Consider the following 71628-nt stretch of genomic DNA (forward strand, 5'->3'; position numbering starts at 1 on the left):
ATGGTCAATACACACAGATGTAATTACTGGGACACAATTGTCCAAACTTGTGTTCTACTGTTCCCAAAAGTTCTCTGTTTTGGCTAAGTTGAGGTTCCAGTCCTGTCTTTGCCACTAAGCGTTGTGTAACCTGTGGCAAGACAGTTCATCATAGGAGGGCACAAATAATATGTAGGAAAGCATTCTGGAAATTGTACTTGAAATAGTAGTTATCAAACTTGGTCTGTAAATTTCCCCAGAGCCTAAAATTTTTATTCATTTTCAAAGTAATGATAGTGAATTCATCTGATAAGTGCCAGCAATTATATTTTGGCACATATGAACTCCATCAATCACAAAGCTGCTGTCCATTTAAAGAGTATGCTGAGTTTAAATAACAGCCCCCCCCCAATAAAGTCAAGTCTTCAGTAACTTAGGATGAAAGTTTCCGCAGAATGATACAGGAGTTAAAAAAAAAATACATTGAAAAAAAAATAAAAACAAATAAATAAATAAAAAAATACATTGAGTCACACCTAAAAAAACAGTTTCCACACTAAAAACAAACACAACCAGCCTCAGTGGTGGCATAAGCCTTTAATCCCAGCACTTGGAAGGCAGAATAAAGTGGGTCTCTGAGTTTAAGGCCAGCAGGGTCTATAAAGTTCCAGGACAGTCGGGGCTACATAGAGAAACCTTGTCTCATAAAACCAAAACAAACCAAAACCCCCCAAATTTGCCCTTCCTGTGTCTTTTTTTTTTTTTTTTTTTTAGTTTTTCGAGACAGGGTTTCTCTGTAGCTTTGGAGCTTGTCCTGGCACTAGCTCTTGTAGACCAGGCTGGCCTCGAACTCACAGAGATCCGCCTGTCTCTGCCTCCCGAGTGCTGGGATTAAAGGCGTGCGCCACCACCACCCGGCCTTCCTGTGTCTTATAAATGAAAATTATTAGATACAATAGAAATCCCAGCTGCAAAGGTTGTGGCCACTCATTCATTTCACAATACTTAGTACCTAGTCAGTCCTGAAATAGTGGCTACAATATTCTGGAAACAAATAACACATGCTAAATCACATATATAAGCTTTATTTTACACGTGTCTGTGTAAAAATCATAGAGCCTCAGAAGCATTTCTAAAAGTTATTTAGACTAGCAGGTCCAGAAGTGAGTTTTTTTTAGGCTTATAACAATTCCTTTTTGAGAAAATATGTTGACTTTTTTTAAAAAAAACTTTTCCAAATAAAGGGTTTAAAAAACAATCAAAAAATGGTGTCATCGGGACCATTTCTGAAGATTTACTTTATGTGTATGGGTGTTTTGACTGCATGTATACCTGTGCACCCTGTGGGTATCTGCGTGTATGCAGCACCCAGAGCCCAGAGAACATCCGATTCTCTGGAACCGGAGTTATGGATGGTTGTGAGCCACCATATGGATGCTGGGAGCCAAACCTGGGTCTGCTAAAACAGCTGCAAGAGGTTGAGCCACCTCTCCAACCCCCATCAGCATCATTTTATAAAAATGTATGCTATTGACACAAATGTAGGAAGAATTTGTGTGTGTGTGTGTGGTTTTTCGAGACAGGGTTTCTTTGTTTCCTGGAACTAGCTCTTGTAGACCATGCTGGCCTCGAACTCAGAGATCTGCCTGTCCCCCCCACAGTGTGCACCACCACTGCCCGGCAGGAAGAATTTCAATAAAGTACAATGTGAAATTAGATTAGGAAGTGGAGAACTGCACTTCTGTAAGTTTACACAATGCTTTGCTAGACTTGTACCTATCCACACACATACCTTAAAAAAAAAAAAATCACTAACTCGGGCCACTTTGTCCTCTCCCTATTACATCAACTGAGCATTTATGTACTGCCAGCAAGACTCCTTTTTTCTCAGCTTCCATGGAAGCTATGACCAACCCTGGTTTTCTTATACTTCAGAACTCCTTGTTAAATCCTAGATGGATTCTGTTTCTCACTACTGTACCAGCTTTCAACATGGCATTTAAGGCTTTTTTTTTTTCTTTCCCGTTTTCCCTTGGTTTGGAATGACAGCTCAGTGGTTTAGAGCACTTACTACTCTTGCAGAGGACCCGGAAATCAGTTTTTGTCACCCATATTAGGTGGCTTTCAGGCACATGTGACTCCAGTTCAGGCGATGCAGTTCTCTCTGGCACCCACATATGTGGTGCACATAAACATGCAAACACACACACACACAAAATAAAAAAAATACATCTTTTTTTTCATTTTGATGAGTTCATTTTAGGGTTGACTTAACATTTTTACAACCTAGGGCTATCATCATGCTTCCTTGCAATCGACAGGGCTTTTGTAAACTTTATAATTTCACGTTCAATTTTCAGTCAAATTTTGTAATTGAAAATAAGGTCAAGTCCTGCTTGTCTTATCAGTTTTTACTTTAAACAAATACCTTGTTAAGTTTATATGCCGTCAATTTTGTTTTTCTTTTTCAGATTTATGCGTTTTATGTATGTGAGCGCTCTACTTACATGTATGCCTGCATGACAGAAAAGGGCTTTGGATCACATTATAGGTGGTTGTGAACCACCATCATGTTGTTACTGGGAATTAAACTCAGGACCTCTGACAGAGGAGTCAGGGCTCTTAACCACTGAGCCTCTCTCCAGGCCCCACTTTTATTTTTTAATAGTTAATCTGTGCCGTTTACATACTAAAACGCGACTTTCTTTGGGGGATGGGTACAACAATTTTTACTGTGCGCATTTTTATTTTATTTATTTATTTATTTATTTTGAGGAGAGGGGTTGGAGACAGAGTTTCTTTGCGTATCCATGGCTTTCCTGGAACTAGCTTGTTGGCCAGGCTGGCCTCAAACTCGGATTCACCTGCTTCTGCCTCCCAAGTACTGGGATTAAAGGCATGTGCACCATTATCTCCCGGCTTGTTATTGTTTTTCTCTTCATCATATGTTAGTAATAATATTATGAAGCACCTACTAGATTTGTTCCTTTCAGACCAAGTGTATTCATAGGGGGAGACCAATTCCAGGTTCTGAGTAGGGGAGGGAAGTTCGCAACATTCCACGGAGCCCCGAACTCTAATTATTAGTAATCAACTAGGCCAGATAAAAACCTGAGCCACTTCCTGAACCCAGCTCGCCCAGCGCAGCTTTTCTCTTTCCAAGCAGAAGCTAGGCTGGAAAAGGACGGCGCCAGAGAGGGACTTGAAGAAGGATCAAAGGTTATAAACCACCTCAAAGGCGGAATAATGGTCAACACTCAACTCCCAAGGAGATCAGAAGCTTCCATGGCCACATTTGAAATTTAAAAAAAAAAGAAAAAGAAAAAAGGTGACTCCTTAACGCTCTCCCTAGACGCACAGCCCAAGACAAGCCTCGGGGCCAGAAGTGACTAACAGGTAGCTAGAGTGGACCCGCAGCCGGCCGGAAGTGGAAGTGAGCCCGGGCTGGGGAAAGACGGCAGGCCGTACCGGGCTTGCGCGGTCCGCAGGCATTGCAGCGCGCAGGCGCAGCTGGGCGGTGCCGGGGTGACGCTTGGAGCGTGGGCTGCGACTCTCGCGGATCCGGTTCCGCCCTCCGTCTCGCAGCCCACCCTACCGAAAGAGCGCCCGAGCTCCCTTTCCCAGAGTGCTCTGCGCCGTGAAGAAGCGGCTCCCAGGGACTGGGGGCATTTTGTGTTGGCTGGAGCTGGAGGAACAAGATGGCGGCATTGGCGGAGTGACGGGGTCCGTCCGGGCCGGAGCCGGCGGCAGTGGTGGCATCGGTACCGCCGCCCTACCTCACCGCGCCCCTTTCCCAGCCCGCAACGTCGCCACGGACGCGAGACAGCGGCGGCCGCCCCAAAGCAACCGGCCGAGCGTCAGCCGCCGCGACCACTCTTCACGAACCGGCCCCTCAGCGAGCGGCGGCGATCCGGCTTCTCGCAGCCGACTCCGCGCCCCTGTAACGCCAACAAAGCCTCGCTTTTCGCTTGCCCGCCGCGCTCCGCAGTTGTACCGGGCGGAACAGACCCGGAGGCCTCCATCCTCTCCCCAGAGGTGTCGGGGCTTCGCCCCCGCCTCCATCTTCGCGTCTCAGGATGGCGAGCAGCAGCGGCTCTAAAGCCGAATTTATCGTCGGAGGGAAATACAAACTGGTGCGGAAGATCGGATCTGGCTCCTTCGGGGACATTTATCTGGCGATCAACATCACCAATGGCGAGGTAATCACCCGGTGAGGGGAGGGAGACGATAACGCTGGGCTGTTGTTCCCCCCCCCCCCAACCCCTCTAAGTACTCCAAGCCTCATCCCACTGCACGCACGCACGCACGCACTGGGGAGTCTAGAGCGAGCCAGCTTTCCTGGCTTAGCAACCTCCCCCACTATTTCCCTAAAAAGGAAAAACGCGATAGAAGGGCTGGATAAACTCTGAGGTTTCCCAACTTGTCCAAAATGTCTCTTTTTAACGTTAATTAAGAAGTAGGGCGAAGTCGTGTAATCGCCATGGTAGTCTTTGTATTTTTTTAGTTTGGGATTCTTGTTCCAGTTAGAACAGTTTCCTTCTTTAAAAAATCTCGCCTTACGTTTCAAGGTTGCCTGTTTTCTGGACGAATCCTTTCATTCACTTTAGATTGAGAGGACATGGAAGGTTCGCCATTGTCCCCAGGAAAAAGCCTTTGAAGCTGGTTGGCTTGTTTTGTAATTAGTGAAGGTTGCTTTCCCCATCCTCTCATGTCCTTGTAGTGGCGACTAGAAGCAAACATTGCTAATGTCTCTTCTCGTTTCCCAAGTGAGTTTGAATCCGTAGGGATGTTGATGCCATCATCCCCTTTCCTCTGCAGGAAGTGGCAGTGAAGCTAGAATCCCAGAAGGCCAGGCATCCCCAGTTGCTGTACGAGAGCAAATTGTATAAGATTCTTCAAGGTGGGGTTGGCATCCCTCACATACGGTAAGCACCTTTGAGCGCAGTTGATCACAGAGGGAATTGCGAAATGGTGAAAGGGGTTGAGGCTGATAATGAAACCGGCTGAATCGGTTGTGGTGCTGAGTTCCCCAGGTTCCACAGTTAACCATAATCGTTGAATAAATTTTAGTTCTCCGACTTAGTTGAAATTTTGTGTGCTACTGCATTTAGTTTCTGTCATTTCTCCGCTTCCCGTGGCTCTCATTTTCAGTTAACTATGCAGGTCATCTTTGATCCCTACGCGGAAGGGATCTTGCTGTCTTTAAGGCGACACTTTTGTAATTCGTACGTTTGTCCACTGAAGTGGTTTTGAAGGTGCGGATGTGACCGAGTTTCGTCTGTTGGGGTTGCTATCGGAACTGGTTTGGGAAATGGCTGCTCTTTTGTTGTGTTTTTGTTCCAACATGTCTTCCTCCTCCGCTTAGAAAATGGCGGAACGACGTGACTCAACCCCCATATTCCTGCCTTTTTCTTCGCTTGGATTCACATATTAAGCTTCCTTGATTTCCCTTTAGCAGCCTTAAATGGATAAACCCTTGAAAAGCCAAGAATTAAGTTCCATAAGGCCATGAGACTCTGGGAAGAAGATGTCATAACAGAGTATGATCTCTAGTTGATGCGACATAACTTGTTAAATTATGCTGACCTAAAATTCTTAATATCCCTGCCAATGTGTTCGTTAGTTTTTGCTTTTGTGAATGGTAATGTCTGAAATATTTCGGTTCTTAAAAACTTTATGGGGCTATGGCAAAGGCAGTTCAGAACAGCACCAACTGTTGAAATCTGGTCAGCTTTATGAAAGAAAGCTTCACTTAGTAGCAGTTTGAGTAGCTTCAACCTGTTGAGTTATTTTGTCTGTAACATTTAAGGAAAATTTGGGGGGTGACTGGTAAATAGAAATAATGATAAAAACTGCTCTTTCGAGTATTTAATTTTATTAATGTTATTTTTAAAATTAAACCTCACTGTTTCCAGCAGTGGTCAAAGATAACATTTACAGAAAAAGTCATAGTTGAGGATTAAGTGGACTGCTACATGATGTTTTCTCTCCTCTTCCCTGTTCTCTGCCTAGTGTGGGTTAAATAGACCAGCCTGGGCCTTGAACGCAGAGATCTGCCTGCCTCTTCCCAAATACGGGGAATAAAGGAGTACACTGTCATACCCAGCTTCTTTTTCCTAAATCCTGAATTGAGTGATGAATTACCTTCAATCTAAATAACAATACATTTAAAGGACAGACATTTTAATATAGACGCTGTGTGAGAAATACTCCACTGGTCATTTGTAAGTGAGCTCTTTCAAAGAAAATTCCAGATTTATTGCAAAGATTAAAGTGAAATTGGAGGAGGTTTGAGTTTTTGAATGGTTTTTGGTCCCTGAAATACAATATGATGGGAGGAAATAGGGCCCTTGACCTCCACTGATTTGCTTCCATTACTATTGTTTTTCCTGTTTGTTTTTTGTTTTTTTTTAACAAGTAGAATCAGTTTGTGTCAGGTTATTTGTGTTTGGCTCATTTCACATATTGGTCATGCTTTTAGGATAACCCTGTGCTGGGAAGTTCATAAATTTAAAAATTCATCACTGCATTTTCAATGCAAAACCAATGCTAATGTGTTCTTTAGTCAGGTAGCCTTAAAGACCATCATTAAGGGCAATGAGTAGTTTACTAAATAAGCAGATGAATAAATTAACAGGGGAACAGACTAGTAGGTGCCCATTATACAATGGTGAATGCAGAGAGAGTTATGGCCTTTGTAAGCTTTCTGTGGGTGGGGCTAAATAGATTAACCTGGCTTTTAAATAAGGCTTCCTGGGAAAGGAGATGATTTCAGGAAGCAAGCTTGGTGGACTGGTTGGGGAGGGCATCCAAGAATAGAGTGGCTTCTGGGAGTGGTTCCTAAGACAGAATGTAATTAGGGAGGGGTGGGGAAAGTGTACACTTGTTAGCAATGGGAGAACAGGTACATAGAAACACAGTGTGTTGTAGTTTTTCCTTTTTATTTTGAAATGGATCTCACTGTATATTTCTGGCTGGTATCAAGAACTCAAGATTCTACTGTCATTCCTTCTAATGCTGGCCACTATGACAGGCTATTTTGTTGGTTTTAAACAAAAGTATAAAAGGACACTTTTTGCACCAAAAGATAAAGATTTCCAAAGTACTTTTTTTGTGCTAACATTTTCCCATTCTTGTATATTTGTCAGCATTTCTGTGTCACTTATGCATAGAATGTTTAAAATATTTACTTGGAAAATATTCAGGCAAGTTGGCTGGCTAGTTTTAGGTAACTAGAATAATGTTTTGTCCATTAGTTAATAGTAATTTAAAAGCTCAAATTTTTACCTATCGTACACATCCCCGTTTCATACTTAAGAGTTTATATACACACAATACTGTTTATAAGATTAGCTTTAAGATATTCTGGTATATCTTAAAAGACAGGATCAAAATTACTGGGCCTCCACAGGTGGGTGGCTTCCCTCTTCCTGTGTAGTTTGAGGGTCTTACAGCCGCCTAGAAAGAGATATAACCAAGAGTGAAGTATGTCATCTGGTTGTATGGTGTAAAAAGAAACTTAATCCTTTTGGCTTCCAGGACATCTGGAAGCTCACCTAGAATTACCATGGCCTTTACATTCCTTTTCTACGTGCAGCTCTGAATTGAATTAACTCTGCAAAGGAAAAACAATTTATATAAACTAGAGCTCTTTAGCGGAACAATTAGATTGAATGCTTGAGTACTTGAACCTAGGGTGATCTACAGGTTTTTGTTTTGTTTTGTTTTTGTTTTTTCGAGACAGGGTTTCTCTGGCTTTTGGAGCCTGTCCTGGAACTAGCTCTGTAGAACAGGCTGGTCTCGAACTCACAGAGATCCGCCTGCCTCTGCTTCCCAAGTGCTGGGATTAAAGGCGTGCGCCACCATCGCCAGTTGCTTTTTTTTTTTTTAAACCTCTTTGAGGTTCATCAACTTTCCGTCTCTACAGTTGAAAAAGAATGTGACTAATGTTTAAGTTTTGTTGGGGTTGGAAGAATGTTCAATAGAAATGTTGGGGAAGGCCAGAGAGCTGGACAGTTCAGTTTCCACTACCCATCAGGGGTTTTCCATAACTGCCTCTAACTCCAGCTCAGGGAATCTGGTGCCCTCTTTGTTGTCTAGGCATTTGCACTCCTATATGACATACATTCACACAGATCTACACCCCCCACCCCCCCAGAAGAAATGTTTGGGAAATTTATTCTGCTGGGAAAAGAACTCATTGCCACCTGCTTTTTAGGGCAGAACTTTTGGTGTGAACAGGATTCTTCTCTACTTAAAGTCTTTTGCTTAGTTATTCTTCGACCTTTCAGGTTTGGACTTTTAAGGCCTGTATCCAGATGATAGTTGCAAAGCATTCCCCCTCCCCCAGAGTTTGGTACTTATGTCCAAGTCTTATATTTACGTGGTATTTTATGAAACAGTACCTCACAAAATGTACACATCTGTCTCTGGCAACTTTTAGATTAACTATAGAAAAACATACAATGGTAAGAAGGTAGTTGGGTATGGGGAAATGTTCTTGCCTCCTATGTTTGATCCCCTCCCTTTTTCAAGACAGGGTTTCTCTGTAGCTTAGGAGCTTGTCCTCAAACTCACTCAAGACCAGACTGGCCTTGAGCTTTCAGAGATCCGCCTGCCTCTGCCTCCAGAGTGCTGGGACTAAAGGCGTGCACCACCACCATTTTAGAAAGTATTTACAAAGTATTAGTTAATCCTTTTCACAGCTGAAGTCTTTGTGAGTAAAGTTGAGATGTTGTAAAAGGAAACTGTTGCGTTAGCTTCCTTCAGAGTGTAACTAAATTTACCAATGTTCTAGAAATGCTTTGTATTGTGCATTTATGGGATAGTAGACGGTGTTTTTGAGCTGAACAAAATCTGAGGGATGAATAAGGAACATTTACTCATAAGTTAAACCTTGGGTCTCTGAAGAGTCTTCTCTGGCTCCTAGTTGTCCCGAGGGCCATGATCACCTTGATGTCAAGGTCATACCCGGCCTGCTCAAACTCACCACACCTTTCTAGTTGATACTAAGAAAGCCATATTTTCGCTTCATTCACTATCCACAATTCTCCTGTCTCCTCCATCCACATAGTGTTTAGCAAAAAAACAAAAATTGGCTTCGAGGTGAAGAGTCATTGATGAAACACATGCTTAACATATGGGAGACTAAATTAAGTACAAGCATCCCAAAGAACAATATAGCTAGGCTTGGTGGCTCATACCAATAATCTAAGCACTTGAACATTAGCTGAGGCCAGCCTGGGTAACAGCAGACCTGTCTGGAAAGAAAAAAAAAGAAATCTAGAATTTGTTGTAACTAAAATGAATTTGAATCTTTGAGACTCACCGTGTGGCGTGGAAATCACTATATACTAGGCTGGCCTTGAACTCATATCCTTCTGCCTCTTGAGTGGTGGGATTAAAGGTGTTCCCCCACCGCTGCCTACTATTGAATCTTTAAAACGGGTTATTAAGTAGGTTACATGAATATGTTTTCATAGTTTCCAGTGAATGAATGTATACTTAAAGTGATGTTCCCTGCTTACTGTTTTGTTTATAATGCAACCTCAGTGGCTCCTAATAGTTGTGACCGCCAGTGTTAGCTAGTTGTAAACTGATTTGTGGTTTAATGGAATTTTTGAAATCTTAGGTATAATTTATATAGTGAAATGTCCAAATGCTAATGTGTGGCTGGATTAGTTTTGACAAATGTACTTTTTTACTGAGATGAAAGAATTAACATATGCATATTACTTAATTTGTGACAATGTTTTTTGTGGTAGTTGTGTGTCATTTCTTCTAAATTTAATGAAAGACTGTTCAAAACAAAGTAATAGCAAAGCCTTCGGGTTGGTAGATACCCTGTAGAAGTTACCTAACAGCATAGTTGATGTAGTTAGGACAGCTGCTGGTTGACATCTCTAGCTTGTTTTCTCCCATGGAGGACCCAGAATATCGCCATTCCCTAGTCTTATGACTAGTGAGAATGAGATGTGTTGTGGCTGGTTTTTAAGGTTTTTCTTGGCTGCCTTGGAACTCGCTTTGTAGACCAGGCTGGCCACAAACTCGAGATCTGTCTGCCTCTGCCTCCCAAGTGCTGGAATTAAAGGCATGCAACAAATTTTAGATTTGTTTCTAAATTTTTGTTGTGGCTGTTTTAATAAAGACTTTGAAAGTACTGTACGTAAAGGATTGGTTGAAGAGTGTTTCTAAAGAAAATGGAAAAGGCAAAAACCAAACTGTATCTGAACCTAGAATTCCATAATTTTTTAATGTTAGCTGCTTTTCAGATAAAAGATTTTGTTAGACCAAATAGTTTTATCTTGTTTTTGATACAGAATTTCATGTAGTCCTGGCTGGCAAAACCTGGCTTCTGCCTGGCAGCTAACTTGAAAGGCCATGGCCACTCCTGGCTTCCAAATGGGTTCCAGCTTTTACGTGTTTTATATAAGTTGATAGGATTATGATAAAAGATACTGCTTCTCACCTTTGATGTATACCATACAGTGATTTGTTTTGAGGTGTAATTCCTTTTTATTTATAGGATTGATAAGCACTGTTGAAATAGGGAATGTGATGCTGGAGAGATGGCTCAGTGGTTAAGAGCACTCACTGGCTGCTTTTCCAGAGGTCTTGAATTCAGTTCCCAACAATCACAGTGGCTCGCAGCCATCTATAATGAGATCTGGTGCCCTCTTCTGGCCTGTAGGCACACATGGAAGGAATGTTGTATACATAGTAAATAAATATTTAAAAGAAAAGAAATAAGGGAATAGTTGATAAACTTCACTGTGGCTGCATATTTTTCCTTTTATGTGCAAGAAGTTAAAAGAACCAGGCATGGTAGCACATGCTTGTAATTTAAATACTTGGAAGGTTGGGACAGGAGGTTCAAAGACAACCTGAGCTATATGAAAGGCCCCCCCAATTGCTGATTAGTTAAGACTGACTTTTGTAAAAAAAAAAAAAATCTGAATTATATTCCCAGCACATATGTTGTTGGCTGATAACTCACTCTAGCTCCAGGGAGTGCAATCCTCCTCTGTGGTCCCTAGCACTCACTACATCCATGAACATAATGGAGAAGTAAATAAAAGGAAGAACAAGAGTCAAACAGTATCCAGGCATTATATACTCATCTCTTTTAATTATTATAACAATCCTGTAAGTTGGAAGTTTCATATGAAAATAACACCTGGTATATGACAGATATTTAAGGCCTTCTAGGGTGATTCTGGTGTCAAAATACAGGATCAACCCTACTATACTATGTAGGGTTTTAATAGCTGCTGCCTCTCTGCTCAGCTAATTTATCCACATGTTTTCTGGACCTGTATCTCTCAGTCTCTCATAATGGCTCATTCCTTTAATCTCAGCACCTGGGAGGCTGTGGCAGGTGGATCTCTGGGTTTGAGGCTAGCCTGATCTTCAGAACCAGTTCCAGGACAAACAGCTACACAGAGAAACTCCGTCTCACAAAATCAATGGATTCTTTAAATTTATGTGCTCACAAGATGTAGTATTAGGCAGTGAAGTGCTAGAAACTACACTGTAACCTCATGCAACCAAATCGTTTGGAGGGGCTTGGGGGAAAGTATCTAAAACATGTAAAAAACACAAACACTTTTGTGCATTCCTACAGTGCTGTGAGGGAAAGAACTAGGTCTTAATAGGTTCTTAGCATGGTTTGTGACTATAAAGGTACTTACTCTGCCTTCATTGTATGTGTTAACTTTTTAATCCAGCTGTAGAAATAAATCTTAGAAGTATTTGTGTATAGAGTTCTTGAGTTTCTTAATGGTCTTCGGTTCCAATATGTATTAGACTAAGACAGGACGAAAGCTAATTGCTGATTTATTTACAAAGTAAAATGTAGCTGTGCTCTTTTTGCTTTGAATACAGTTAGAAAGAATCCATTGTCTCACTGAAATTTAGTTTTCTAGAGCCACGTGTGGTGGCACGCACATGTAATACCAGAACTCCAGGCCATATGTAGTGAGACCTTGTCTTTAAAACTTATAGGTTCTTTAACTTAATCCCAAGGTTTTACTACTATGTTGGGCATTTTAATTTTCTAGGCTAACACGAAGAGTGTTTGCTGCTTTCAGTATTAGTGTAGTGCATGCTTTTATTTTTGTTTTTGGAGACGGGGCCCACACTGGTCTCAAACTCACAGAAATCCACCTGCCTCTGCTTCCCGAGTGCTGAGATTAAAGGTGTGCGCCATCGCTACCTGTTTTTTTTTTCTTTAAGAAAATGTCGACAGTGGATGAAGTAGAGGTAGTATAAATTAGCCCCATGTTTGTGTTGTATTTAAATGTAGAAGAAAAAAGTTTGCAGGAGAACTTCTAAGATGGTGTCTTGTCAGCTCTTATCTGAAATTGAAAAACTTGAGTAGTTATATTACAAGTGTCTCATACATTGTACTTGGTAAAAATGTTGGAAGAACCTGGAGTGGGGTGCATGCTTTTATATGAATGTCTCTCCATTTTATGTTCTTCACATTCACTGAGAACAAGGATCATGTAGTATAGGGTATTGAACTCACAGAACTTTCCTAGTTCTGGAATTAAAGGTGTGTGCTACCATGCCAGTCTTCTCTTTTCTGTTCTTTTTATGCCTTTTAGTATTTAATTGATTGGATTGTTTGTATGGGATCTGTTGACACTGGATTTAAATTGTTCCTGACACCAAGTTCCACTTAGTGAAATCAGTGTTCCAGTTAAATGACTATTAACTGCTATTCAATCTCTAGTGACTGAAACTGTCTTGGTTAACGTAACACACTTGAACTTATAAGCGTACTTACATCACTAATTTATAATAAATTATAGATAATAAAAGGCTTTTTCCTGTATGAGTGCTTACTGTGTACGAAGTTTAAAATAGGCACACTTCAAAATTTGTGGGTTTTTTTTTTTTTTGAACTTGTGTCACGAGCCAGGCAAGTGGTACCAGTAAGTTTGTCTTCCTCTGAAAACAAAGAGAACAGTGTCTAGATCTCAAACTGAAATTGAACATAAGGGCACAAAGTAAGAGGATAATGTGTAAGACTACCAGAAAGCCCTCAGCTACTTTCATCTAATAAGTTAGGGGTTTCTATTTCTATTTCTATTACAAAGCGCCGGGACCAGTAAACCCTTTGGGGAGGAAGGGGTTTATTTTATTTACAGTTCCATAGCACAGTTGAGGGAAGTCAGTGTAGGAACTTAGAGGCAGAATCTGATGCAGAGACCATTGAGGAATGCTGTCTTGCTCAGGCTGCTTTATAGCAGCTAGGACCACCAGCTGGGTTGTACTGGGCCTTCTTACATTAAGAAACTGTGCCCCAGGCTTGCCCACAAGCCAGTCTAGTGGGGACATTTTACAGAGTGAGGTTCCTTTTTCCTTATGACTCTAGCTTGTGTAAAATAAACAAAAACAACAAAAAACACTAGCTAACACAGTCAGATTCAAGGATAAACCCTGTTAAAGTTGTTTGAATCTAGTGAAGTAAGTAAGCCTTTCCTCAGATCTTTACCACGTGGACTGGAGAGATAGCTCAAGAGTACATGTTGCTCTTTCAGGGGATCAGAATTCAGTATTATGCAAGGTAGGGTGTTTGCTTGGCTTCTGGGAGTCCCAGGGTTTGACCTACAGCACCAAGAAAGTGATTATTAATCACTTTTGATTGGTGTGCAGAGGATTGCTAGATTTTCCACTTCCCAATGAAGATGTGTATTTTTTTTTGCTTTGTTTTGAATACTTGCTTGAATTTTCTTGATGTTCAGTTGTCTACATTCTGTCCCATAGTAGCACTTAGCAATATTTAAAGTAATGACAAAAACTGGCAAAAAAAATTCAGTCATTGTCATTTTTGACAAACGACAAACTAAGTAGTATGGTTAGAATCTATTATTCCAGCCAAGAAACAAAAATGGGAAAAGTAGCCGGTATAAAATGGGTTTTCAGTGAATTAACCTGTGAAGAAAATGAGGTAGCAGTGTGTATACCAACCACACTGGTTACTTAGTTTATTGTAATCTTTCGTCCTTTCACCAGACTCTCTAACTATGCTTTAATGATCACCTTATTTCTAAAGTTTGGATCCTTGAAATTTTTGCTTTCTTAAACATGTGTTTCTTATTTGGCATTCTTGTTGCATAGTAAACAGATGATCATGAAAGAAGATATTACTTGATTGTCTTGTTAGCGACTATAAACGTCAGATTAATAACTGCAGTAGCTTGAGTGATGTACAGACTTTATGCTGATAGTCACAACTAATGAGAATTTGAGGGTACAGTAGACACATTACGCCCAGAAGAAAATGTTTCACAGCACTCTGCCCTTCTACCCTTTCCTCCATTCTTTTGGAATGCTCCCCAAGCCTTGCAGAGCAGGATATAGAAATCCCAGTTAAGGCTTGCCTTTCAACAGTTCTGTTATCTCAGTGCTTTGACTGTTAGAAGTTTCTATAGTAAGCACATAATCTACTGCCTAAAGAATCCTCTAACCACAGCTGACAGCAGCGCTGGTGAGTGGACATAAACAAAAATATTTAGAAGGCATTAGATAGGCACAGAGTCTCCAGTTAGCAATATACGTGGAAGCTTCCCCACTAGGTAGGGCCCGTGCCTTCCCAAGCCACAGACTTTTACCCAAGCTTACAGTACCAGATGTGAATTCTTTACTGTGGAGTTAACTTCAAATCTAGACAGGAATAATTAGCCCCTTAACAGAACTGCCACTGCTGGATCTCATTTTCATACAAGTGTATACTATATGTTTAATGCTCTCTTACTTAGATTAACTAAGGTACCTGAATGTGGACTCTTGTTATAAGGTCAGAAGTTAGAGCCAGCCGATTTGAGGTTTTATCTATATTTCTCTTGAATGTCACTTTTGGAATCTCCTGCAGTTCTGATGGATGGCATTAAAGGGATAATAGCATTGAGTATCTGGACCACTAGTTAAGCAACTTTTTTTAAAAAAAGGAAAGAAAAGATTCCAGCTGGACAGCTGTAGTGCACACCTTTAATCTCAGTCAGAAGGTGGATCTTTAAGGACAGCCAGGGCTACAAAGAGAAACCTTATCTCCAAAACAGGACAAACGCGTGTAGTAAACTGTATTTTCTAGGAAAATGTTCATGTTCTTTTGTTAATACTGATGTTTTAAAACCAATGCTATTGCTGGGCAGTGGTAGTGCATGCCTTTCTTTAATCCCAGCACTTGGGAGGCAGAGGTAGGTGGATCTCTGAGCTCGAGGCCAGCCTGGTCTACAAGAGCTAGTTTCAGGGGGCTGGAGAGATGGCTCAGCCATTAAGAGCATTGCGTGCTCTTCTAAAGGACCCGAGTTCGATTCCCAGCAACCACATGGTGGCTCACAACCATCTGTAAAGAGGTCTGGTGTCCTCTTCTAGCCTGCAGGCATATATGTAAACAGAATATTGTATCCACAATAAATAAATATTTTTTTAAAAAAAGAGCTAGTTTCAGGACAGGCTCCAAAGCCACAGAGAAACCCTGTCTTGAAAAACCAAAAAAAAAAAAAAAGCTATTTATCAGTAAAACAACATAATAGAGCAAAATTGTAGAGAAGAAATAGCATTAAAACACTTAAGTAGTTTCCTAGAGATTGGTATTTAATGTTCTTGTTTGGTCTTTTGAGACAGGCTCTCAACTCACCCTATAGTTTAGGCTGACCTTAAACTTTGCCTCAGGCTCCTGAACACTAAGGTTATAGGCTTGGCCAACATTCTGATGTTTTACCTTTAACACAGATTAAAAAAAAAAAAAGCCTTTTCCCTCCTTTTGAGTTTTTTTAATACATATTTCCAAATATGGTAACTTCTTGGCTTTAGCTTCTATTGGTGTTAACAAAGAAACTAAGCCAGTTTAGGCTTTTAAGTAATTTACTCCAGTTTTAGTTGTTCTGGAAACAGACTTGCTGTATATAACCAGGTTGGCCTCATATTGTTTGGAAAGAATTTTATAGACATCAAAATGTGAAAAAAAATTATGGTGATTATTTCTAGTCCTCACAAGAAAAGTTAATATTTTGAGTTATTGAGGAAAATTTTTATATATGTACAGTATAACATAAAATAAAGTAATTTTTCTCTAACAGATAAATAGAATTGTGTGTCTATGCTATTTTTGAAGAACTAAACTAAGCAAAACGTGATTCCTTTTCAAAGAAGGACAAATAATTGAAGGGGAGTTTGATGTGGAGGGAGTTGGGAGGTAATGACATGACAAGAGGCCTTTCTGAGGTGTGGTACAGCTGGTGGAGTCAGTTCTTCCATTACAAAGTTAGTCCAAGGTCAGGACATGATGCAGATGGCTTAAAATTGCTATGATGGTGAGAGTAGTTAGGAAGTGGCTGTGTGGGAGGGAAAGGGTCTTGTTACTCTTGAGCAGTATATTTAACCACTGGATTTGTCTTGTAAATAGTGCAAAGGTTCCCTTTTTAAAAAATGTAAATTTCCTTGTTGGAGCCAGAATCTCCCTAGCTAACTATGACTTAAAATTTAGCAACTCTTAATGTCCCAAGCTCTGAAATTATAGGTGTGTGCTTCCATGCCTAAGGAATACGTTGTAATCTTAGAAGTATTAAGTGATAATGTTTTTGCATTGACTCTCCCATTTCTTGTTTTTATTAGGTGGTATGGACAAGAAAAAGACTATAACGTGCTAGTCATGGATCTTCTGGGGCCCAGCCTTGAAGATCTCTTCAATTTCTGTTCAAGAAGGTTCACTATGAAGACTGTACTTATGTTAGCTGACCAGGTGTGTGAACTTTGACAGAAATAAAAAAACTGCAAAGTTATTTGTATAATGGTCAGCATTTCACAGACCACATTGTTGTAAGCCCATGTGTCACTATTTCTCTTAAAAAAATTATAAAAGGATTGTTTGTTGTCTTACAGTAGTGTAGGGTATTTGTTCAGGTGTGCTTTAGAAATGTGTTCCTCAGGCAATAGACTATTACTTGCAGCATTCTGTATTTTTACTGTACGTGGTAGCACAGACTCTTAGAGTCCCAGCATTCAGGAGACTGAAGAGGGGTTTTGGATTCAGGGCCATCCTGGGTATTATATAAGATCCTACTCAGATGAACAAAGAGCTTAATTTTTTATTTGTTTTTTTTTAAATAAAGTACCAGAGTAACTAAAGATGAAGCTTTAGCCAAACTAATGCTTGAAGTAATAAAAGTCTGAAGCATGAATAATAGCATTGAAGCAGCACTAGGACATTTTAGAAATGCCTAAGTTTGCCTTGTTTTGTGGCCCAACCTGGCTTCAAATTCCCTAGGTTTACCACTGAGAAAAATAGAGTAGAATAGTCCTTTCTAGGAACTGAAAGTCAAAAAGAGAAAGAAAATATCTAGTAGAGGTTCTGTGGTATCATTAGCAAAAAATTGCTAAGGACTATAAGGCTTTCTTGCAATATAGCAATTATTCTTTTTTACTATGTAGAACAGGCTGGTCTTGAACCCATAGAGATCCACTTGCCTTTGCCTCCTGAGTGCTGGGCTTTTAAAGGTGAGTATCACCACATTCAGCAGCCTGTTTAAAATCGTTAAAAACTAACAGAACAAGTCAAACACCACAAAAGTTTAGGCCTTGGTAGCCAGCATGCTTGAAATAAGGGGCTTTGTTCTTTGTTTTTCTAGTGCTGTCATTAATTGAAAGACTGGAGTACTTGAGAAATTGAGTTGCTGCTTTTGTCACTTAACTGTTTTTATCCCTTTTCTTTTTCAGATGATCAGTAGGATTGAATATGTGCACACAAAGAATTTTATACACAGAGACATTAAACCAGATAACTTCCTAATGGGTATTGGGCGTCACTGTAATAAGGTTAGTTAACTGCTCTTGGCATGACAGAACAAAGAGTAAAATATTGATATGAATTACTTTGATAAATTTTTGAATCTTTAAAAAGCCATAGTAATTGTATTTGCTGTAATCTGCTTAAGAGATTGTGCTAGAAGGATAATCAGCTAACTCTATTAACTTAGTGACTTGAAATATATATAGTCTCTCCAACTTAGCTTATTTATGAGGTTAGCTTATTTATGTGAAAATATGAAATTCCAAGGGCTTTAATCATCTGTACTTAACTTGGACAATTGTATCTAGTTTTCATTCACTTAAATAGTGAAAACGTTTACCTTTAATCCTTCTTGAGTGGTATAAATCAGATTCTAACTTTATAGACTTTATAAAGTAGTGTGGGTTTGTAATATATGTGCTTGTGCCAGTATGGCAACCATTGACCCATCTGTCACTATGGCGTTAATCCTTGCTGGCTGAGCATGGTTGATACTGAGAATTCTTTAGTCCTTGCATTGGAGTATTTAAAAGAATAACTTTTGAGCCTGCTTCAAAAGTAGCTTACACTCTATTAATTGGGTTCCCAGTTGGGTGAGTTCTCCACCCTCCATGCTGTTACAGGAAAATAGTGACGAGTGATTGAATATTCATATAGCTAAATGAGTGCTTATTGGGGATTTCTGACAGTGGGTTCTGTATACGGGGTGATTAGGTTGTAGTGACGCATGATTGCAGTTAGAAACTAATGATATTGAACTTTTGTCTGCAATGCTTAGTTTTATTGAGTGAATTGCTTTCTTTATTCATTCAATGTTGAGCTCGGGCAGACAGGCAGCATTGGCAATGCACGAAGCATGTTCCAATCTGATGATCTCAGAAATTCTCAACTTCAGGACAACTGTGGGGAGGGAGGGGGCTTTTTTTGTTTTTGTTTTTCTTTTCTTTTTCTTTTTGTTCTTTTGTGGTTTTTTTGGAAGGAAACTTCCCATTTGTTAACCAGTTAGGGAATGTGGTGTTTTAGGTCCAGCTGTAAATGTTTACCTTTGTTTGCCTGTATGAATGCCAACTTGGAGCCATTATATTAGAACTGGTGTTGCTTGTTAATGTTGGTCTGACCAAGTTTTAGATTAGATTTTTCACTGAACTTCAATATATTGAAGGGTTTTACAGCCATGTAATTTGTCTTGCATTCCCAGATTTCATTTAAAGAAATGTGGCTTCTCTCTTTGAAGCAGCCAGGTTCTTAGTTATAATTCTAAAACCTGGTAATGGGTTAGAAGAAAAATTTGGCCTTATATTTTTCTCCTACAGTTTTGGCAGTTTGACTCTTCTTTTAGCCATTTCCCGGCCCTCTCCTTCCTGTTTTCTTACCCTAAACACCCATTACCCCTACGTGGTCCCTGTCCTGCATAGTGACAGAGCAGTAAGTACATGGTTTTTGCCTTCACTTTAAACAGTGGCCTAGGTAGTAACACTTCACGCTCTTCCTCTCCCCCTTATGAATAGTTGTCTTAATCACATACATGTCTTGGATTCCATGTTCCTTTTTTAGAATCTGTGTACTCCGTACAGTTAGTCAAATGATTTTTGTGGCACTGCTTATCTGGAGCTGTTTTCAGAGAGATTATTGGAGAGAAGTGAAGTCTTTTATATAAGATTCAAATGTAAATGTTTCTCTTGAACACTTTAGTGTTTTGTTTGTGTAGCTTTTTGTTTGTTTGTTTTTGGTTTTGTTTTTTTTTTTTTTTTGGTTTTGTTTTTGGTGTTTTCTGTACTGTAGTTTGAAATTGCCCATTGTGTAAGACTGGTTCCTTCAGTCAGCTTGTACCAGTAGTTTATACCCACGGGGGATCAGGTTTGATGGGGTGGGAGCAGCTTCCGAGTTTGGCTTTTGAAGTTAAAATTTCTTACTTGAAAATTGTTCTGAATTTGATATTTAGGAGTAGCCACTCCAATCTTAGTGAATTTGCTCATCTCGTCCAGTAATCGGCCCTGCATGCTTTTAAAAATAAATTTTAAGGTGACTAAATGCCTTCTACCTCTTCCTTACTGAAGATTTTTCCCCCATTCATTCTTTTTTGGGGGAAGGGCAGAATGTGATAAAGATTGCAGATCCAAATTCCCCATTTTTTATTTAAAAATGAAAACGCCAAATGTCACCATTGCTCTCCCTGTTTCAGGCAGTGACACAGTCCTAGTGGCATTAAAAACATAAGTATTCTAGAATTCATGTTGTTGAGCTCATGATTTTTATTTGGAAACTGAGAAGCTACAGTGCTTGGTGGAAGAAGGATGGCATTTGGCTACCCTGTTCTTTCTCTAATGCCTCGGTGTTGCCTGTCTGCGCCGGCCATTGTTGCAATGTACGCAATACTGTTTGATGCACTGCCACCTCTATTGTCTGTTCAGTGTTTAGAATCTCCAGTGGGGAAGAGGAAAAGAAGCATGACTGTTAGTCCTTCTCAGGACCCATCTTTCTCAGGATTAAACCAGGTCTGAAACTGTCTCCTATTCCAACCTCAACCCCAAAGTCATGTGCTTTTCTTTCTTATTGTTTCGTTTGAATTACTTTTATTTAATTCTGGAAAATATAGATCTTGCTCAAGCACCTCTTACGTTGGCATTATTCAGACATACTTGGCAAACATGTAACATTACTAAGATATTTTTGTGGCTTTTGCTTAAAACTTTAAAAAGCTTAGAGAAAACTTAAATGAAAATAAGATTGTCTTTGTTTTAGATCGACAGCATTGATATGAGGAAATGCTGTTAGTTTAGTATTGGAACCTTTACTTTAAAAATAGACGAGATAGACTAGCTTTAAAAATGTGTTTGGAGTTGGAGAGCTTACTCCACAGTTAAGTCTCATGTGCTATATTGACTGCTCTGCTGTACTTTTCTCTCCTTCCTTAAGAGCCTCAGGTAAGTAGAAGTCAGAGTTCACATCTAGGATTTCTCAGTGGTTGCTTAAAGAGGATTATACACTCTAGACTAGAAGACAGTGTATTTATAACAGAATAGTGACAGTTGAAGGAAAAAACAAACTACCTGAATGTATAACCCGATTTAGATTTGGGCAGGCTAAACCACCCAGTAATTTAATCACTTTACATTTTCTTTTACTTTTCTAGAAATTGTAGCTGTGCCCTCCATGTGAATTTGTTTTTGGTTTTATTTTGAGGCCTGGTCTCTAGCCCTACGTTGGCCTGAAACTTGATAAGTAGATCAGGTTGCTCTCAAACTCAGAGTCATCCTACCTCTGCCTCCAATTAAAGGTGTATGCCATCAAGCTTGATCCAATGAGTTTTTATAGACAAAGGAACATTTACTTTAGGATGTGAATTTTGGTGCTTCTGGAACCCACAAGTCTATAATTTGATACCACGTACCTTGAGAAGACAATATTGGCATAAATAACCAAAATTGAAGAAATAAGCAATCTGGCTTAATCGCCTAAATTACCTTTCATTTATTTTCTGCACTGCCTCTGCTTTGGTTTTGCATTTTGTTGTTTTCAGTACTCTCCAGGGGGCAAGCTCCTCCTGCACAAAGGTTTTCAAGTACTCAAGAGTTACCTTATCCCAGAAAAGAAATGCCAACCATTGGACTGAGTGTGGTGGCATATGCCTGTAATTTGGTAGGAGGAGGAGGATCACAGCAAATTCAAGGCCAGGACTAGTTACACAGGGAGTTCCAGGTAACCCAGGCATACTGAGACCTTCTCTAAAAATAATTCCAAACAGAGCTTACTGCTATGGCTAAATCTTGGTGGAGTAAGAGTGCATAAGTTACATTGGTCGTTACAGGAAGAAACTTTAAAAACTTAATAGCCTCAGTTTTACCCATTCATCTGTATATTTTGCTTACATTTTGTAGCATAACAGCTTGATAATCTAAAATGCTTTACTATTCTGTTTATATTATACGAGCTAGTTAGGTTGCAAATAATTAATGCAAGTTCTCAGAAAGGTAGTTTGTCCCAGTCATGAAAATTGCCTGAGTCTCTGCAGATGCAACCCTTCTGCTTAACTGGCACTGACTTTCCTTGTTTGGTTCTTTTTCTTTCTGTAGTTTGTTAAAAGATTGGAGCATTTGAGGAGTTAGTATTTTGCTTGGGTTTTTTGGTTTTGTTTTTTAATACTGTTTCCTCATTTTTGAGTACTGAGCTTCTTGAAACTTTGGTTGTTTACACAGAATCCACTAATTGAGTTGTGAATGGGGATTTAGCTTTGAGTAGCAGCTGCCAGATATAATCCACATTAGCACACTTCCCCTTCTCTTTGAAGAACTGAAGGGAGTAATCCAATTCCATGACCTAGGAATTGTTTTCAGTGCCTTCACACTTAATATTCTCTGTTGTTTTTTTGTTTTCTATGTTATTCTGCAGAACTATGTGCTTGTTTACTGATAACTGGTTTTCATATTAAGAGCAATGTGCAGTGTGAGCTAAATGCATTAAAATACTTTCCTGTATTTCTAAACAACTTGATTGCTAGAGAGTTTAATATTAGAGTTACAGGGCTTTTGTTGTCCACCTATATTATCACTAGTAATTTGGTTTTTATAGTAAACCAGATGAAAGTATAGGCATAATAGCTGGCAGAAGCAGGGTTTTTGTTTGTTGAAACAGGCTTTTTTTTTTTTTTTAATGTATCCCTGGCTAGCCTGGAACCTTCCTTGTAGACCAGGCTGGCCTTGAAAGAAGAGATCTGCCTGCCTTTGTCTTCCAAATGCTGGGATTAAAGGCATGTGCCACCAGGCCTCACTGATCTTAACATGAATAGATGATTTGTTTACTTGTAACATGAATTTTAAAAGATTACCATAGCAGTTTTCTAAAACATCAGATTCTATATTGGTGAAAGAGACCAATATAATGGTTTAACAAAAATAATAAAATGTGGGTGTAATTAGAAGAGACACAGTAGTCTCATTGCACACAGATATGTCAAGCTTGATAATGATGATAGGATTTTAGTATAGTATGGCAAGTAGGGTTTTTTGTATAAAAGTTAGTTTCAGATACATTGGTAAAAGAATGAATTTTGTTGCCTTTCATCAAAAAATAAGTTTTCCTTTTTAAAAATTCAGTTTTGTAGATCAAATTTGAATTACTTAGAAAAAAATGTGCTGTTTTTCCTCCCTGGCTACCATATAGATTATATACAAGTAAACATTTTCTCCTAAAATGCGACTGTGGCTTTGGGTTAACTCGTTTAAACAGATGATTTGAAAGCCACTTTAATTTAAATGCTGTACTTTTATTCGGGTGAACATACTATACTTTTTAGATATCTTACGAAACAATGTAGTGCGTGCTCTTGTTTTTTATTATCTTAAAAATGGTTTATTTTTATCAGACTTCGAGGATTATGTCCTTTAAATAAATAGCCTTTTATTAGCATACTGAAGAGTGACCTCTGAGAGAAAAGAGTCCAGAAAGCTTGTACATAAAAATTTTGGAACATGCTTTTTTTTTTTTACCCATTAAAAACGGGCTTTCAAATTTCATGTGGTTAAACAACGTTCTTGACAACTCTGCCTTGGGACATGTGTGTGTACGCATATATACACACACACACATACTCACTGTGTGAAGACAGGCTGCTATAAGAACTGGGCACGTCAAGTTACATAAATAAGGATAATGGTTGGGGGTTACTTGTGAAGAATAGTAAAGTCTTACTGGGCTGTTAAATCTATTATCTGTTCATTTTATATTTCATTTTGATATTTGGATATACTTGTTTAATAAAAAAAAGGCTAGAGGCCTAATTTCTCTTTGTTTTTCTTTTAAAGTTATTCCTTATTGATTTTGGTTTGGCCAAAAAGTACAGAGACAACAGGACAAGGCAACACATACCATACAGAGAAGATAAAAATCTGACTGGCACTGCCCGATACGCTAGCATCAATGCACATCTGGGTATTGAACAGAGGTGAGTCTATCAAATCCATCGTGGGAGCAAGCAGTTGATGGCTTTTCTTAAGTTTGTATTAAAGTTTTTTAGTGTCTTAAGGATGCTTCTTGGCTGAGGATTAAGAAATTGCTTATTGTTGTACCTTTTGCTTTTAACTAGTGCAGAAAAGCCAGCTAAATTAATGGCACCTTTTATTTTCTTTCTTGAAAGTTGTCTCTGGGCTAGAGAGTTAAATGTCTAGTATGGTGGCACATGCTTGCCGTCTTAACTGTAGGAGACTGAAGCAGGATGACTGTTAAGAATTCAAGGCCAGGACAAACAAGTGGGTGTTTGCCTTAAAGAATCATGAATAAATAAATAATAATATATAAATATAACAGAATATTAAAAAAAGAATTCAAGGCCATTGATTATATGACGGCTTGATTATATGACGGCTAAGCAGGGTCCACATTGTGAGACCTTATCTAAAAAAAAAAATGAAAAAACAAAAGCCTGTTAAACATGAAAGTTGGAAACATAATTAGTATTGACATCTGTGGTTTCACATATACCTACTTTTTTAAGTACTGATCTTCAGCGTTGTGTACTTTAGTGTTATGATTTGTGCTTATCACTGGAGTTGGCAGTGTGAACCTGGGAGAATGGAGCCTAAAAATGGGGTAGACTAAATTTTCATGCAGTAGCTAGCTTTATTCAGAGGCATCGGACAATTGATACTCTGAGGTTTAAGATAAGTCACATAAGTATCCAGTCACAGCGACACAAACCGCACAAGCGGCACATGGCAAAAATGTTTTTCCATGGAGGCATATAAACAAACAATAGCCAGTTGTGATGAATAATCTGAATAAACTCCTGTCCCCTACCCCGGGGGGGGGGGGGGGGGATGACAAAAGTGCATTCCAAGAACAGTTCCATGTCTTTGAAGAAAACTGAGATTGCAGTACTCCTGTTTACTTAAAAACACTTGAATTCTCCTTACATGACTCCATTCTTCTACCGTATTCCAATAACTTGAGTTCCAAGGGGTGGGGATGATCCATGGGTCACTTTCACAAGGAAAGTACTGTAACAGTACTGAGCTTTGTGGCTCATGCCTGTAATCCCAGCGCTTTGGTAGTCTGACAGGATTAGGTCTAAGTTTGAAGTCAATCTCAGGACAAATAAAAATTTGTAATAAACCAAAAATGTGATTGGTAGACCATGATCTGTCTTCCTGTTTTTGTTTTGTGGTGGTGGTGTTTTTGAGTTCCTTTTAATTTTTGGTTAGTGTTTCCTCACTAACAGAAACAATGCAAAAAGTGCTGTCTTTGGGTTGAAATGTGGGAAGAGAAGTAGTAAATTTCTGAATACTCTGAGATGTACAGGGATTGATTACATTCACTTTGTGGATCTTTAAATATTACCTATCCAAATAGCCCAGGAAAGGGTATTTCCTGTCACTGGATTTATTTCTCTTGGCGCATGTGCATTAAGTGTGTATACACCTGTGAGCTTAGCTTTTTTTGTTTCAGCATCTGTAGAAGATCTTTAGGAGTTAAACTTTAAGATATCTCATACTACTTGTTTTTCATTAGTCATTAGCTTTTAGAGAGTTAGCTAGCTATATTTTTGTTCTTTAAATTCTCTGACAACCTTGTGTAGTTAACCAGTCCATTTTGGATTTTAATACTCTAATTACCTAATTTTGTAAGACACTCAGTAGTCTTTATTGTCATTTGTGAACATTGTTTCTTATATGTACAGAACTTAGTTTTTATATTTTTCACTATCTGGTTCATAAAATAACATTCTCTTTTCTAGTCGCCGAGATGACATGGAATCTTTAGGATATGTTTTGATGTATTTTAATAGAACCAGTCTGCCCTGGCAAGGGCTAAAGGTAAATCAGACTCAAATTACTGGGGATTGTTTTTGTGTATCTTTTCTGAAGGAAAAATATGAGACAGGTGATCCCAGAACTTGGGGAGTGGTATTGGGCCCAGAAGATTAAGAGCAACCTTAGACGGCATTCATAAGTAAAGAACCAACCCTTCCATCTCAGGGGAAGGACCGTTGAAAGGGGAGAGTAAAAAGAAAGTAAATACTGTGGAAGTGTCCTTTAAAGTGTTTTCCAGATCTGAGTTTCAGCCAAAGTTAATTTGCTGTTGCCTCTAATTTGGGGGAATAAATTAACCATTTCAGTAAGAAATTAGTTAAGAGCAATTGTTAAACCTGAAGGCTAGTGTTCTTGTGCTGGTACTAATTGGTGACAGCCTGCCTTAATCTAGATAAAAGCATCATAAGCATAGGGCTTGTGATGTTGAAGTGTGCTTTTGAGAGTGTGTAGAATAAATGTAGAATTTTTAATGGCTATTTTAAACCTTTAAAGGAAAATAGTGCAGTGCTCAGTTCTTTAGTGAGTAACTTTATCCGTTATGGACTTGATTCCATGTGTTCTTTTCTTGGCTCTCACATGCTGAATCTATATATTCTGTCTAGTGAGTTCAACTGCATTTTTTTAAGATTAAATCTGTCTGTGAACTACCTTTTACAGGCTGCAACAAAGAAACAGAAATATGAAAAGATTAGTGAAAAGAAGATGTCCACTCCTGTTGAAGTTTTGTGTAAGGTAAGTGTACATGATGAATATTCAAAAATAATTCACACGGTCAGGTGTGGGGGTACACACCTTTAATCACAGCACTTGGGAGGCAGAGCCAGTCTGATCTGTCTAGACAGCCAGAGTTTGAGTAGTAAGACTTGTCTCAGTAAATAAAAACTGGAGAGACACCCCGCCATGCTCAAAGGCATGTGCCATGCTAGGTGTGGTGTCATAGTTGTGCCTTTATCCCAGCATTCCAGACTCAAGAGTCAGGAGTTCAGGGCTGTGTAGAGAGATCCTGTCTCAAAAAAACAAAAGTAGTATTTGCTGCTCTTACAGGAGGTACAAGTTAAGTTGCCAGCATCCACATTGAGTGGTTTATAATCACTAGTAACTCAGGCTCCAGACTTTTCTTGCTTTTATCCTCTTTGGGCACCAAACACATATGAAGCAGGTACAGTGTGCATATATAAATAAGTCTTAAAAATAATTCGTATAAAGTTCAGTGGAATGGCACAGTGAGAAGATACCTGCCATCAAGCCCGATAGCCTCAGTTTGATATTTGAGATAAGTGGTGGAAAAAACCAACTCCCACAAGTTCTGTTCCACATGCATGCTATAGCACATGTATCCATACACATATGTAGTGCACACATAAAGTAAAAAGTAATCACTTTAATAAAATAAAAAAAAGCAGGGTTTCTCAGTAGTGATGGAGCCAGTTCTAGAATTCAGTCTGTAGACCAGGCTGGCCATGAATTCAGATCCACCTGCCTCTGCCTCCCAAGTGCTGGGATTAAAGGTGTGCACCACCGCCTGGCAAAAGAAGCAAATCCTACATTAACAGACATCCGATCTCAGCGTAGGGGAAAAATTACCCTAGTAATTTTCTTAGACAAAAAAATCAGTTGTTTTTGTTATTACCTGCAGAAAAAAAATTCTGAATTGTGCTATAGAAAAAGGTGGTTTCTTTCACTATTGTCATAGGGTTTCTATTGCTGTTATGTAACAAGCACTGTGACCAAAAGCAGCTTGGGGAGAAGGCTTTTGTTTCATTTTAGAACTCTCAGGCCGTACTCATCTCTAAGGGAAGTCAGCGGGAGTTTAAGTCTGGAACCTGGACTAAGGAGCTAAAGCAGCCAGTGGAGGGCTGCTGCTCAATGGCTTACTCCCCAGTGAGAAAGGGCACTCCTACAGCAATCGTTAAATCAAGAAAATGATTCAATCTGCTGGGGGCATTTTCTCAAGTTAAAAGAAACTAGCCAGGACATGTATTTTCCTTTGATTTTCCTAACTTGGTGTTTTTGTTTTTCACTTTTTTAAATGTTGACTCAATAGGGGTTTCCTGCAGAATTTGCCATGTACTTAAATTACTGTCGTGGGCTGCGCTTTGAGGAAGCTCCGGATTACATGTATCTGAGGCAGCTATTCCGCATCCTTTTCAGGTCAGTTGTTAATCCCTAGTGGCTGCAGAGGCTGAAAGATGGCTTAAGGAGAGCATAGTGATCTTGTAGGCAACTCAGATTTGGTTCCCACCACACACGTTGGGCAGCTCATAACCACCTACCTGTAAGCTTCACAGGATCACATAACCTCTGGCCTTCATGGGTATTTGCTCGTGTACAATTGCTCCTCCTCCCACCCCCAGTGTGTGTTTTACATATGCATAATTAGGAATAATTTTTGCCCCATCCTAGTGGCTGCATATACAGAATAACAAATCCCTAATCTAAGGCTAATGGTCACAGGCTATGAGATTGTATAACCTCGGAACATCAGAAGCTGCACCCATAAAATCTCACCAGCATGACAGCTTAAATTAAGGATTGCTGAGAGCAGGAGAAATTGTCTTCCCCAGAGAAGAGTACACTAGGTGGTTATGCGATACCAAGTAGTCAGCCCTGAAAACATACAGAACGTTACACATACTGAGCAGGTTGTACTCATGGATGTGGGGCGGAGGAAGAGGGAGAGAAAGAGAGTAACAGCGGTTCATGAAAAATGGTTATGGTTTCTTTTTTCTTCAAAACAGGGTTTATCTTTGGTGCCTGTCTTGGAACTCACTCTAAACCAGGCTGGCCTCTAACTCACAGAGATCCACCTGTCTCTGCCTCCCAAGTGCTGGGATTAAAGGCGTGGCCTGTCTGGTTTATCATTTATTTATTTATTTATTTATTTATTATTTGTTTATTTGAAAGAGGGTTATATAGACTTTTTTGGAGAGAGGAAGGGAAGGGAGAAGTTATGTAATTACATTAATCTCAAAATAATTTTAGAAGTAAATGGTTTTTTAAAAATTGTTAAACAGTAATTTCAATCATACAGAAACCTATTCAGTACCAAATAAAGTGTTAAAAGCCAGGAATGGTGGTACATATGTTTAATCTCAGCTCTTAGGGCAGAGTTCCAGGCCAGCCAGGGCTACACAGAGAAACCTTGTCTTGAAATTATGTGTTCCTTCTCCCAAGAAAAAGAAAGGGGCATTAAAATATAGAATCTGCCAGAGGGCTACAGAGACTCCAGCACTTAGAAGATAGAGGTAGGATTGGGAGTTCAGGGTTATCATTAGTTCCAGAAATGATGTCCTGAGATACTAACACCACTCCCTCACAGAGCTGCCAGTTGTGTGCGTGTGCATGCTCCCCAAGGAGGTGCTAAATGAATCTTTCTAGGTAATTGACACCTGACTCACTGTAGTTGCTTATTCTGGGTTTTTTTGTTCTTATTGTTCTGTTTTGTTTTTCTATTTCTAGTATGCCCCTATGGAAGTTTCTGCTTTGATTTTGTTTGTTTTTTAGGACAGGGTCTCACTATGTAGACCAGGCTGACCTTGAACTCAGTAGATAACTGTCTTACTGAACACTGGAGTTAAAGGCTTGTGTCACTGAAAATTTAAAAGGCAGTTTTCTTTTTGAAAAATTTTTTTTTAATTTAATTCACCAGACCAGATTGGCTAATGTTTTCCTTTCAGTTGTGACATGTGAGAAGTAAATAATTACTTAAAGTTATTTACAAGAAGAAAAATCTTAGAGGTTACCATGCTTATGACAAAATACTCTAAAGAGGATCCTTGGAGCTGGACCCAGTGATGCTTTCCCTTAATCTTAGCCTTCTGGAAATAGGCAAACAGATCTGAGCTTGGAGAGTTCTAGGCCAACTGGAGCTACATAGTAGGAAAAGAAATGCCGTCGACTGTCTTGAGGAGTAAGCTGGACAGTATTGAAAGGTTAACATGGCATTTTATTTTTCAGGACCCTGAACCACCAATACGACTATACATTTGATTGGACGATGTTAAAGCAGAAAGCAGCACAGCAGGCAGCCTCTTCCAGTGGGCAGGGTCAGCAGGCCCAAACCCCCACAGGCAAGCAAACTGACAAAACCAAGAGTAACATGAAAGGTTAGTAGCCAAGAACCAAGTGACGTTACAGGGAAAAAATTAAATACAAATTGGGTAATTCATTCATTTCTAACAGTGTTAGATCAAGGAGGTGGTTTTAAAACACATAAAATTTGGCTTGTATTAAAAAAAAAAAGACGTCCTTGGAAAATTTGACTACTAACTTTAAACCCAAATGTCCTTATTCATATATATGTATATGTATTTGTATATACATATATGTGTGTATTTATATCATTTCTCTTGGGATTTTGGGTCATTTTTAACAACTGCATCTTTTTTACTCATTCATTAACCCTTTTCCAAAATAAACATTCGGTGTTGGGAATATGGTATTGCCAATCAATCCAAAATCCTAGACCTAACACTTGTTGATTTTTAATACAGAATCTGGTTAGCCATGGTATTTTGACTTACTTTCAGACTAACAGTGTTAAGATATTTATACATTGTTTGTTTGCATGCTAATGCTTTAGCATTTAATGGGAAAATGTGAACATGATCTAATTTTAAGAGGTGAGTCTTGGCATTGCCTTCAGCATGTCTGTCTTCTCAATTGCAGAGCACCTTGTTAACTGCAAAGCTCCGCATATCTTCCTAAATCAGAAATTCTCTCTCTGCTAATGAACTATGGCAGATCTTAATTTCACGATGATCCTTTAAAGGAGTGCTTTATTGAAATGCGAAGGAACTTTAGGTACTAGGGTTCATTCAGTGTGAAATTGAAGCCTGCAGTTAGACCTTGTCAATTGAAGATAACTGAGGCAAATGCCATTAAACTGCTAGTCTGTCTGTCTCTTTCTGGCACTTTGAGTGCTTCTAAGGAGTAGAACTGTCAGAGCACACCCTCACTTCCTAATCCCGGTGCCTTAGAGTTCAACTCCTGCTTCAATGTTGTCTCCCCTTCTGGGGCTTACCTATTGATGCCTGCCTGCTTTGTGCACGTGGTGGGTAGGTAAGCTTTGGTTTTTGGTTTCTTGTTACTTTATTTCTGAAAGACTGCTCTAGTCTGAATGTGGTTTTCAAATATTAGTATTTGTTAATATTAGTAATATTCTGTATTTTTAGTGTTGCATTTAAATAATTTTTTTAAACTTGAAAATAGATTTTAGGCTGGGTGTGGTTGCAAATGCTTTAATCCAAGCATTTGGGAGGCAGAGGCAGGTGGATCTCATGAGTTCGAGGCCTGCCTGGTCTACAGAGTGAATTTCAGGGCATCCAGGGCTACATAAGACCCTGACTTTAAGAACAGCTTTTAGTATCTGAGGAACATTTGAAGAAATGGAATGAACTGATGTCCATCCTTGTCCCAACAGCTCAGTAAAGTTGAGGGGCTTCCTTTCTGTGTTTCTGTATTTGGGAAGGATTGAGTTGAACATTTGGCAGAGGAGGGGTTTCGATGATGAGGCCTGAGCTAAGCGGTTGCTCAGGGTGTTTTTAGCCTCTGTACTTTAGTTGGGACTTGGATACCTCCTCCTTTGTCTCTTAATACTGTGTAAGTAATCTTCCGTTGAAGTAGGTGGCAAGTATTTGTGAGAAGTGGAGAGTCTCTTAACTAAGATACTAAGCAATGCCTATGTTTGCCTTTTTCATGAAATGAAGCCTTTTATTTATTTATTGCCGAAAGCTGGCTGGGATAATAGGATCCATCACAAATTGTAGCTTCTAGAACTGAAATTGAAATCTCATCTGGCCTAGAACATTTTTCTTCAGGCATTCAGCAGCCTTCAGAAAGAAGTATTTTCATTTTGACCTAGTTTAATTGTTCTAATTTCCTATGTGTTTCTTACTCAATATAAAAGCAGAATTTTTGTCCTGCTTTATCCAGGTATTAAAGACGAGAAGTTGGATCCACTGAGTTAGTATGTTTCCTTGGAAAAGAAAAGTGATTAAACTTAAGTTTAAGCTGCCTTCTGTATCGTAACTTTTTCATAAAAGTAACTTAAATCATAAAACAGTTACAACATCAATAGACACAGTGGTCGTGCAAATTATGACATGTACATGAACCTACAGTGTTCTGAAATATGAAATTTTCAGTAAATACCTTAATGACTGCTTTCAGAAGGTGCATTTCTAAGACGAGGTTCAGTGACATGAATGCTTATAGTCTTAGCTACTGGGAGGTTGAGATGAGGATTGCTTAAGTTAATGACCAGTGTTCCTTCTCAAAGGTGGGGGGGATGGGTTACTAAGAGGGTTTTTGTTGTTTTTTGGGGGGTTGTTTTATTTTTATTTTTTACCTTGAGCAAAATACTGCTCGCCACTAAAATACGTCAGTCTGGGGCTAGAAAGTTAGCTAAGTTGGAAAGTGCTTGCTTTGTATGAATGTGGACCTGAGTTCAGGTTTCTAGAACCTCCATTTTAAAAGCCAGCAAGGACTGGGAAGTGTTTGGCACACACACCCTAAATCCCAGCACTTGGCATAGAGCAAGCAGATTTCTGTGAGTTTGAGGCCAACCTCAAAATGGTGAGACCGGAGACCCTGTCTCAACAACAAAGCTAGCAAGCTGTTACGAGGTTTGCTTATCCGTCCAGCTCCGGCTAGCAGGGTGGAGACAGGCAAAACCTTGGGACTTTCTGGCTGGCCCTACCTATAAAGCCTAATCAATAAGCTCTGACCTAGTGGAAGACCCCAACTCCAAAAAATAAAAGACATCAGAGGAACCACCACCAGACTTGACTCCTGACCATGACCCCGCACAGAGATGTACAACAAGCTGTGCCACTACCCAGAATATTCAGTAAAAGAGGTGGACTTTCGACTCCTTAACATTCGTGAATTTAGTGTTCATACAGAAAGCTAAGAAAAATGCACATGCCCTAAGAGTGGTATGAAATAAGCATGAGAAAATTAGTCTTAGACCCTCTGCTACTCACATTATATAGGTAGTTCCAAAATAGGATGTATAAAACAATACTTAGTTTCTGCTACTTTAGCTTTTGATCTCATGGAATCTTCCAATAATGGTATCATCATATTATTTCTCAGCTCAAAAATTATAGAAAGTAGCCAGGCAGTGGTGGTACTACCTGTAGTCCCAGCACTTAGGAGGCAAAGGCAGGTGGAGCTCAGTGAGTTCTAGGACAGCTAGAACTGTTACACAGAGAAACTCTGTCTTGAAAAATACAAAATGAAACAAAAAATTATAGCAGGTGGTGACTCATAACCTTTAATCCGAGACTTGGGAGTAGAAGGATGGATCTGGTTGAGGATCACTCGGGCTATATAGTGAGACTCTCAAAGACCAAAATAAAATGAGTAAAAGATACCCCTTAAGACATACAGCTTCCTCCCCTTTTGATGATAATCTCATATGCTTGTATATATCAATGAATTCAGTTTATAAATCTTTAGCAATCAGGCCTCTAAAAGTTCTCTTCTGGAAAGATCTTCTAAATGTTGGCATTATTTTTTATAAGTTCTTTAGGGTTTTGTGAGGGTTTCTGTTTTTTTGACTACTCGGCAGTTATTTTTTTAAGCGTATGTTTCTTTCATAGATATTACAGAAATTTCTAGCCACTTAGAGTGTTTAAGTGTTCTTAAAAATCTTGATCATGCTGGGCGCACACCTTTAATCCCAGCACTTTGGAGGCAGAGTGAATCTCTGTGAGTTCGAGGCCAGCGTGGTCTACAAGAGCTAGTTCCAGGACAGACTCCAAAGCTACAGAGAAACCCTGTCTCAAAATATGTAAAATATATAATATATATATTTGTGTGTGTAATATATATATATGTGTGTGTGTGTGTGCTCATTTAGCTAGTGTATGCTTCTTATATCATAGGTGGATTCTCTGCTCTGATAACTTTGCATTAGGCCTTTCAGTTACTGCATTCCAAAGCCAATCAAGACCAAGAGAAAGGATTTCCCCTAATGTCTCTTAGGCTTTTTCTTATAGTGCTGAAGTGCCCCTAAGATTGAATTTTTTTGCTTCTCTTTGTATAGCAAAGAAAAGATGAAAAACTTCTCCCTCTGAACATTTGACAATCATTTAATAAGTGTTCTTCTACTGTTGATGATTGTCAGAAAGGTACTTGTTTATGACCTAGAAGAGACATATTTTATGAACATTTAAATAATTCAGTTAGTTCTGATAACCCACAAGTAGCTGATGCAGTAGAACAAGTTTGAGAGTGGCCTTGACCTTCTAAGACTTAAGTGTTTTCCCTCACACTAACCTACCTCTGTCAGTGATCCCCAGAAGCCTAAAGGGCTTTACCATGTGTAGTTTAACATTTTCTGACTTCACCAACTGCTGCCAGGAACACAGCTGATAATTCAGCAACTTAACCCAAAACAGGAAAGGGAAGACCTAGCGATGCCTGGAGAAACTGACTTACCCTCAATACACTCAGTCCAAAGAAGACCTGGGAACTGAATCTTTGCTGAAACCTGGGATTTTCGTCAGCTTTTCTCATTGTGGACAGTAAAACTGAAGAGAGCGACAAAAGAAATGAAGAAAGTGCAAGAGACCTTCAAGGCTCCCTGGGCCTGTTAACTCTCAGCTCAGGTTCTGTGATGGCTGTCAGAAGGCCCGGGAGAGCGCTGTGTAATGCCCACCATCTGCCAGTTGGGACAAATTCCTTTGTAACAGGTATGTTCAGCTTAGCGACTATGGAAACTATTAGAAAATGAATCTGGGTAGAGAAGACAGTCATTCAGATTGTTTTTAGTCTGCTGGTCCAATTTAAGGAGGAATTGAACCTGTCACATAAATTGCCGGTGTGCAATCAAAAATACTTTCATCTTTCACAGTGTTCATTTTGTAGAGCAGAATTTGTTAGTTTCGTACATACTGGCAGCTTAATTCACCTAGCTTAATCTTGTATAACCAGAAGACCCTAGGAGAATATTGTAGAAAAAGTTACTTAATACAAATGACATTGTATGTTGATTATAAATGGTTATGTATGTTGATTATAAATGATGATAATAAATGGTTTCGTTCTTATTATACTGTGGAAGGAGTCTAAATTTCAAACACCCACCACAAATATATAAACTTTATTACTGTATGAACATCCTTTAACTGGATGGTAGACCTTAATTATAATCTCATTAACACAGACGTATGTAGAGACAGGAGGAACCTGTCTCAAAACATAACTATACCTGTTTAAAATGGATTCTGGCTATTTTTTTTATTAGACATGTTGGCAGTGAATTCCTTAATAAAGATACATTTCTTGTAGATTACTTTTTGAGGGGGTAAAGTATGATTGTTAGATAAAATAAGCACTTTTTTCCTGTTTAAAGAGTAGCTTAATTCCTGGGTAGTCACACTAACCCTGCAACTTTGGTAATAGTCTTCACTCTCCCTCTCTTTTAGGAAAAGAAGAGGTTCATTCCTCATTTTAACTGATGTCAGTGAAGATTTACTCTGGATCCACAAGTGCTACCCAGGCTGCAAGATTTTTAAAACAAAAACCAAAGCACAGTGGAAGAGACTGTGCTTAGTGGTGGTTGAAGACTGAATGTTGGAGGCCTGCTATTGTGTTTTTCCTTCTTGATTACCATCCAAGAACCGCTCATTTGAGGGATGTCACCTGGGTAGAAAGAACATCCTACCATTGACCTGTCTAGCTGAAGAACTCAAACTGGATTTGACTACTTTATTCTACCAGGAATATTGTTAGGCTAATCTTCAACCAAGCCCTAAACAGTTGTAACCAGAGACTGAACTAACTGTTCCACAAAGACTTTTGACCTAGAACTTCCCTGTTATTAAAAACTAAGTTGTTTTATATTTGGCTTATAGTTTGTTAGTGGCTGGTTTTCCACTTCATACCTGATCGTGTAGAGGGATACTGAGTGTAACGAAATACTAAAATATAATCACATGATTACAGCAAATTATTATAAAGGAGAGGAGCCATAGTTTTTGTAGCCAGGAAAGTCATTTTTACAATTTATGAATAACTTTCATAGTTAAAGCCAAATACTGATGGGGATAAAGATCCTTTGTATTTAGCTAGTCCATAGTTTCTATCTAGATTTTAAATTTTTAACTTATTAATTACTCCATGAATTGGAATTAGATTGCGGTCTGGTCAGTTTACAAATGAATTAGGGTTTGGTTTAGTAGCCTTTTAAAGTAGGCCTTACTGTGCCTGGGGAGGTGGCCCAATAGATAAAGCTCTTAGCACAGAATATGAGGACCAGCCTTCAGATCCTCCAAAACTCTTAAGTTGGGTAGATATGGTTATCTACTTGGAATCCCAACATCTGGAAGTAAGAGACAGCGTCCCCAAAGAAAGCTGGCCCGATTGTGAGCTCCAGGTTCAGCAAAAGGTCCTGCATTGGTATATTCAAGGTGATGAACCATCGGGAAAGATACCACCCTAATTTCAACCTCTAGCCTGAATACAAGTGTGCCTACACTCAAGTATATATACACACACACAAGAGTGCGTGTGCACAACGGATTTTTTGGTTTTAAGTTTGCTGGTGCTATTTCATAATCTTAGTGTTTGTTTTCTATGCTCTTAGGATGATGGAATTGGGTTTGTTAAGTAGCTGCTCCTGGTTGACAATGGGAAGGAGGAGTAAAGCACATCATTGCCTTCAAAGCTTAATTGTATTTACCAAATACGTGAGGATGTCTGGTTTTCCTCCCAATGAAAAGTTCCTAGTTAACTGGTGAAGGAATGCTTATTAAAAAAAAATGATGATTATAAATGTTTGATACTGACTTAACAGTTTTAGTCGTAAAAACATCTGTAATAAGAAGTAGTAGGGTTAGATTCTAAATCTCACCAAACCCAAAGGAAGTCCCACCAGTGTTGGCGGGTGGGCTGGGGAAGAAATACATACTGGCCAAAGCATGGTTTTTCTGTGATGTGGTAGGCTTGGTTTTGATTTTTGTTGAAGTTAAATAGTCAGAAATGTAATTCAGTCATCTGGGGGATTAGAAGGGAATAGACAAAATGGCTCTTATTATTTGATATTAAGGGTATCAATAGGTGGGCGTGTTTATTCTGTCTCTAGCCATAAAGAACCGTTTAGAACCAGCATCCTTAATGCAGAAGCCCTGGCTTATGGGAGAAGGAACTGTACAACAAGATAGGACAGGAAGTAAACAGTGCCAAAGCATTGCATTGCTTATTTCTAGTTCACAAGTCAGTGAGTAGAGTCGGGGTTGGGGGGGGGGGCTTGGTTGGTTTGGTTTTTTGAGACAGGGTTTCTCTAGCTTTGGAGCCTGTCCTGGAACTAGTTCTTGTAGATCAGGCTGGCCTCAAACTCACAGAGATTATGCCTGGGTCTGCCTCCCGAGTGCTGGGATTAAAGGCATGTGCCCAGGGACACTTCTTTTTAATGCAACAGTGGAAGTTAAACAAGTATGAAGATCAGTGTAAAGTTTTTGTATGCAGATTACATATTTCTTAGAGGTATAACAAAGTAAAGTTGTGCTTTAAAAAGTGGAATAACTGTTACTGTTGTGAAAATTCTGCCAGAAATGGTATACACAAAAGTTGGCTTCTGATCTAGTTAGAACCATCCTCTAGTTGTTGCAGTAATGTCACCAGTTTCTCATTTCAGTTGAGTTTCTGAAATAGCTTGTGTTCTGGGTCCCAAAGAAGTGGACATCCTCTTGGATAGCTAGCCATTCACTACTATAGCTGAAAGTTGGATGCTGAGGCTGTAACTGACTATAGATTTCTTCCTGGGTCATTCAAATCAGCGGGAAATGGCTTTAATTAGAAAGTTGTGTACTCTATTTTGAAAGGTCAGGTTTGATGATTTTCACGTTAAGAACAGCCACTAAAATGTGATTATTGTCCTAGTTCTCTAATTTGGGGAGTTTGTAAAAATTTAAAACTTGTAACAACCTTTTTCTGTTTTGTTTTTTAATAGGTTTCTAGGCATGAATTGAGGAAGAGAAGCAGCAGAGCAGATGATTGGAGCAGCATTTGTTTCTCCCCAAACTAGACTTTTAGTTCATATGTACACTAGCCAGTGGTTGTGGACAACCATTTACTTGGTGTAAAGAACTTAATTTCAGTATAAACTGGCCCTGGGCAGCATTGCTGGTGCTGACCCTGAGCTGTAGCCGCTGTAATTGTGAATATTAACTGAGGTAGTGAAACATGGTGTCCGGTTTTCTATTGCATTTTTTTTTTCAAGTGGAAAAGTTAACTAAATGGTTGACACACGAATTGGTGGAGAAATTGTGCATATGCCAATTTTTTTGTTTAAAACCTTTTATTTTGAACTATACTGCTTTTGAGATCTCTTTTCAGAAGAACGGCATGAACAGTCTTCAGCCACAGTTGTGATGGTTGTGAATGTTCACAATTGTGTGTTCTTAGGGCTTTCCATCCCTGGGGTTTGCAAGTTGTTAACTTAAAACATTCTTTAAAAGGCTGGCTTCTTGTTTGCAAGCCAGCTGATATGGTAGCAACCAAAGATTCCAGTGTTTGAGCATTTGAAAGACTCTGCCTGCTTACCTGTGCTAGAAATAACAGCATCTAAAGTGAAGACTTAAGAAAAAAAACATAGCGACTACTAGATTATCCTTAGGACTCTGCATTAACTCTATAATGTTCTTGCTACTATAAAAGCATATTTGTCACAAATTTAGTTACTGTCTTACAGCTGAACATGTATGTGTGTGCTTAGATAAATGTAATCACTGTAAACATCTGTATGATCTGGGATTTGGTTTTTATTTTGAAATGGGAGCTTTTTGTTTACAAGTTCATTAAAAACTAAAAACTGTTTCTGTAAGGAAGTGAAATTTTTTTAAACAAAATGCCTTGCTGACTCAACATGAAGTATATCTCAATTTTTTGTTTTATGTTTTGAGACAGGGTCTCATTTTGTGGCTCTGGCTAGCCTGGAATCACTATATAGACCAGGCTGGCCCTAAACTCTCAGAGATCTTATTCCCTCTCTGCCTCCCTAGAGTCCTGGGACTAAAAACACGAGCCACCATGCCCAGCTTTCCCTAATTTTTTTTTTATAGATTACTGCAAGTCATCGTTATATTCCTCTGCTGCGAAACATTTTTTTTTTTTTGTCTTAAAGAGAAGAGCATCCTTTCCGTTTTCTTCCAATGACTCACAGACACAATACCCAGTACTGCAGCTGCCATAACTTTGGCATTGACTCCTGTGGCCACTGACTAGCAAGCAGATGGACTGATTTTGAATATGAGTGGAAGTGTTAAGGGTTTAATAACTATATTACAAGATATTTTTCTTAAAATCCTTGTGAAATGGCTCTAAGAGTATCAACACAGTGTGAAGTAGTGATCTTGACCTCTAGCCCTGCTTCTCTGTAGGTTCCTGTGCACGCTTCCTCATGGTCTCTTTTGGCCGCTTTCCTTTTTCCCTCTGATCCAAATGAAGGGGAAACTTATTGACCATAATTTTTCAAATGGTGTAATTTATTCATTACAGCATGTCAGGATAAATTAAAAGTTCATTTGTCTGAAAATGCTGCCAGGAGCCTATTGTGTAAAATACTCTGAATTGTAAATTGACACGTGTTTGAGAAGATTATTGGGATTGATTTGTTGTGGTTTTTTTATTTGAACAGCAATAACTAATTCCATGATTGCCATATTCTGTTATGAAGAGATGTATTCGTACCATAAAGCTAAAGGAAGGCTTAGTGAGTTGGGACTGGTGGGTGGCAGCTTCTGTTTCTTTTCTAACCATGCTTGTCAGTTAAGGTGTTTGTTTCTTGACTAATAAACCCTTTGATACTTTTAGCCAGAAATCAGTCTCATAAAGCTATTTTTGAGTATAGTTTGTGTAAGATAAAACTGTTCAGCTTTGGCTATAAATTTCCAGGCTGAGCTCCCTCTCTAGCGAGATATTTTTCAGTGCTTTTATTTACTATGCACTTAGACTATGCACTTTTTCTGAAATATTTTTGTAACACTTTTTTGTATTTTTGCCATTTGAAAAGGTGTGTCATTGGTCTGTAACTAAGTTGCAGGTTGGAAACTGCTGTCAGCTTTGTGAATCAGAGCATAAATGTTTTTGTTTCCGGTGTTTTGTCCTTCTGCAGCTGGAGCTGGAATCCCACTGATCTTCTAGCTACCTTTCATTTTCCTCACAGTTCACCAAGAAGAGCAGAAGCTCAGTGAATGCTGTTACTAATCCTGTCTGGAAGTGAATCTCATTTCACCAAAATTAATTATGTTTTTCCACTAAAATGATGGTATATGTTGAAGACACATCACTTTGAAGTTGGAAGACCTCACCACTAAAGGCTCCACAGTGGCTGACTTGGCTGAACTCTAGGTTGCCACTCTTTTCTTTGTTCACCCACTGGGTGATGCAGCTTTTTAAAATGTTGGGAGATGGCCATTCTAACTACTGTTGAATGTCTCTGTTTGGGGAAGGTATAAATAAGAAAATAAAAAAAGAATATATATGAAGGGGAGGCTGGTTGTCTCCCATGTGGTTGTGCATATGCTCTTAGAACGCATAAGTGACATAGTCTGCCTTTGCTGTGATCTCTGCTGAGTCTGTTGTAAATACTCAGTGTACTGTGACAGGGCATGGATTGTTCTGAGTTATGAACCACAAAAACGGTGGAGTCTAAGCTGGTAGGCTGTTTTCCCTGAAAATTGCTGGGACAATAAAGAATTGTTTATTGTAACTAGAATGAGCCATGAGGATTGCAAAAGGGGCCATCAAAGCATCTTTAGCTCACATGAAGATTTGCAACATCCAATATAGGTGTGTAAGAAGTGACCCCTCTTCCAACTAGTCTTTGTGGTTTTGTTTTTTTGGTCTTTCTGTGACAAAAAATCTGTACGGTGATGACCACGATGTGAGGGTGCGTGACGTGGCAAATATCAGAAATATGATCCAGACGTGCAGTTTCATTGAATTTGTGTGGTGTGGGTGTCCAGGGCTCGATTTTTTTTTTTTTTTTTGGTTTTTCGAGAAAGGGTTTCACTGTGGCTTTGGAGCCTGTCCTGGAACTAGCTCTGTAGACCAGGGCTGGTCTCGGACTCACAGAGATCCGCCTGCCTCTGCCTCCCGAGTGCTGGGATTAAAGGCGTGCACCACCATCGCCCTGCTCGATTTTTCTTTTTCAAGACAGGTCTCTCTGTAGCTTAGGAACCTGTTCTGGAACTTGCTCTCACTCTGTAGACCAGGCTGGCCTCAAACTCTGAGATCTACTTGCTTCTGCCTCCCAAGTGTTGGGACTAAAAGTGTCTACCACCACCACCTGGCTGCTTCTCAGATTCTTAATCCCTTTCTTTGATTTTGGTTTCTTGGGCTGGTTTTGACCTCTTAGGCTCAGCAGTCCTCCCCCCCCTCCCTGCACACTGTAGATATGAGCTTGTCTATTTTTTTTTTTTCTGGTGCAGGCAGGGTCTCCACTTTCCCAACATTGACACCTGCTTTTCACATGGGTACTGGGGGATGCTTTCATGCAAGTTTTGAGCTAATATGGTTGGTTGTAGCATTTGTGTGCACATTGTTAGAGAGCATGGGGGTTTTCCCTGTATCTTTATAGCCTGTCCTCTCACTAGCTCTGTAGGCCAGGCGTCCTTGAATTCAGGAGAACCAGTGCTGATATTAAAGGCCAGTGCCAACCCCGACCAGCTGTATGTTTGCTCCACTCATTGAAGTAAAGAGGATGGGACTGAAGCAGAAGATCTTGAGGTCCAAGTATGTCTGTAATGTGAAATGGTTGCAAATTTATTCACAGTTAACAAGCATTGATGTTTTGCAAGATGCAGTCACACTTAGCCTGAGTGGTGAAGGGTGGCCTTGAACTCCTGATCCTCCTCCCTTGGGCTGGGATCATAGGCATGTGTCATCTAAGCAGAGATCCACAAGAGAGGTGCATTCAAGTTGGTTGTTTTTCTTTATAAAATGTGCTGACCATGTTTCTTCCTTTTGTGACTAAGTAAAACTACACGGGTGCTCAAGATCACCTGTCAGGACTACAAGCCAAAAATCACACATTTTTGTCAAGGCAGCTATCTCATGTGATGACATTGACCGATCTCAGAGATCCAGTGGGATTAAAGGCTTGCACCATTATGCCCAGTGAAATGGTACTTGTCTTCTTCGAGACGGTTTCTCTGTAGCTTTGGAGCCTGTCCTGGATCTCACACTGTCAACCAGGCTGCCCTCAAACTCATCCGATTGCCTCTACCTCCCAAGTGCTAGGATTAAAGACGAGCACCACCATTTCTGGGTCAAATAGTGCTTCTTAAATTACTGGTAGCACCATTTAAGCCTAAGTGACTTCATAAATTTTATGCCTTCAGCCAAACCTCACCTTTTTATTAGTGATTAAATCCACTTGGGTGTTGGTAGTGAAAGAAAACATACCAGCCTACCTTGTACTTGACAGCTTCATTAAAAAATAGCAATTAGAGTTTTTTTTTTCTTGGTTTGAGACAGAGTTCCTCTGTGTAGCCTTGGCTGTTCTCAAACTCTGTCGACCAGGCTTGCCTTCACTCGGAGATCTGCCTGCCTCTGCCTCCCAAGTTTAAAGGTGTGTGCCCAGCTAGGATTAGAAAAGGAGGAAGGCTAGTGCTATTGACAAATTACTATTGAGTACGTTTAAGATACAGTGCTCTGGGTCAGGAATACTGAATTCTGTTACGTGTAATGAGTTTCTTGTTTTTTGTTTTGTTTGTGCATATAAATATACGGTTGGAACATTTCTGTATGCCCAGGTGAGTATCATTTGGTCTGATACAAACTAGTATATAAAAGGTTTTTTTTTTTTTCCTCCCTCTTACTTTAGAATACAGTAACTTTTAGAGCCTGTCATGGAGCAGAATATCTTGGGTATAAACGTGCAGGCCCTTTATTGATATATATTAGATGATAGTTTCATTATGACATTTCATACATGTACATATATTTTGATCATGGGCAACCAATTTTATTTTCTTCCCATATTTCCCAAACAGTCCGCTTTAATACCTTTTTGTGTGTGTGACTCAGTTATCCACCAGAGTATTTCCAAGCCACTTCCTTTCAGAAGCCATTAACTGCCTAGAAAAGTGGTTCTCAACCTGTGGGTCACAACTCTTGCAGGGGGATCACCTAAAACCCATCGGGAAATACATTTTCTGGGTCTTAGGTACTGTGACACCTGTTTTATCCATCTCCAGGTGTGTCCACATATATGTCAAGTTTACTGAGCTCTTAGCCTTGGAGGCAGTTTCCAGTCCTTCCGGGTTACTCATCCAGTTTGCCTATGACTGCTGGCATTTCCTTACTCAGTTGCAATGAGACCTGGACACTCATTTTGTCTCTATTGCCCAGTACAGTATGGGCTCTCTGGTGATGGAGAACTTTTCTTCCCACTTTTGTTAAGGTGCAAATCCTAATCCCTGGACCCCAGTGTGTTTTAAGCACTCAACTGGGTTTTAAGCAAGGTGATTGACGCCAGGCGGTGGTGGCATGTGCCTTTAATTCCAGGCTTGGGAGGCAGAGTTAGGCAGATCTGTGTTGTAATAGGAGTGGCGGAGTGGCGGGCTGCGTCCCCGGCACCCGGCCGCCCCCACGGCTTGCTTTACCCGAAATAATTACACAGAAACTTTTTTTTTTTTTTTTTTTGGTTTTTCGAGACAGGGTTTCTCTGTGGTTTTGGAGCCTGTCCTGGAACTAGCTCTTGTAGACCAGGCTGGTCTCGAACTCACAGAGATCCGCCTGCCTCTGCCTCCCGAGTGCTGGGATTAAAGGCATGCGCCACCACCGCCCGGCTACGGAAACTGTATTCTTTTAAACACCGCTTGGCCCATTATATCTAGCCTTTTCTCGGCTAACTCTCACACCTGGACTAGCCCATTTCTTATAACCTGTGTAGCCCACGAGCTGGCTTACCAGGAATGATCTTAACCTGCATCTGTCTGGAGTGGGAGAATCATGGCGACTCCTGACTCAGCTTCTTTCTCCCAGCCTTCTGTTCTGTTTACTCCGCCTACCTATGTTTTAACCTATGAGGGCCAGCCAAGCAGTTTCTTTATTGCTTAACCAATGAAATCAGCAGATTGATATGTGACACTCCCACATCACTTCCCCTTTTTCTGTTTAAACAAAAAAGAAAGGCTTTAACTTTAACATAGTAAAATTACATATAGCAAAACAGTTATTAAGCAAGAATCACAGTTACAATATTTATATCTATTTTATCTTCTATCATAACAATGGAAAACTATATAACTATCCATTCTTCAACTCCATCAAAGACTCCAGAAGGATATAATACTACCTAAGTAAACAAGAAATAACTCTAGAAATGACAGAGACATCTCGCTGCCTGTACAGTCACCCAAAGTTCTTTTGTACTGTTGGGGCATCCATCTTCAGCCTTCAGGCCCATAGTATCCAGCAAACATTTTCATCAAGCAGGCAATTTCAAAGACAATTCAGTCACTATCTGCTGTGTCCTGCAGAATGTCTCTCAGACTCTTTCATGAGTCATAAACCCCAAAAGACCATCTCACCTTTAGGCAAGTTCAGCAGTCCTCTCTCTGCGGGTTCTCTGTGTCCATTTTATGCAACAGTCCAGGCAAGAGCAGTTTCTTGCCCAAATGGCTACAAACTCCATAAGGATCCTCTTCGATGCCCATCTTCCTCTCGAAGTAGATTGGTGCCGCCAGGAGCAGATATGTCTCATTGTCATGAAAAACCCTAAGTTATTAAACTATTCTAAATGCCATATTCTGCAGCCTTTGAGAGATACGAAGAATGCCTATGTGGAATATGTCTCTATATGTCTAGAAAATCTAACATGACTGCAAGCTTTACTATTATCGATGATTATCCATTAACAACTTATATTTCTTAATTATACAGTACTTTTTTAAATGAACTACACAATCACAATACCTTAATCAAGAAATACATATAACAAAATTGACCTTAAAATCCATACCAATGCAAATTATTCATACCTATATCATTTCCCCCTTTAAATGTAAAAGAACATTTATAAACCATATTTGGGAACATGGGCACAGTTTTTTCTCTCCAAACTGCTTCCTGCTGAATGGGGGCATCGTTAATTAGGTCTTTCATGGTATAACCTGTGTGCCAGGGTCATATCAGTTGGCAGTTGAGTGAAGTAATTTTTTTGAGGGTGTTCACAGAAACTTTTCGGGAGGTCGTGGTCCATCATACCATATCGGGATAGATGCAATCCACAGGGTCTGGTCCTCTGTGAAAACAAAAGAAGACCCTCTCCAAAGCATCATATCCTTAGACCTAAATTTTGAAATCATAATACTCTTATATCCATTCTGGTTTAGCTTTGCAGACCATGTAATGAAATGTCTCTCTGTACTTAGCTCCTTCACAGTCAAAAATTTTAAAGAAAACACAATGCACATAATCCAGACTCTCTGTGAATTTTCCATTTTTACGTGGCTTATTTTTCTTTATTTCTTTTAATCTCTTACCTATCTGTACTCTGTCTCTTTAAAGACTTTACCCTTTTTTTAAAGACATTACCTTTATTCTTTATATTCTTTTTCTTCTCTCTCCCAAGCCTACGTACATTCATCCAACAGTGTCTGAATCTATTTTATTGTGAATCTGTAATTTTTTTTTTTTTACTATCCAGGAGCACTTTGTTTTGCACCTTTAAATCATTAAGCGCTTAAGAATCTAAGCTGTGACAATTCCTAGGTCAAAAACAGGTACTGCCTGCTTGCCCCACCCAGTCCAACATGGTGGAGCCGCTCGTGCCTCTGATCCTTGCACATTGCACCAGTAGCGTGGTGGAGCTGCTTCTGCCTCTGAGCCACAGCACACAATGACTTCCTTTTAGGCACACAGAGAGTCAGATCTGAGTTCAAGGCCACCCCCCTTGTCTACAAGAGCTAGTTCCAGGACAGGCACCAAAGCTACTCAGATATCCTATTTTGAAAAAATCAAAAGTAAGGGGTCCTCCTGTCACCCCAGGGTTACTCTGTGTAGCCCTGGCTGTCCTGGAACCAGGCTGGCCTCAAGCTCACAGATCACCCGTCTCTGCCTCTGGAGTGCTGGGGTTAAAAGGTGTGTGTCACCATTGTGCAGCTCAACTGGCATCTTTTAAGAAGCTGGCAGGTGGGGCTGGAGCTACCGCTCAACTGCTGAGAGCAAGTACAGCTCTTGGAGAGGATCCAAGTTCAGCTCGGAAGATCCTGTAGCTCAGCCTCCGAGGATTCGATGCCTCTTTGGGCACCTGCACTTGTGTGTACACATACACACGAACTTAAGAAGAGTCCAAGACACTATCCACAAGTCACCAGCACATGACCAAATGATAGGTGTTCTAGAATATACAGAGACAAGTACCAGGAAAGGAACAGAAACGGGCCTGTCTTTTTCCAATCTCTCCTCCCAAGTCCCTCCTTAGTTAACTTCTCATTCCACCTATAACAAAAAGCAGAAACTGGAGGGAGGAGTGGGAAATGAAACTCAGGGCTGCCCCCATTGATTCTCTGAAATAAAATGGAATCTATCTGGTTTTTGAGACAGGGTCTGTTTATCTCTTGCTGTCCTGGAACCTGCTCTGTAGATCAGACTGGCACCACCACGCCTGGCTATCTTTTGTAACGATATTAAAGCCATTGTTACATATCATTTCCTTTGGAAAACCATCCTATGGATAGTGGATCATGTAGAGAAGACCATTAAAAGAAAATAGGATTTATGTGAGTATGGCTTTACCTCAATAATTACAGTAGGAATTGAGAAAACAGGTTATTTTGAAGTTCTATCAGCTGGATCTATGAAGGCAAACAAACTAAAAATGCCATTTTGCGGCAAGCATCTAAGCTTGCCGACAAGGGTACCAACTGTCCTTGAAGCAAAGCTGATGGGCTCAAGAAAGCCAGACCTGACAGTGGTGGCAAGTATTAGAAACATCATAACAGCTATTAAAGCTTCATATTTGGCACTCAGAATCAGAGCTATGAAACTTCAACACCTTTGCCGAGGATTTTCAGTTGCTAGTGGCCCTACAGTGTTCCCAGTTGTGATCGGAGATGAATTTGTTATGCAGTAATGCAGTTTTCTCTCTCTAATGACCCTGCAGAAGAATAGATGGCATGTCAGCTGATACTCTTCATCATGTAATCCAGGAAATTAAATCTGCCCTACTCCAATGTTTAGTTTCCAGCCTGATGGATCCACAGATGTTGCAAACTGCTCACAGTTACTAGTTTACGTGAGGTGTATTAACGATGGTGACTCTAAAGTTGAGCTTTTGCAAACCTCTTGAAACAGCAACTACTGCGTGTGATGTATTTGACATGGATCGTTTCTTAAAGAGCATAAGATCTGTGGGAAAGGTTTGTGGTATTTGCACAGATGGTGCTCCAGCTACGCTAGCTTGTCCATCTGGATGTCAACACTTGGTACTGATGAGTCACCAAAAGGCACTGGAACTCACTGTATGACTAATCAGCAATTATTGGCAATGAAGACGCTGCCACAAGAGTTAACAAGAAGTAATAAGTATAAGTTCTTTCAATTTTGTAGAAGCAAACACTTTAAACTGTCAACTGTTGTCAAAACTGCACCAAATTGGATGCGCCAAACAAAGCTGTGCTATTTCACATACTCCTGGGCTGTCCAGGAATTCACTCTGTAGACCAGGCTAGCCTCTAACTCATGCTTCTACCTCCCAGGTGCTGGTGCGAAAGGCATAAAGGCATGCACCACTGGCTAGAGGTATTTTTTATTTTCTGAGAGGGTTTCTCTGTAACAGTCCTAGTGATCTTGGAACTAGCTCTTATAGACCAGGCTGGCCTTGAACACAGATCTTCCTGCCTTTGCCTCCTGAATGCTGGAATTAAAGGCATGTGCCACAACCACCCAGCTGAGAAAGTTTTTAAAGAGTGTGAGCTTAGTGATGAGCTCAAAATGTTTTTTAATCAGTAAGCAAGACCAAAGTTGAAAATATTTTTCAGCAGCATAATTGTGAATTACAGAAAATAACTTATTTGGTTGCCATCTTTGCCATCTCAAGTGAGCAAGTGAGTCAAATTTATCCCTACAAGGCCCAAATGCAACATGCCTCGGTTTGTCTGAAGAGATCTAATCATTCCCAGTGAAATCTCAGCTATGGCAACAAAAAAAAAAAAAAAAAAGAAAGAAAGAAAGAAAGAAAGAAAGAAAGAAAGAAAAAGAAAGAAAAAAAGAGTGAGAGAGAGAGAATAAAGTTTGCAGCTTGCCCAGCTTCTCTGTCTTCTTTGAGGAAGGCGACATTGAACCACACAAAACAATTACAATGATGATCTCTGTGAAAGAACACTTGCCCGTGCTTGCAGACGGAATCTCATTGTATTTTCCAAATCTCCCCTACCCCCCAACTGCACTTGCTAGAAGCCCATTCTCAGCCAGATGAAGATGTTCCTGAGACAGCACAAGAGTTCATGGAACAGCCATGCGGTGATGCCAGATATAAAATTTGGAAGCAAGTGTTTGCAGTCCTGTGCTGCATCTTCTTCCATTTCTAAACATGTATCTTTGTGAAGCAGGGTTTTCCAGCTGATTGGTTATCAAGTCTCAATACAGAAGTAGACTTGTGGAAGGTGAGCTTCATTGTGCTCTCAATAAAGGCTGCCCCCAGAATTCCTGATCTGTTGAGAAAAAAGCAGTCACACACTGATTAGCTTTTTTTGCATACAACTGCAAAATGTAGCCATGTAGTTTACTGTTAAGACTGTTAGCCATGTTACACCATGCTTCAAGACAAAATTTCATATATTTGTAATCAGAACTAAATATTTCACAATATATGACTACATATTTATGTGATTAATCACTGCTTTAGTTATGTTCAATTTGTAACAATGAAATTACATTCTGCATTTCAGATTTTATATTACAATTCATAATAGCAATTTACAGTTATGAAGTAGCAATGGAAATAATTTTATGCTTGGGGGGTCACCATAACATGAGGAACTAAGCCAGGTGGTGGTGGCGGCACATGCCTTTAATCCCAGCACTCCAGGCAGAGGCAAGCAGATCTCTGAGTTCAAGCCCAGCCTGGTCTACAGAGTTCCAGGACAGGCTCCAAAGCTACAGAGAAACCTTGTCTCGAAAAACAAAAGAAAAGCTGTATTAAAATGGTGTAGCAGTAGGAAGGTTGAGAACTACAGGCCTAGAGATCCTCCTTGATCCCTGCCTTCCTCTCTGCTGTAACTAACCCACTGTTAATCCTCAGGGAGCGGTGGGGCTCAAAAGCCCCTCCCCCTCCAGAATGTAGTCTTTACATTACCATATTACGTCTGAAACATTACTAGCTCAGGGAAGGAAAACAGTTTGAACAATTTCTGTGGGTGTCAGGCTGCCAGCCACTGGTTCTGCATACCACTGAACATGACACAGTGGGGTTACTGTGTCTGTAAGCTATTTAGAATTGGGAGGAGGCAGGTGGCTTTTCATTGCAAAGTGACCTGCTTAGCTAACACGCAAGACTCTATGAAAGTAAAGTTGTAGTCTGGACTTAGTAAAACTGATGAATTTGGCCTCTGGCTTTGGGTGACTTTTAGTATATGGAGAGTATGTACGCTGTCACTACTTTGGGGTTGTTAATGACTGCCTGCATGGTTTTGGCTTGGAAATAGAATCTTGCTACTTTCCCCAGGCTGTCCCTTCAACTCCTGGTTTACTCCTGGGTAGCTGGGACTACAAGTTCGTATACACCATGGTGAGTGCTTAGTTTAGTTTATTAACCTAGGCACAAAACAGAAAACTTTCATATTATGCGAAGAGTAGCAAATTAAGTTTTCTCAGTTTCATAAACAGTATCGGTGCCCAACATTGTTGGTCTTTCTTAGGAATTCAGAAACGATGTTGTGTGTGGTGCACATGATGATGAGGGAAGGACCAACTGTGTTCCCTAGCCAATGACATGGTTTTTGTTTTGTGGGGGTTGGGTTTCATTCATGAGTTTTATTAGTGTATAAATCTTTGTGTTACTATCAGGGGTGGGGAAACAAGATAAGGAAATTGATGCAGCAACATGAACCTAACAGAGTAGGGGAAGGTGTGTGGAGGATGGAGGTGATGGGTAGAAAATGGATGAGTGGCCAGTGATGGCCAGAGAACAAGCTCACTCTTAGACAATCGGGCCCTCTATTGAAGTCATGTCTGGGAATTCTGCACAGAGGAAAAGTTGCCGGTTTTAGGCTGATCAAATGCCCCTCTGGGGTAAATGCATTGACATGTCTTCTGGGTGCTGCTTGTCTGCCTGTGCTGCTGTAGCAGTGTTGGGACTCAAACCCAGGACTCATTAACTCTAGGGAAGCACTCTAACCTCCCTACTGTTTCTGGTCTTACTGTGAAAGAAGATGGACTGTATGCTTGGGGAAGGAAATTCCATACGTTAAACTGTTGCCAAAGTGTCTCAAAGCCACATTTAGATGTACACTGTCACCTGGGAAGATACTAACTTAATATGAAGACTTTGGATTCCAAGTACTGAAGAGAGATGGCTCAGTGTTAAAAGGCCTTGCTGTCCTTCCTGGCATCTTGGATTCAATTTCTAGAACCCTTATTGTATGTGTCAACCGCTGGTAACGGAGACATCTGATGGCCTCCTGGTTTCAGTGGGCATATGCACAAACATTCAGCTAAATCAATTTTTGTATTATATTGGATCCCTTGCCCTTTTTTTGTTTGAAATGGTGATGGAAGGGATAAGCAGAACAAAATGTCAAGAAAAGAGTAAACAAGATGCCTACTACATACGCAGGTCAGGTCGCTGGGTGCAGAAATGGGTTCATCGGTACGCAAACACTACTGCTAAGTCACATCCATAAGGATTCAATGCCTATAAAAAAAGAGGGAGAAGAGAACTCGGCTGTAGGCACAGAGGCATAGATTCCCCCATCCTCTGTTTACAGTGTGGGAGGTTTCATCACCAGACTGGGTTTGAACCCTCTCTCCCTCTGCCTCAGTGCTGAGATTTTAGGCATGCCCAGTAGAAATGCATAGCTTCAAGCCCTGCCTAGACCCATGAGCTGGTCATGAATGGAATGAAATCAGATTACGGACTTGTTCAAATGTTGATGGCATCCACTTTGGTCATCTTAGCTATCATTTCATATATACATACACATTTACGGTCACATACACACTATTGTACATTAATGAAAAATAGATGGCCAGTTGTGGGAACTGGTTCTCTTTCCACTATGTGTGTTCAGGCTCAGACTTGGCAGCAAGCACCTTTACCCACTGAGCCAGCTTGCCAGCCCATCCATAGTCAACCTAGAGCTCTTTGAACTAGACCAGTGTGCTCTGGGTAGAACCCCAGCTCTGGGGTTGCATGTGCACACCGCCTGACTTTTTAATAATTTGTTTAAGTTTGTGTGTGGTGGTATGAAGGTGTCAGATCCCCTGGAACTGGAGTTAGAATCAGTTGGGAGTTGCCATGCGGGTGCTGGGAATTGAACTCAGGTCCCCTGGAAAAGCAGCTATTACTCTTAACCGCTGAGCCATCTCTCCAGCCCCCATACCTTCTGACTTCTATAGGTGCTAAGGGTCTGAATTCAGGTCCTCATTCTTGCACAGCAGGAACTTTACCCTGTTGAGCCAGCAACCCTGTCCATCCCTTACCTATCACTTCTACCAAAACTAAAGCTACACAAATTTCGTGAAGCCACTGAAGACAATGTGGGGCAGCAGCAACGTGGCTTTGGTAGTGACAGGCAGAGCAAGGTGAATTCTACACTGGAAACTTTGATCTAAAACCGAAGAGTCAAACATGCCTCCAGGGATACAAGGGTAGAGAATGACAAACTTACTGGCGAAAGGCATTGGCAAGGACACCCCGAGGATATAATGGGCCAATATGGGGAGGTCAAAGAGAAGAAGTCATTGTTTAGCCCGCCTACCTAATGTGAATTCTGCAATGGATGAGGACAAGGAGGATTTCTCCTTCATGGGAGCCATGTGGTGAGCCTCCCAGGTGGGTGCAACAGGGAAAGCCAGGGGAGGCTTACCAGCGCCAGTTGTCTCTCCTGGGGTATGACAGTCAGCCCGTTTGGCAGTGACCAGCATAGGTACTTGGTTCTAAATTTCTGTCACAGGCTGACGTCAAGTGCTAGTGTAGAGAAAGTTGTGAGTGCCGAGCACTTGAGAGGCAGAGGAAGGCAGATCTTTGAATTCAAAGACAGCCTGGTCTACAGAGTGAGTTCCAGGACACCCTGCGCTACACAGAGAAACCCTATCTCGGAAAGTGTGTGTGTGTTGTGGGTGGGGGCAGGCACTTAAGAGGCAATTTCTGTCTGTATCCTCAGAGTCTGAGCTAGGTTTTCCTTCCAGGAAGGAGAGCCCAGGCCTGGTAAACTCACAGCTTTTGTCCTGGCTCCTTGCCTCTCTTTCAGAGTTTGTCACATAGGAAAACAAGCCGTGCAACTCCCTCTGTTGCTAGGAGATGGACAAACATAGCCAGAAAAGATCTACCGAGGGTTTAGGGTTGCAGCTTTCCCATAAATGACAAACAGCTGTTTGGGAAAGCAGGGGGAGGTAGCGGCCAATCTCTGTTGGTGGCATAGGAGGACGGAAGAAACGAATTTCTGCTGTAGCGGTTTCTTGTGCTCAAATTCTAGAACAAACATGCCAATTAAAGCCTATTTAGAAGAGTGTTAGCTTTTCAGCAATATTGTGCCATTGCCTCATTGGACTTGTGCTTTATGAAAAATGGGGAACTTTTTACTTGTATATAATTTTAAAATCGGAAGAGGCCCCACCTTTAACCAATGAAAGTTCCCCTCTAGATTCAGGAGCTGCACTAATGCTATTTCCCTAACTGTAAAAGAAATTTTTGTTTTGTGAAACAGGGTCTCAGCTGTGTAGCCCTGGCTGGCCCGGAGCTCTAGATCAGGCTTAAACATGAAGAAATCTACCTGCCTCAACCTCCAGATGCCTGGGATAAAGGCAGAAGACACCACGCCCAACTGTAAAAGGAATTTTTTTTTTCGAGACAGGGTTTCCCTATAGCTGTGGAACCTATCCTGGAACTAGCTCTTGTAGACCAGGCTGGCCTCGAACTCACAGAGATCTGCCTGCCGCTGCCTCACGAGTGCTGGGATTAAAGGTGTGCGCCACCACGGCCCAGCAAGAAACTTATTCTTAGTTCTGAATGCCTGGCCTTAGCTTAACTAGCTTCTTGCCAGCTTTTCTTAAATTGTGCCAGCTACACCTTTTGCCTCTGGACTTTCCTTCATAGTTCTGTATATCTATATCTTACTTTCCCTCTTACACAACCCTGACTGAGTGGCTGACCCCAGATGGCCTCCTCCCTTTCCTCAGGTCTCCTTCTATTTATACTCTCTGCCTGCCAGCCCCGCCTATCCTTGCTCCTGCCTTGCTATTGGCCTTTCAGCTCTTTATTAGACCATCAGGTGTTTTAGACAGGCAAAGAATCAAGCTTCACAGAGTTAAGCAAATGCAGCATAAACAAAAGCAACACATCTTTACGTCATTAAATGTCCCACAGCATAAACAAAAGCAGCACACCTTAAAAATAACACTCCCCAGCACAGGTGTGAGCCATCACACCCTGTTCCCATGACATCTTGGATGTATCCTGCTGCCATCCCTCCCTGGCTCCAACCCCTGCTTACCATCTCCCCAGCTCTCTGTCTTGGCCTCTCTCCCAGCACCCCACACTTCACACCTACTGCTTCTCACAGGACTCACTGTGCATCCGGCCTCCCTCAGAAAATGCTTCCACTTTACCCACCCGACTTGCACGTCTCTGGGATGCATCCCACGCTCAGGGAAGCTGCTCCCTTACCCTTGCGTTAACTCCTTCCTGTGTTTGACTGTTCAGACTGAGCTCCCTGGGTGTCGGAACCCAGCCATGTCGCCCCATCCCCCGTGTTCAAAGAGGAGCATAATAGAGCCGATGTGTAATTCAGTGATGGGCTCACGAAACACTGCGAGCTCAGTCAATGATGTGGTGGAGCAGGTGAAATCTGGAGGACACAGGGTCTCAAATTGAGTGTATATGTCACCCAAAGATGTATTCATTCTTCTTCAGGAGGGGTGTAGACCAGAGAAGATGGAGAATGCAAGATTTTGTGATTTAAATAGTAACAGGGCTGGCAAAATGGCTCAGTGGCAAGGGGAAGGTTCCCTCTGGGCTTGGCAACCTGAGTTCAATCTTTGGACCTATACGGTAGGAGAGAGTCGACTCTTATAGCTGTCCTCTGACCTCCACAGGTGCACCGTGCATGGGACACTCGGTGATACACAAACACAAAGCCTTTAATACAGCAGGAATCTGAAAATACCGTTGCTAGACATTCAAGACTATCAACCTTAAATATTGATCTTTTTACATGTATATTTCCAAATATGAAGTGGAGTTCACAAGGTTCTGCCCCTCCCCAAAGGTCATAGGTGGTTAACAATTGCCAAGAGGCTTTTCTTTCCGGAGCTGTACCACTAGGAAGTTGTCCATATTCCTGTAAGCAACTCTAATGTCCTTAGATTGGCAGGGGAGGGGGCTGGGACACCTGAAAGTAGAAGGGGGCTAGTTGGGAAGAGTAAGGGGTCAGCAGAAGTGTGCAGCACACAACACCTGTCTGTGCTCTATGCACTACCATACAGTTCACCAGCTTCGGGCAAGGAACTGGAGGTTGAAACATACAGAGACACACATAGACAGACATGGACCTCTAGTCACTGGTAAGAAGCCCTTTATTCAATAGCGCCACAGAGGCTTATATATCCTACACAATCAGGTGGGCCGACAGGTGAAAACCTTATCCTCTGATCCTCAAGGCCAAGGCAACCCGTGCTCGAGTAGCAGAGCTGGTAAAACAACGTTGACACAGCTTTCAGTCACTCAAATCAGAAGGAAAGTAAAGATCTCTAGCAGGAAAGAGCAGCGGGAGCAGGACTCTAAATGGTCCCAACAGAAGCGGGACAAGGAAGGGTAATGGGGAGCTGGCTTTCTTAGAACGAAGTTATAATCTGCGTTTGCCACTTTAGAACTCTCAAAGCTTTTGAAGACAGGGAGCAAGCACATGGGTTAAGCTGTTTGCGAGGCTGTGCTGGTCCTGGATCACAAGGTGACTGAGGTCTTCGAGCGTTATCTGCTCCTTCTCTGGACATTTGGAGCTGCCACATGCCTCCATGTCTTGTATCTTTGCGCCTTCAGCCTGGAAGGGGGCTCAGCGAGCCCCCACTGCTGTTAGACAGTCCATGACTGGTCAGTATGTCCACATTTGGAGATGAAGCAGCAGCCTGAGTTCTAAGATAAAAACAGGTACAAAGCCAAGGCAGGGATGGTAGACTTGTATCCTCCTTTTCAGTTACTTTGTAGGCCCGAGGGGTCAAATTTCCATGTCTGTTGTGGTTAATGGACCTAGGGACACCTGGCTGACACCCAGTCTTGGGGCTGAGAACTGTGTAGGACCTTGTCCCAGAACCTCCCCTTTATTTCCTGTCCAACGTCGGGAAATGTCTAACATCCCTTGGTCACTAGAGTTCTGTGTATCACGTGCAATGAAATAAAAATAAAGCCTGGAAGATCTTTTATCAAAAAGTAATAGCTAATCCAGGGATGTTGTCCACTAGGCAGAATGGTTGTGTAGCCTACCTCACTACATAAAACAGGCGCAGTGGTGAGCCCCTATAAGCTTAGCGATCAGGAGGTGGCGACAGAAGGGTCAGAAGTTTAAGGTCATCCTCTGCTACATAGTGAGTTCAAGGCCAACCTGGAATACACGTCCATTGAATAAGCCAAACATAGTGCACACGGCTGTAACCCCAGCAACTGGGAAGCAAAGACAAAAGGACCAGTCCACATTTAAGTCCATCCCAAGCTATATAGTGAGGCCATGTCAAAAAAAAAATCCTCCTTAATCTCATACCATGAGCGCTTCTTTTCTCAAAAGTTGTTCTAAAGTAGCTCCTGGAACAGCAGCCCTCATCCCATTACTCTGGAGGCAGAGGCAGGCAGATCTCTGTGAGTTTGAGGCCCAGCCTGGTCTACAAGTGCTAGGTCCAGGACAGGCTCCAAAGCTACACAGAGAAACACAGGTGTTTTCAAAACCCTGTCTTGAAAAAACAACAGCAAATAATTTCATGGTTGGGGTCACCATACCATGAGGTGCTGTATTAAAGGGTCGCAGCATTGGGAAGGTTGAGGACCGCTGTTCTAGAACAAGGCAGGAGGTGCAAGTTTGCCATCTGTTCGCTAGTGTGCCTTCTCAGGCTGGTCTGCCCTGGGGCCTCAGGTCCCGAACAAGGGGCTGAAAAACCCTTTAGCTCTGCCTCTTTCTCGCCAGGTTTGAATTGCCCTGTCTGGTTCCTGAAACTCCTCTGGGCTGAAAATTAGGGCTGTTTTCTGCCCCTCACCCTAGCAACCTAGCTGACTCTCGGTGCCGCCCCTCAGCCCTTGTAACTAACAGATCAATCCATTGATGTGCTTTTTCAAAGCCCAGTTTGCTGGAAGCTTTCGGTGTCAGCTGTTTGGGCTCTTTAGGACTGGCGCTGACACAAGGCGCTCTGAGAAATTTCGAGAGGCTGGTGCCCGGCCCCTGACTCGCTGCCCTCAGCTTTTTCGCTCAGGCCGTTAGCTTGCTTTTGTATGTGAATCTGCTTGGATTCCTGCCTCTTTGGGGCCACATCCATCACCTCGGTTTCCATTAGGGCTCTCTCTTTGGCTCCGTCCCAGGTCTAATAAAGGTAAAGCCACAACATCAAAGTTGCTGCAGTGGTAACATTCTCTTGCATTAGCCTTTGCTCTAAACAGAGGCGGGCGTCCTCTTTCTGGGGCAGCTCCATCCCTTGGAGACGGTGCTGAGGTCGGTGGGGATGAAACCCAGTTACCAGACAGACTGTGTGTGTGTGTGTGTGTGTGTGTGTGTGATGTGCAGACGCGTCTGTCTGTCTGAACCCAAGGCCTCTGACCCTCGGCAGATACACTACCGCTGAGTCATACCCCTAAGCCCCTGGGTTCCATTCTGACTCCGTAACTGGCCTGGCAAATGAAGATAATTTCAGACTATTGAAACAATGGAGCCCAAAGAAATGGGAATTTCCCCAGGAATCTCACGCCGGGAGAAGGAAAACGCGATAGCTGGGTGGAAAGCGTGTAAAGGGATTTTACACAGGTTTAATAACTTATCAGGTCATCTCACAGGATGAGGCTAAAGCCCAAGACAATGATGTGTCTGTGGGTGGTGAGTGGACCACACCTTGACCTGTACTGAATAGATGTGCTATACTTGGCTTTCTAAACTTTGATCTCACTACAGGAGCCTGACAGATGGACTTAGAGAATTCGCAGGATCTCTTTGTCCCTCTTCCCATTGACACCACATCGAAAAAATCTTCCTTTTTCTGCTTTCCATTTAATTTTTTTTTTAGTTAATTTATTTTATATGTATGGGTGTTTGGCCTGCATGTATGTATGTGCACCACATACAGGCCTGGTGCCCATGGACATCAGAAGGCGGCATCAGATCCCCCAGTACTGGAGTTACACAGGAGGGAGCCACCATGGCAATCGGAATCAAACCTAGGTCCTCTCGCAAGGCAACCTAGCTCTTAGCTGAGCTCTCCAACCCCTATGCCTTCCGCTTTTAGTTGGCTTATTGGGGATGGTGACTGGACTTGACTTTGGGCACAGGCTGTGAGCCAGGCTGACTCCTTCCTTTATCCTGACAGAGTTCTTGTGTCAAGGGGAGGAACGGTGCGCCAGCACTTGAGATGAACAGGCAGAAGATCAGTCATCCTCAGCTGTGTAGAGTTAGACACGGGTCTGGGCCGCGTGAGCTCGCATAAAGCAAAGCGACTTTGACAGTTCTTGTGTCTCAACGACTGTGCGGTTTTTACTGGGGTTCAGTTTCAGAGCACTCTAGTGTGTGTCCTATCCTGGATTCCATCCCCACAACCAAAACCAAAATCCCTAGCCGGGCCGTAGTGGCGCACGCCTTTCATCCCTGCACTCGGGAGGCAGAGGCAGGCGGATCTCTGTGCGTTCGAGGCCAGTCTGGTCTACAGAGCTAATTTCAGGTCAGGCTCCAAAGCTACAGAGAAACCCTGCCTCAAAAAAACAAAGCTTACTGTGTCTCAGAGACAACCTTGAACTTTTGATCCTCGTGCCTCCACCTTCTAGGTCACTTCTGGAATCCCATGCACCACCGTTGCCTAGTTTCAGGGTGCTTACAGAGCCAAGTGCAGGGTCTTGTGTGTGCTAAGCAAGCACTTGCAAATTGAGCTACATCTACTCCCGCTTTTGTTGCATTCGTTGACTTATCTTGTGTGTCTGTTATCTATGTGGCTACTCTTTCTCAGCTGAGCTCTGCTGCCGCACTCTGGTCCTGGTGGTGTCCCCATCTTCCCTAGAGGTCTGTCTTACCTACTTTTCTATTGCTGAGATGAGACACCATGACCAAGGAAAGAGTTGATTGGGGAACTTACATATTGGGAGCAGTGACCCCCCCCCATCCTGAATTTCCTGTAAACAACTTGTTTTTCTCTGCTCTGAGACAGCCTGCAGCTGCTCTGAGCACGAGACCCTCTGGAGTTTCTGATGGCGGGAGAGTGGGTTCTGGTGGGTTTGGCTGGGGCGTGGCTATCAGTTAAGGATCCCTATATAAGCTGCTCCTGGACTCAATAAAGGGGGCATTCCTGTTTCAAGGATGACCTGTGTCTCTGTCTTTGTGTGTTTAAAGCTCCAGGCCCTTGCCTGGCTCGCAAATGGTCCTGTAGTGCAGGCGCTGCAATACAGGAGTAGTACCGTACTGTCACCTAGTACACGTAGTAGGTTCCGAGGTTTAGACTCTGACCAAGATGATAGGGAGCATAGCAGCAGGCAGGCAGCAATGGAGCTGAAACTGTCTGAGAGCTCACATCTTTTTGTTGTTTTGTTTCAGGGCAGGGTTTTTCTGTGTAACCCTGGCTTTCCTGGAACTCACTTTGTAGACCAGACTGGCCTCGAACTCAGAGATCCAACTGCCTCTGCCTCCTGAGTGCTGGGCTTAAAGGTGTGCACCATCACTACCATCCAGTGAGAGCTCACCTCTTGATCCACAAGCATGAGCCAGAGGGCTGGAGAGATGGCTCAGTGGTTAAGAGCACTGCCTGCTCTTCCAAAGGTCCTGAGTTCAATTCCCAGCAACCACATGGTGGCTCACAGCCATCTGTAATGAGATCTGGTGCCCTCTTCTGGCCTGCAGGAATGCATACAGACAGAACACTGTATACTTAATAAATAAATAAATCTTTAAAAAAAAATCATGAGGCAGAGAGTGGGCTTTTGAAACCTCAGTCGTCCCCCCCACCCAGTGACATACCTCCAACAAGGCCATACCTCCTAATTGTTCCCAAATAGTTCTGCCAGCTGGAGACCAAGTATTCAAATGTGTACTATAGGGATTGTTCTCATTCAAATTCAAACCACCCAAAGGTCCATTCAGGATGTTTGTTTGTTTATTTATTTATTTATTTATTTATTTATTTTTTTGGTTTTTGGAGACAGGGTTTCTCTGTGGCTTTGGAGCCTGTCCTGGAACTAGCTCTGTAGACCAGGCTGGTCTCGAACTCACAGAGATCCGCCTGCCTCTGCCTCCCAAGTGCTGGGATTAAAGGCGTGCGCCACCACCGCCTGGCCAGGATGTTTTTTTAAAGGTGTGTGTGTCCGTGTGGTATGCATGTGCCATGGCACATTTATGGAGGTCAGAGGAGAACTTGCAGTAGTCAGTTCCTACTACCTGGGTCCTAGGAATTGTACTCGGGTCTTCAGGGTTGGTGGCATCTTTGAAGCCCTGTTTTAGAGGCAGTAGTTCTAAATTGGCCTCAAACTCACTGAATAACAAAAATTGACCTTGAACTCCTAATCCTGCCTTCCACAGTATAAGCCCCCACAACTGATAAATTGATGCTTTTTGTTTTTAATTTTCACTTTATGATCTGTGTGCGCATGTGCATACACTTGTGCGTGTTATGTGCATGGCGTGTGAGCGAGAGTAGGGGCGTGCACATGTCCCGGTGCTTGTGGAAGTCAGCACAACTGTACAGAACCAGTTCTTTCCTTTGTGGATTCTGGGGATCAAATTAAGGTGGCCAAGCTTACCCACAGGTGCTCCCACTGGTTAAGCCATGCCACTGGTCACGTTTTTTGCTGTTATTTACATTATTTTTTGAAAAAAAAACAATCAAATTATGCGTGTATGTCTGTGATGTGTTTGCAGATGCCTCTGGAGACCAGAGCTGTTAGATTTCCCAGAGTTGGACTTGGAAATTTTTGTGAGTCCCCTGGTGTGGGTGCTCAGAACTGAACTCAGCACATCTGCAAGAGTAGTATATACTCTCTCCTTTGTGTAATAACAGAGTTTCTCTGTGTAATAACGCTGGCTGTCCTGGAACTTGCTTTGTAGACCAGGCTGGCCTTGAACTCACAGACATTTGCCTGCCTCTGCCTCCCGAGTGCTGGGATTAAAGCGTGCGCCACCACTGCCCGGCTGTAGTATAAATTCTTAACCACTGAACCATTTCTCCAGCTCCCTTTAATTTCTGAGATAGGGTCTCATAACCTAAGCTGGCTTCAAATTTAATCTGTAGTGTAGGTTGACCTATGAACTCACAGTACCCCCTACTTTTACCTCCCAGTTGTTGGGATTACAGGTGTGTACCCTCAGACCTGGTGAAATCATGGATTTTGATGAAGGGAGTTGGCTCTGACTGGTGGGCCTTCTTTCTTGAAATACTTTGTACTAATGGGGAAAAGAAGGGCCACCGCTGAGGCCTGCCAGGGCAGGGAAAGTGGGTGGACAGGCTGCTTGGCCCACTCACACCAAGCTCTAACTGGTTTCCACTGCTCTGCTCCGGTCACAGTACCCAGCCAGCCCGTGAGTCACAGCTGCGCTTGTCTGAGCAGTAGCCAGCTTCTGCACAGGAAATACAGGGCCACCTGGCTAAGAAAGGCCTGCGCCGAGTGACGCTTAGAGGAGCCTGTCCTTCCCAGCCCCGAGGTGACACTGGGCTATAGTCTGGCGGAGCAGCGTAAAGAGCAGACCAAGGACAAAGATGAGCCATAGTGGTTAGCAGGGAGAGGTTCAGACGCCCCTCGAACAGTAGTCAGGGGGCCAGAGAAGCATAAACAGACATCTCCAGCGAGAGGCAGCTGCGTGGTTTGGGGGCTGAGGCATAAATCCCGCTTGTTGTGATCCTAGACCAGCATTCCCGGGATCCCACCAAATCCAGCGTTTCATAGCTTGCAGTCAGGTCATCGGTGGGCAGGAGGCAGCCACCCCAGCAAGCCAGTCCCTTTTCAGAGACCTCCACTAGGTAAAGCCAGATCCTTGACTTCGCTTCAGGAAGGGATTTCAGGATAAATCAGTACGAAACAGGGTTTATTTAAAAACAATTTTTAACATATCGAAACATGGAGGGGTACTCTGGGAAAGAGCAAGGCATGCCCAGGGCTCTGTACGCTTCTCAGAGGAGAGTCACCCTTAAGTGTCTTTACAATGGCCGTATGTAAAATGAACAGTTTCCCAAGTTCCATCTCAAGCAGTTGCTACGGAACCTGTTGTTATTCCATGGATGAGATCGTGGGGGTGGCTCCTGAGGTGGACTGGGTAGAATTACAGTCAGGAAGGCGAGTCCCAGGGTAACAAGGCTTACAGAAGAAGCTCAAATGCTACCATAAACAAATGTTTATGCTTGTCTGTTGGACTAGCAGAACATATCTGGGAATAAACTAAGGCCACCTCAAGGCCTCACATGCTCAAGTTATTTGGAAATAACTGTGCCCAAGGAAGGTTGTTTCTGTGTAAGCAGCCTTAAAAGCAACTGTGGCCTTTCATACTGAGATCCTCCACTCTCAGCTGCTGAGACTTCAGTTAAGACTCTGGGCTCTGGATGTGTACAGGGGTGATGCACTGTGTTAAATAGCTAAGGTTTATCTTTGTGGGTTTAGTAACATTCCCTAAATAATGGGACCAGACAAGACTCAGTGGTAAGGGGCTCCTTTCCCTTCCCATGTCCCCTCTGTTTCCTGTTTTTATATCCTACCTCAAGATGACAGAAAAACTCCACCAATGTCTGGAAAACAGGACAAAAGAGCAACCAGATAGAGTAGTCAAAAGTCTGCGGTTCGGAGGGATCTGGGGAGGCCCTGAAGTCACCCAGACTGATGAAAAAGCAGGCTGAGGTCGGTTGGAGGAACTGTAGATTGTTGGAATTATGATAGCTAGATACAGAGAAATCAGTAGGGGCTCCAAGGCATTGCTTTAGCTCGGAGACAGGGTCTTGCTGAGTGGCCCAGAATGGCCTCAGCTCTTAGTCCTTTTGCTTGGCCAACCAAATGCTAAGATTGCAGTGTCGGATCACCAAACCTGCCAAATCTGTAGTGTGGTTTGTTTGGTTTTAATTTTTTGAGACAAGGTTTCCTGTAGCCCATGCTTGTGTCAAACTTACTATGGATGGAGGATGGATTCAAAGGTGACCTTGAACTCCTGATCCCCCTACCTCTGCTTTCTAGGTCGCTGCTGTGATTACATATCCCACCATGCCTACTTTATGGGGTTCTGGGGGTCAAACTTGGCCTTATGCATGTTAAACAAGCACTTTACCAACTGGGGAGCTATCTTCTCTTTTCGCTATCTAACATTTGTGTGTTTGTTGTGTCTGTGAGCATGTTTGTGTGTGTGTGTGTATGTATGTGTGGCTACTTTTCCTGTCTGTGGCCCGCTGTTACACTCCATGACACACCCGTCTCTGCCCCCCAGGGCTGGGGTTACAGACTCACACAGTTATACCTGGCTCAGAACTCGGATGCTCATACTCGGCATACCAGCACTTCTGCCTCTCAGCCCTCTTCTTGTCTCCATTCGCCTTTTTGGTGCTGGGGATTGAACTTGGAGTTTGTGAAAGTTACAAAATCTTGCTACCACTGAGCGACTGCCCCCTCCAGTCCTACCTCCTCCCCCTTTTCAGGCAGTATTTGTTATACAGCTTAGGATGGTCTGCACTACATAATCCAACCTGGCCTCAACTCGGAGTCTCTGGCTCAACCTCCTGAGTGCTAGACTTGAAGGCGTGGGGCATTCAACATCTCCAACTTTTCTTGTTGATATTTTTTTGAGAGAGGGTCTCCTATACTCCAGTTTGGCTTCAAGCTCACTATGTGGCTGAGGATGTCTTTGAACTCCTGATGTTTTGTGCCTCCCCTTTCCCAGGGCTGGGATTACAGGCATGCGCCATCAGGCCGAGTTTAGGCTGTGATGCTCTGGATTGAACTCAGGGCTCTGCGCAGGCTAAAGACAAGCACTCTACTAACCTAGCTATATGCCCGGTCCTTCCATAACTTGCAAATACCTTTATAAACGGCCACAGGGAGCAACAAACCCAGAAGAAACACGAGGAAGTACACTTCTATCTGGATCATGTTTACAGTCACCGTAATCAAAGCCGTGTACCTCACTTGGCTCAGATATTCATTATCAGGTCTCTCATTCAGGACTTTAAACTTGAACTCCACAAAGTGCTGAATGAGCAGGTCCAGAAGGCAGGCAACAATTTGAGATCCAGTCGGGGCTCCCTGATGAGAAGTGAGTCAGCCCGTGCCCACGCAGGGTCATCATCTGCTCTTCCATTAGAAGCTGCTGCCGGGCTGTGGAAATGCCACCACAGCAAGGGACTCTGACACATTGGTAGATTCCCATCTCGCCACATGACTCAGCCCCACCACGACACTGGACACACACAGTGCTTATGCCAAGGATGTTCTGGAAGCTATTTGGTCACTCTCCAGCGATGACCATCATTTCCCCCGTTTAGACATCAAAGCGGTGATAGCAGCAGTGTTTAATACAGGTCAGGCACCCAGCAATTTCTTGGTCACACATTAAACGAGTCATTTGCAAAGCCATCGATGTCTCTGGTGCATGACCTGAGACCACAGAGCCAACAGTGACCCCTCCCAACCTTCCCTAGCTCTACTTCGGCTAAGCCACCATCCCAGCCCTCCCTCCACAGCCGGGGCAGAGTCCAGCTGCAGTTTCCTGGTCTCCAGGGTTGATGGCAACAGCATCCACCTGGGTGTGTGCGTGCCAGGCCTGTTACAGCCGAGTTCCACGAAACAGGCATCTTAAAGAACAGATTCACGCTGGCCCCTTGTCTAGTGGGCTTGCTTCCCTTTTCTGTTTTCATACTGGGAATTAAACCCAGGCCTTGCTCATACTGGTCAAGTGTTCTACCCCTGAGCTACATGCCTATCCCCCCACTCTTGTTTTGTTTTGTTTGTTTTTTGACATAGAGACCTGGTCACTCGTCCTCATCAACTTAGACCATGAAACCCAATATGGACAAGTTCAACAGAACCGCCATATACAGGCTGCCCATGCATGCTTCAGCATTGCCAGGGCATAAATTTCAATTACATTCATTATATTACAAGCTGTTATATAGACCTCGCTGGCCTTGAACTCGCGGAAATGCACTTGCTTCTGCCTCCAGAGTGCTGGGGTTGAAGGAGGCATGCACCATCATCCTCAGCCTAGCCCATGATTTGGAGAGTCTTGTTACATCGCTGTGGCTGGACTTCCTCTGTAGTCTAAGCCGTCCTCCAATTTTTGCCCCAGCTACTTAAGCTTTGGGATTACTGGTATACCACCACACTGGTAGTATAGGTACCAAGCTAGGTAGGGCTGAGCTGAAGACTCTACTCCAGGCCTCTTGCCTAGCACTGAGGAGCTTCAAGCAATCCCACCTTGAGTGTGTCTATATAGCCCTTATCTCGCTTCTCTCTCTCTCTCTCTCTCTCTCTCTCTCTCTCTCTCTCTCTCACTGACACACACACACTTTTCTGTTTGAGACTGGTCTTGCTATATAGCCTTGACTAGCCTGGAACTCTCTATGTAGACCAGGCTAGTCTCAGACTCACAAAGATCCATCTGCTTCTGCCCCCTGAGTGTTGGGATCAAAGGTGTGTGCCACCACACACAGCCTTTTGCTTTGCTTTGCTTGTTTGTTTCATTGTTAGAATTAATTTATTTTGTGTGCATTGTATTTATTTTACGTGCTTTGCCTGCAATGTTTGTATGTGCACCTCATGAGTGCCTGATGCTCATGGAAGTTAGAAGGCATTGGATGCCCTAGAATTAAAGATGGTTGTGAGCAACCATTTGAGTGCTGGGAACCGAACCTGGGTCCTATACAAGCACAAGTACTTCTCTCTGCTGAGTTGTCTCTCCAGCCCCTGCCTTCACTCTTGCATGGTATCACCCTGTGTGTGTCCCTCTTTTTGTGTTTCTCGTTCTTTGAAGACAGAAGTGTGGTGGGTTCGGGCTCTCCCTACCGATCTCAGCTTAACTTGGTTTTCTATGCTGACCATAGTTCCAGATAAGGTGACCATCACCAGAAATGGGAATTCGGACTATATCCTCTTTAGGGTGTGGCCACAGTTCAAACCATAATTTCATCTCGGTGAGCTGATGAGAGGATTAAAGGAACTAATGCATGAAGCACCTGGTATAGCAAAAGTCACTCGCTGAGCCTGGCATGGTGGCCCATGCCTTTCATCCCAGCATTTGGGAGTTCTAGGGCAACTTAATTTACAAAGTGAGTTCCAAGCCAGCTAAGGATGTAGAGGGAGACCCTACCTAGAAAACAAACCAGTCTCAAAAAACCAAAACAAAACCAACCAAACAAACCAAAAAAGCAAATTTCTCAATGAATATAATTGTGTGGGTTTTTTTTTGTTGTTGTTGTTCACTTATTACTGGGAATCAACCCATAGCCTTGTGCCTACTAGGCAGTGCTCCCCGCCCCCGAGCCTGTGCTGTTCTTTCTATACATGGTAGCTGTAGGCATTGCCATATGTTGTATGTAGTTATTCCAGAGAGTGAGTGTGAGTTCATCCCTGGCAAGTGGCTGGCGATGGTTCTGAATTTCACAGTGAGGAGGCATCTGTCACTATTCGTACACCTTAGAAGACAATGCTTTCTTTCCTTTCTACCTCGCTAAGGATGACCTTGAACTTCTGACCCCTTCTGCCTCTGCCTCCCAAGTGTTGGGAGTGTAGACCTACTCCACTAGGTCCAGGTTATGCGCTACTACTGGCATTGAACCAGGGCGTTATGCATGCTAGGCAAGCACTCTACCGACTGAAATCTGAAATCTGCTTGCTATCCACTTGCCCGTCCCTTGACCTTCTCCAAACCTATGCTCACATCCAGCAGTGCTGCTGCCCAGCACAGTGAACTTGCTGGTTTTGCCTTGTAGTACTGTGACCCACCTGTCTGCATGAGCAAATATATATTCTGTTTTTTTTTTTTGTTCTTTTTTTTTTTTTTTTTTTTTTGCTTTTGAGACAGCATCTCACTTTATAGTCCTGACAGGTCTAGAACTTTATATGTAGACCAGACTGGCCTGAAATTCACAGAGATCTGCATGCTTTTCCTTCTGTCTTTTGAGTACCGAAATTAAAAGTATATGCCACCACGATGAGGCTGAACTCCATTTTTAACAGGCAAAGTGGCCCTGCAGCCCTCGTGGCCTTGGGTCCCAGCTACACAGCTGTAAGTTCTGGTCCCAACTGGTGCCTCTGAGAGGCACTGATAGGGAGCAGGGAGACTGAGAAACGGTGAGAAAGGCAAATAAAGGCTAGTAGCAACTGACAGCAGCAAGACAGGCTCTGAGGTTTCCCTCTGTAACAGCCTGGCTGTCCTGGAACTAGCTCTGTAGAACAGGCTGGCCTTGAACTCACAAAGATCCGCCTGCTTCTGCCTCCCAAGTGCTGGGATTAAATGCATTCACCAGCACCCGCCTGCCCCATCCCCACACACAAAAAATGCATTAAAAATATTCTTGTTCAGGAATAAAATGTAGACTTTGTTTTTTTTTTGTTTGTTTTGTTTTTTTTTCTGGTATTAGTTGGACAAATGTTGTCTGTTTCTTTGTTTCCTGTCAAGGTGGCTAGTCCACCAAGGGCCAGTATTCCATGACTTGGAAAGCTGTTATGCAAATCTCCCCCACCTGGTAAAACCTCCTTGCTGCAAAGACCGTGCTGCAGTCCCAGAAACTGACCCAGAGCAGCCAACTCCTTCTGCCTTTCCCCTCGTTTCCTTTGTACCGATTTTTAAATTATCCAGTCAAGAGCAGACTGTGAGCTTGACTCCCAGCCAAGCATCCTCTTCACAAACAGACATTGCCTTGTAGGGTTCCTTTCCCTTTGCGTGTTTCTTTGTCTGAATCCAGGACATCACTCAGGCTGAGCAAGTGTTCCACCACCCAGCTTTGTCACCTGCCCGCTTTTTATTTTGAGACAAGGCTTGGGCTTGGAAATTCTCTTGCCTCTCGGCCTCTCAAATAGCTGGGATTACAGGATTTTGCCACCAAGTCCAGATTTTTTTTGTTTGTTGTTTTTGTTTTGAAACAAGGTCTCACTTTGATTCCCTGGCTGGCCTGGAACTTGTTCTGTAGAGGAGGCTAGTCTCAAAACTGTGGTTATCCTCCTGCCTCTGACTCCAGCATGCTAGGATTATGGTTGTCTGTCATCAAATCCAATCTAGATTCCAGGCGGGGTGATATTTACTCATTTATTGAGACAAGGCCATGATATATGGTCCAGGCTGGCCTGGAACTCATCAAATTGTCCAGGCTGGCCTCAAACTTGAGATTCTCCTGCCTCAGGCATTTGAGGCTGGGATGACAAATAAGTAATCCTTTTCCTGTTTTAAGCAGTTTTGTTGAGTCATTCTGGGATTGGGGGAGGGTGAAAGCTTCCATATCCTTTATCAATGCAATCCTAACCTTCTAGGAAGTGACCAGTAAAGGTAAGCTATTCCCCAAGGCTGCACAGCTGGCTAGCGGCCACAAAGGTGGATTTTAACTTTCATAAGCTCTGCCTATGAAAACTGTCGCCCACTCAGACCCTAAGAGGAACTGGCTTCAACTGGTTTTTAAATATGGCATTAAGAGCAAGATGAAAGGCAGCTACGCCAAAGCCAGAGGGGGCTGAGAAGAATGCCATTTTATTTCGTGCCCGCCTCTACACCTCACCCAGCTTTGGCCTCACAGTGCCCCAGAGCCTGGCCAAATCAATCTGGGAAGACTGAGTGGAGAGAGCGGGGCCAACTGTGACTCGGTCCAATGGCCAGAGCTTCCCAAGCCTTGTTTCTAGGCCGCCAGGGGACAGGTCCTTGCACGTAGGGCTGTTCTGATACCTATCCTCCATGTTCTCTATGCTATCCCCAGACTCTCTTGGGAATCTCTTACATGGGCTTTCTTGAAGAGCCTGCCTAGCTGGGATTGTGCCTTTCTTGTAGCCCAGCATCATGTATGAGGCCCTGGGTTAGTCCCAGCATAGAAGGAGGTGGGGGAAGAAACAACAATCTAGGCACTGGTCCTTTCTTCCCGTGCTACCTCCTGAAAACACCATCACAGGCATCCTAGATGATCCCTCGAGATCATGCAGAGTTCCACAGAAAGAGAAGCAACACTTCATGCTAGCTAGGGCTGCCTGACTTCAGTCGCAGGCAGGTGACCCTGGTGAGTGTGAGAGCCCAGGAGCATGATGGGTGGTTAAACACAGCGGGTCACATGTCCCACCCTGCATGTCTCACAGGTCTGCAGGAGGGCACCGATGCCCACCCTTCAGCCCTTGCGAAACACCTGAGTCCAGGCTTCTTCCTCCAAAAGTCTAAAACAATGGCTCTCAACTTCCCTAATTCGGCAACCCCTTAATACAGCCTCATAGTGTGGTGGCCCCCAAACATAAAATTATTTTCATTTCGACTTCATAACTGAAATATTCCTACTGCTAAGAATCATAATGTAAATATCTGTTATGTGGATGGTCTCAGGTGACCTCTGTCAAAGGGTCATTCGACCCCCCAAATGATTTGTCACTCACAGGCTGAGAACCACCTGTCTAAAACACACACATCAATAAAATGTCCCCAGAGTTCTGAATTCGTTTGCCAAAACTCAACAGTGAAAATATTTCACATAAAAAACCTGAATTTTGCCAGGTGGTGGTGGTGCATGCCTTTAATCCCAGCACTTGGCAAGCAGAGGCAGGCGGATCTCTGTGAGTTCGAAGCCAACCTGGTCTACAAGAGCTAGTTCCAGGACAGACTCCAAAGCTACAGAGAAACCCTGTCTCAAAAAAACAAAACAAACAAAAAACAAAACCCTCGAATTTCAGCCAGGAGTAGTGGCTCGTGTGTATAGTTACAGCACTCAGGCTATAGAAGGAGGGTGACCATGAGTTCAGGTCTAGCCTGGGTTACAGAATGATTTCCAAGTCAGCTAGAATGAGACTCTGCCTTTAAAAAAAAAATCTAAATTTCTTTCTGTTAAATCTGAAAAATAGCTGGTGGTAATAGCACACTTTAGTTCCAGCATTCGGGAGGCAGAGGCAGGCGGATCTGTGTGAGTTTGAGGCCAGCCTGGTCTACATAGTGAGTTCCAGGACAGCCAGAGCTACATAGTGAGACCCTGTCTCAAAAATGAAAAAACCTGAAAAATGCCAGTTTCAGATTAGTTTGGTCTACATAATGAGTTCCAGGCCGGGGCTACTCAGTATGATCCTGTCAAGGGAGGAAGGAAGGAAAGAAGGAAGGAAGGAGAGGAACAGGGAAAATCTGGTACATGGAGCTTGTGAGCCTATTGGAAGGCTGGGAGAGCTAAAGTCATGGCGCTCTCTCTCTCTCTCTCTCTCTCTCTCTCTCTCTCTCTCTCTCGTGGTTTTGCTCCTGTGTAAAATTTTACTCATATCAAAATAAGAAACAAAGACATACATACACACACACACACACACACACACATGCATGCGCACACTCACACACACACACATTTGCATGCGCGCGCGCGCACACACACACACACACACACACACACTGACCTCTACTGACTGCGCATGCAAGCACAGCTCTGAGAAGTTTTGCGATTTCTCAGAGCACAGTGGTCCCCCCTTGGATACAGGGGCATTGCCCCAGCCAGACATCCTGGCCCATAAGCTTCCCTGGTTGTTTCCTCAGTGCCTCCTCTAAGTATTGAACAGGTCTCTATCTGTTGGCTTAGGCTCTCCTGCGTGAGATGCTGATGAACTCAAACTCAGAGCTAGTGAGTCAGCACTTCACCTTAGTCCTGCCCTTGGCGAAGGTGTTGCTCACAAGCTGGCTGATGTCAAGATCCCCAGGATCACAGGTAACCTCTCCCCAGAGACACTGACCCGCTGCTCCACACCCTTCCCCTGCTCAGGTAAAGGTGTGCTGACTCACATCCTGAGTGCGCCAGTGCCCAAGGCGACTACGAGATCATCCAGTCTCATTTAGTTCTCCCGTGTTGGCCGGGCATGCTCGAGATGGCATCTCGGAATATACTGTAGACAATGAGTTGGCTTCTGGGCTTAGTCAATGGGAGGGAGAGATAGGATTGACTGATCTTGCCTGCCCCAGATGGGAAAGGAGGGAGTGGTGGCCTCTACAACACCCTATATGGTATGTATGTGTATATTATGCCCACCTGTATCTAGACTGTGGGTCACACACAGGCTTCACAGCTGTAGAGGGAGGGAGGGAGGCATGGAGACAGTGGAAGGTGGTCAGCTTTAGTGTAACTGTCCTGCCACAGCGTCTTCAGGAGCAGACAGGGTGAGACCCTGAGCTGCTGCCCCTTGGGTACAGCTGATTGAACCTAGATGGGGGTCCAGTCTACTGACAAGCTCGCAAGATTGTGAGGGAGCCTGCCTGGAAGATGGAAGCAGGCCAATCTGAGTGGTTTCTGGGGGAAACAGGAATTCAAGGGTAGAGCAGGGCAGTTGGTAGCAAGGAAGAGCAGATGTCAGAGGCAGAGAGGGAAAGAGGAAAGAGGAGACAGGAGCAGGAGTAATGATTCATCCTGAAGTTGATGTAATCGGCTCCCAGAGCCTCTGTGGGCCAAGGGTGGGAAGGCGAAAGAAAGAAAGGCATGCTGGGCTATCTATGCAGGCATCTGCATTCCACACCATATCTTTTTCTGGCTACAGGAGATTGGAGCTGTCTGTACACTCTAGGCTTGTTGAAGCCTCAGCCTCTTGGTGTGGAGTCAGGCCCATGTGGGTGCCCCAGAACTGGCAGATGAAGTAGATTCAGGTGGTGCGGTTAGAACTCCTGGCCTAGCTGGGTGTGGCGACTCACACCTGGAGTCCCAGCACTCAGGAGGAAGAAGCAGGCCGATCTCTGTGAGTTTGAAGCCAATTTGATCTACAGAGTGAGTTCCAAGGCAGGCTCCAGAGAAACTCTATATCAAAAAAAAAAAAAAAAAAAAAGGCAAGGAAGAAAGAGAGGGGGAGAGGAGAGAGAGAGAGAGAGACAAACAAAACACTCAGTCTGTACATTTCCTAGGCTATGGAATGCTGGGAGCCGAACTCTGGGCAGAGTGTGCCACTCTCCTGTGCTCCTATCCTTGTTCATGAAGCTAAGTGACAGACCTTGGCCTTGGGTGGCCCTGTGACCTAGAGAAAACCTGTGGATGTCTCGGCAGATGCTTGGTCTTCCCCTCCTTCCTGCGGTAAGAGCTGACTACGTGAAGACAGAGCCTGGCCTCGAGGCCAGATCCTGATCCAAATCCAGCTCCAAATCCAGGAAGCAGCTACTTTCTGGTCCCTGTTTTTTTTTTTTCTCTGTTTCTCATCTGCAAATAGCCAGTCGCATGACCAGCTGCCTGGAAAGGACAAACAAAAGAACAGCCCAAAGGTGACGGAGCGCCCTGGCCACGCTCAACTTTCACTGTTCTTGGCAGCCATCCCGTGTCTAATTCCCTAAGTGGGAGAACCATGGCCCGAGAGTGGGGGCATGACTATGGGTCAGGAGGACCCTGTGCCTTAAGAGGAGGTAGGGGGTCAGCTCCAGTAGCAGCAGTGACCACAAGTGTGCCAGGCACTTAACAGACACCCTTGCCTTTATTTGTCGCCTAGAGCTGCCGTCCCAAACCACGTCGAAGCACTGGAGAGATGGCTTAGTTGGTAAAGCACTCGCT

General features: G+C 42.4%; 1 protein-coding gene and 1 long non-coding RNA gene across 6 annotated transcripts; both read left to right on the forward strand.

Moving 5' to 3' along the window:
- The first annotated feature begins 4043 nt into the window (after window positions 1–4043).
- On the forward strand, window positions 4044–40082 carry LOC121445287 (casein kinase I). Of its 5 annotated transcripts, none has more exons than XM_041647330.1 (11): window positions 4044–4178; window positions 4798–4904; window positions 16606–16732; window positions 17707–17805; window positions 20191–20274; window positions 23581–23720; window positions 25509–25587; window positions 26242–26316; window positions 27629–27735; window positions 29542–29690; window positions 37547–40082. In XM_041647330.1, exons 1-11 carry the CDS (start codon window positions 4056–4058, stop codon window positions 37552–37554), a joined length of 1098 nt encoding a protein of 365 aa, XP_041503264.1. In that variant the 5' UTR covers window positions 4044–4055; the 3' UTR covers window positions 37555–40082. The 5 variants fall into 5 exon arrangements, with proteins under 5 accessions (XP_041503264.1, XP_041503266.1, XP_041503265.1 ...); XM_041647332.1 differs by having other exon boundaries at window positions 29542–29654; XM_041647331.1 differs by lacking the exon at window positions 37547–40082 and adding an exon at window positions 31519–31568 and having other exon boundaries at window positions 29542–29654.
- LOC121445288 lies at window positions 33601–35309 on the forward strand. The gene is made up of 2 exons (XR_005973908.1): window positions 33601–34286; window positions 35022–35309. It is a non-coding gene; the product is annotated as an uncharacterized LOC121445288 (long non-coding RNA).
- Window positions 40083–71628: the final 31546 nt, after the last annotated feature.

This window comes from Microtus oregoni, unplaced genomic scaffold, assembly GCF_018167655.1.
Source record: "Microtus oregoni isolate MIOR12 unplaced genomic scaffold, Mior012 000172F_ref0000184, whole genome shotgun sequence".
Classification (NCBI taxonomy): Eukaryota; Metazoa; Chordata; class Mammalia; order Rodentia; family Cricetidae; genus Microtus; species Microtus oregoni.

What these genes read in the sequence shown, in the direction of transcription:
- LOC121445287 (XM_041647330.1), top strand. Translation starts at nt 4,056, where the DNA reads ATGGCGAGCAGCAGCGGCTCTAAAGCCGAATTTATCGTCGGAGGGAAA. An exon ending in TCAACATCACCAATGGCGAG is followed by an intron (nt 4,179 to 4,797) that starts GTAATCACCCGG and finishes TTTCCTCTGCAG; the next exon opens with GAAGTGGCAGTGAAGCTAGA. An exon ending in TACTTATGTTAGCTGACCAG is followed by an intron (nt 16,733 to 17,706) that starts GTGTGTGAACTT and finishes TTTCTTTTTCAG; the next exon opens with ATGATCAGTAGGATTGAATA.